This window comes from Quercus robur, chromosome 11 (assembly GCF_932294415.1).
Source record: "Quercus robur chromosome 11, dhQueRobu3.1, whole genome shotgun sequence".
NCBI classification, from domain to species: domain Eukaryota; kingdom Viridiplantae; phylum Streptophyta; class Magnoliopsida; order Fagales; family Fagaceae; genus Quercus; species Quercus robur.
The window spans coordinates 14,671,126-14,743,214 of record NC_065544.1 but is presented as its reverse complement, the minus strand read 5'-3'; the positions used below and the strand labels follow the sequence as shown (position 1 = coordinate 14,743,214).

The window sequence follows — 72,089 nt, the reverse complement described above, 5'->3', positions numbered from 1 at the left end:
GAATTCTAACCATCATTAATTTTTCCATGAGAATAAGTAGATCATAAAGCTTTTGACATGTTTCTAAGTATCTTGTAACTCAACATGTTGGCACCTCTTTGATGTTTCCAAAAAAGACATGCATGATTCAAATACCCATTATTTAAGGATTCAAATTCTCTAGTTTCTAGAATTTTTAGGAAAATTTACCATTTAGAGTTATTTTAATCTAGACATTTTATTTTAAAATAAATGGTTCAAATGATGCCATATTATTATTCCACTAATTAAAACTTTAAAACAATCGTGCCACATCAGTTATTAAAAAAAAAAAAAACAAATTTACATGTAACCTTTTTTTTATTCTTTTAATTTGTTTTAAAAACTTAAAATTTTTTTTTTTTTTTTTAAATCGCAGATTTGAAGGGAAGATCTCATGGCACTAGGCTTGTGTCCAAAGACGTCTCGGGGCTAGAAACAAATGGAAAACCTGTCAGAGACACAAACTTACGTCTAAAGGATCTAAATCCCTCATTTAATTATCGAATTATAAAATAAATTTAAAAAAATTTCTGCACATATTCATAATGTTTATTATTTAGAGGATTTATCTTATAGGATTTTATGGTAAATTAAAACTAGGGAGTATCAAATTTATCACAGTTAGAATATTTAGGGAGTTAATTGTAAATTACGAAGCATATTGAATGAACGATATAGCAAGAGAAATGATATGTCTATAACATTTTTACAACAAATCCTAAGTGACAGGTTATTACTTATTGTTATTGTTAGAGCAAAAAAGTAATCTTAGTATTAGTTTCAAATTTGAACCATTAACAACTAACCACTTGTGATTTGTTGTAAAAATATTGTAGATATAGCATCTCTCATACAGCAATCCTAACGTTTGAATCTCCATACCCCATAGACCACGACCAAAGACACCACAATCAAAGCTGAAGGGCCTAAGATGTATTTTAGATTTCTGTTCTCTTTCCCCGGAGAGAACCCCAAAATTTAGAAAGACATTCATTTATGATCAATGCAGTGCATTTGCGAAAAAAGAAATGACCTGACCACAAAGCAGCTCGTTTGAGTTTGAGAATGGAGAGTTATCTTAATTACACTAATATTTTTGGGGGGTCTTTTTATCGAACATATATGATATATCCCGTGAATTAAGATTGTACTTTGGTACTTTTTTCTATGAAATTCCTATTCTTTTAAAAAAAAAAAAAAAAAAAAAAAAAAAAAAAAAAAAAAAAAAAGCATGCATACGAATATAATGAGGCCAATAGCACTCCAATTCTTTGCCATAATAGAGCAGACACCAGAATAAGGCCGAAAGATGAGAAAGCTACACATTAGTTATACTCAATTTCTAGCACTCAACGTAACTCAGTAACATTACTACATATTTTTTGCTTTTCATTGATACTTTCTCTAACAATTTTACTACCTGTTTAGCGTCTTGTTGACTGAACTGCCATACCCGTAAATACTTCTTACCTCCAAATCACCACTTAGTACCAAAATCCAAAATATAAGATTTTGGCAGAATGTTTTAAAAACCCCACATAAAAACAAGTAACAATAGAAGCAACAAGACAATATCATCTAATCAACAGGACTCAGCAATCAAAACAAATAAAGTAACAAAGCATAATTCCCCTGATACACATTTTTTTCAACAATCCAACTAAAATAATAAAGTACTGTAAACATCATTCATGTGGATCTTATTGTGCTTAATGCTGCCATGCAATTAAGAACAGTATTTCTCTGTTAACAATTTCCAGATATCAAAACCAAAGAACGATAAGCATTTCAATGGTCTCCCAACCAAGACTGGGGAACCTGCACATAGAAGAAACAAAAAGTATTAAGTACACGCATTGTAACAAGCCAAACAAAACATGAGTGAAAGAACTGAAATAAGAATGATTTCTGTGACAGTAAAGTAAAAGGCATGAAAACCAAGTTAGTTTGATTATAATGACTAATGGAGACATATTTCTATTGTTGCATATCATAGACCTCTTTGGTTTTATCAAAATTTATTTGTTGAACATGCATCTACAAATACAGATTTTCTACACATTCTTTTTACACCGAAATTTCAAATGATATAGACATGTTTCAGATAAAGATCTATCACAACCATAATAGTCAACATCCCTACGAGTCTTAACTTCTCTCTTTTGATCAATGGAGCACTAACAAGATATTTAAAAATTCAATCAAGGCACAAAATTAATCTTAGAGCTGCATAAAAAACTGAGGTGCTGAATGCCTAGGACTTTCTTTATGACAAGCTTCTAATTTTGTAAATGACCAAGCCAAAATCACTTCTTCAAAATCAAATAAGGCTCAAGAACAAGATTTGGCCAAAAGGGGAGGGAGAAGGGGATATTCGAACTAGTGACTCCACACTACAAGAGGCAAGGTCCCTAGCTGATTATGCTGCCCCTAGGGGTATGAAAATTTTTTAAGTTTAGTATGTTATAACAACGAAGAACTCTTCTAGCAGTAATACACATCCTCTGTCAAATAAATATAAGCATTTTCTCACCAAAAAGCTGCCATAAAGTGATGACAAACAAATATAACACGACCTCTCACATGATGATGCTATCAACTGCACATCATAACATCTTTTCCACTATGACTTCTGGAATACTAAATCAAAACCAGACAGCTCATTGAGGACTAGAGAAAATTTCAAGCAACTTAATTAAATTATCTAGAGATTGCTCAGCAGTGGCAAAGCCAAGTTTAAACAAGAATATCTAGACTTAATTAAAACTCAAGTGGAGCTTGAAGACACTAATCTATTATATAAGCTAAGCCCATGAGCCAAACACTTGGCTCAGCTAGGCTTGATTGGGGCCCACACAGTCCCACCCTCACCCTAGCACTAAATTCCAAAAACCCTTGCTTTGGTGAGCCTTAAGCTTCAGATCATCCTCAATGCCAATTGACAGCAAGTCGTATGTACTTAAACTGACAACCAGCATTTACCCACACCCCTAACAAAAGGAATGAACTGAGTTAAATATAAATCAAAGACAAAGAAAATACCAGAAGTGGAAACATAAGAGAATTCAACAAACACGCGCGCACACACACACACACACAACGTCATTGAACCAAGTACTAAAGGCTTAATGGAATTGTAATCCACAATCAAAACAATTGCTTTGAGTTGTAAATAAGAAACAATATAGAATATCACTAAAGTGTTATTGAATCTTTGAGAAATCCAAGATAAATAATATTTGGGGGTAATTGACATCTAAAAAAGGGATTTCCAAGGATAGTTACCAACCGTAACCAAAAGACAAAACACTTTCTCTAACTAGCTTCTTATAAATTACAACACATTTCCTTCTTTTTACTGATAAATTACACACGTACAGTGGGTCTTGAACCCACAACCTCACCCTCCATCCCATTATTATGGGAGAAGGAAGTGCCAATTGAGCTATAGCTCATTGTAATAGTCTGGGTAAGGTCCAGAGTGCACTAAACCTAGCTTAGCAGGGGAAACGAAGAAGGCTATAACTCATTGAAATAGTCTACGTAAGGTCCAGTGTGCACTAAACCTAGCTTGGCGAGGGGAAAGAGAAAAGACCTGAGCAGGTTGTCTTCAGCATGCTAATATTGCAAACTTAAATGTCAATTTTAACAAGTTCTCTAAGTAGTAGAAACATTATTCACATCGCCTTTGCAGACCAACTTTTTTCTTTTCTAAGAACAGCTCTCCCTTTCTTTTGATATAGGGAAATCCTAACACGCTACCATTGCTCTTTGTCTATAACTCATCTTGGGCAGCAAAATAACAAGTAATTCACGATTACTTCAGTACTTTGTAAAATCTGTCCATTTTTTCTTGCATAAGCAAACAAGGAATAGTAAACTATTATCTTTTTTCTCCTCATTTCTTTGCCCTTTTATGTTCATTCCTTTCTCATTGTAAGTAGTGCCCAAATCTAGAGGCTCTAACACTAACATAATGCTTTGGAAACAGAATTCACTTGCAGGATCAAAATTTGTCAACTAAAGCAAAGAATCTAAAATGGACTCTTCTCCACCTAGAAACTATACATGGGACACGTGAGAATATATTTGGCATTTCTTCTTGAATTTAAAGCTTAAATAGATCAAACTTACATGGTTTACTAACATATACCTAAGACATACGTTAATAAAACCCTTTTATAATTATGCTAATATCGGAGAGTGATCGTCCCGGTAATTGGACAAGTAGGATCTTACAATGAATGACTAAGTTTATATGCTGGACAAATAGCTTTTTTCAGATGAATGGTGTTCCTAAGGTGGATATCCATTGTTAGTGTGTCTAACTGCCAAAGATGTCAAACAAATGAGCGTGGATTGGGCAACTGAAGTTAAGGGTGATGATTTAGTTTTCCACGAAATTGAACGTGTATATAATGTAATGTCATTTTAAATCAATTATCAATAATATATTCTTTCTTAATGAGATAAGACTTTAAATGAAATAATGACATGCATGCCTTCTTATTATTTGATAGATAGATAGGGGGAAAGGAGTAGGTATAGGGTTCGAATCATAAACACAGGGCACTGTAAAAAAAATATCATTACCACTAAACTATAACTTGAACTGACCATGCATGCCTTTAAATTCATTAATGACTAAAATTTTACACTTTAAAGTAAATGGAGAAGATAAAATCATTTTTTTTTAAGTAAGATAGGAAGAATTTTCCCAACATAGTAGTAAACTTTTTTTTATTTATAAACTATTACACATAGTAAAGAGGGAGGATTTGAACCTTGATCTTCCTCATGAATGAAACTAATCAATATCAATGAATTACAAGGCTTTTTACAATAACATACATAAGTGTTATAAATAAAAACGACGAAGAGAGACCAAAAAAAATTTGAATTTGTAGGCGACAATGGGTCACAACAAACTTTCCAAACTAATCAAGTAGCGTTTATCCCATGCAAAGGTGGAACACTAGTGACAGTAAATTTTCTTCCTCTCTCCGCGGACTTTGCAAGGACATTTTTGTATCCTAATACTACTATTCTGAACGCTGGTAAATGGTGGAATTTACATGTGAAACAAAGGAGAAAAGCTCCATTTGCTCATTAATGGCAATGTCCCTTACCAGGTGTGGGGATGTAAGTGCAGGGGTTAGGGCTAGAAATAGGAATTGTTCCTTGATTTTGTAGAAATCGTGCCTTGTTTGCAGCAAGTGTTGGCTTCATGTCATGCAAAGGCCTAGGCCTAGGCCTAGCAGCCTCAATAGGTGTGGTGATAAAATTAAAAATCAAGAACACAAGTATCACCACCTTTGCAGTGTTGAAGAGAGTTTTCTTAGAAAAGAACATTTTTTTTTTTAATTGAGAAAATGATGTTGGCTCAGAGTTTAGGATTTGTTGAAAAAGAATGAGTAGGTAATATTATATATATAGCTTAAAAGTTGCATACGTGAAAGAATGAAATTGTTGAGAAGATTCAAGGAAGAGGTCAAGTAATGTTGGAATAAAATATTACTAAATGCATCTAAGCAATTAATTTGAAATTTCTTAATTCCTACTATACAATTGAACATATAAAAGTTATTTGTCATGTTCCCATTAATCACATGAATTTTAGACACTTAAAAAGAGTTTACAAGTAGTGGATCTTATTAATTTTGTACTTGTAATACCATTTAAATTAGATTATCAACTAAATATAGGAAGCATTCATAAATCATACTGTAACTGGTATGTAAATTTCCATTTGATGGATCTCTTGAAATCATTGGCTTGAAGAAAGATGCTGGGAAAAACGCTGATGAGACAGTTCCCAATATGCCAGAACCACCAAGCTCCCTCAATTTCGAAAGTTAGATCAATTTCCCGTCTCTTGGAAAATGTTTACGAACACAAGTCCCAAAAGCTCGGAAAGTGTTATGTCATGACTATAATTTTCTAGTGATATTATATCATATGGAAATTGTTTAGACAACTCAGCTGGAACTCATTTTCCTTAGCTTAAATGGGAATAAACACGTGGGCTTGGGAGAAGCCAAAGCATTAAATTAAGTAAAGTTGACAAAGAACACCACAAAGGAAATACACTTTTAGAAATTAAGGAATTAAGGGGCTGTTTGATACATCATTTTAAATATTTTCAGTTTTTAAACAATATTACATAGTATATTTTTATACATTTTTTACCCACACATATTTCCAAAAAAACTGAAAATTATTATTTAAACACACATACCAAATGGACCCTAATTAAGGCCAAAAGTTCTAAAGAAGTATAAGAGCTGTTTCTCATGAAATAAAAAAAAAATTAAAAAAAAAAAAAAAAAAAAAAAAGAGAGAGGAGAAGAAGAAGAAGAAGAAGTGTAAGAGCTTGTTTTAAAGTAATATTTTAAGAACCCAACAGGAAAATTACACTAAATTTCTAAAAAAAAAAAAAAAAAAAAAAAAAAAAAAAAAAAAAAGAGGAGAAGAAGAAGAAGAAGTGTAAGAGCTTGTTTTAAAGTAATATTTTAAGAACCCAACAGGAAAATTACACTAAATTTCTATAGCGCCATTCGTTCTTTGGGAATAGACTAATTTTGTCTCTTCGAAAATAGCGTTCTCATGCAAAAGTTTCCTTCCTCCCACTTTTGTCTGCTAGGACAATATTTTTGTCTCCTTGCCAAAGTTTTCTTTGGTACAAATTCTAGTGGAATTCACAACTCAAACAAGGAAAAAGCTAAAGCTAGATTTGTTTATTAATTCCGCATTACCTGGTTTTTTGGCATGTAGTAAATTATTAAAGGTAAATTTCATTAACATACTTTCACCTTTGAGTTAATGTTGATCAAGTTTAAGATATTTCAAAACTGACCAATTTTGTCTCTAAACCCAACTTGGTTTCTAAGATAGTTGAGAAAATGAACTAACAAACCTAACAGCGTTTAGAGACTAGTTGTTTTTAGAAATTAAAATTAAATTGGTCAATTTTTAAATATCTTGAATCTGAATTGTACCTTTTTACCGATATATATATATATATATATATATAATAACTATGCACCTAGCCTTTAAATTTACATGAAGATGAGTTTATAATGTTCAATGTTCATTAAATTAAAAGTTAAATGTCTATTTTGGTAAGTGAAAAATGAAATATTTCTCTAAATGGCCATCTTTAGCTTGAAAGACTCGTCCTATTTTGGTTACATCTTCCTCTCTCCTTTTGTTTTTTTTTCCCCCCTAACTTTTTGAGACGTGCAGGAACTGAACTGAAGGCATCCATTTTCTAAAGGGAGTTGACAATTGAGAAGCCTCATGGAAATTATGTGAGAGAAACTTTATTTGACATCTCAATTTTCCTTTTTTTTTTTCTTTTCTTTCCGCCGTTCTCTCACCTTTTGTGTCTTATGCTAGGATAGTTCCGAAGAAAAATGTCTATAATATATTTATTAAAAAATGAAAAATAAATATTACTATACCCACTTAAAGGGTAAAGCATGGCAATAACCAAAAAAGAAAACACTGATCCACACACATTTATCTAAACTATTAACTTAGAAGTTTGAAGGGAATGGCTTATTAACATATCACAATCTTTTCTTTTTTCTTTTTTCTTTTCTTTTTTTAATAAGTGTGAGGGAATTAGAACCCTCGTTAATATTCCCATGAGAATAAGTAGACCATAAAACTCTTGACATGTTTCTTAGTAGCTTGTAACTTAACATAAGGTTTAGCTTACCTTCAATACTTTTTTAACTGGAATCTCATTTTATTTTAATGAGAAACTGTCATATCACACACTAACTAAATAAAATGTGGAGATTAAAATCAACTACCACTTGTCATTGTGTATTTAAAACAAAATAAGACTTCTAGTTGTAGGCAGTGGTGGGCTTCAGAGAAGTGGTTAGAGTGGCAGAGTGCGTGAATGATGGTGTTGATGTTGAGAGAGTCTGGTTGGTATCCACGGAGGCTGAGGCGGTCTAGAAGGCAAAGCGCCTCATCGACATTGCAGTCTTTGGAGCAAAGTCTGTGAAAATTTTTGGTCTAGTATGAGGTGTTATTGGTGATGTTGATGTTGTGTTCTGGTTCACGTTTTGGTGGTTGGTCGATGATAGTGTGAGTGAAGAAGAATGCAGCAAGAGGTAAGGTTATGGTCTTGTGGTTGTGGTTGTGGGGGATTGGGATCTTTGGTGATGGGGCGATGAAGCGGAACATTGAACATTTCTCATATGCAAACATTCCTGAATTCTGCTGATTCATTTGTATTCATTTCTTGTGTGCAAATATTAAGAAGGAAATGTATATAATATTGTAAACATTTACTGAACAATGTCTATTATTGGACACTTTTCGTGCAAATGTGTACCATTTACATAAACATTAAATGTAAATCAATAATTCTCCTATCAAAAAAGTGAGTGTCAGCTGCTATAGTGAACATTTACTGGTTTTTTTACTTTTTTTTTTTTTTTAATTTTATAATGGGTCCGGTCATAATAAAAAAACTTTTTATAAAAAATTGCAAAAATTGTAAAATTAGTTTGCTACTTTTTTATTTTTTCATAAAAAATTTTCTAGAATGGTTTACTAATATATGTCCTTAGGCATACGTTAGTAAAACCCTTTTATAATTATGCTAATACCGCAGAGTGATCATCCTAGTGATTGGACAAATAGGATCTTACCACGAAAGACTAAGCTTGTATGTTGGACAAATAGCTTCTTTAAGATGAATGGTGTTCCTAAGGTGGATATCCATTATTAGTGTGTCAGGTGCCAAAGATGTCATACAAATGAACATGGATTGGGCGGACGAAGTTAAGGGTAATGATTTAGTTTTCCACGAAATTGAAAATGTATATAAAGTCATGTCATTTTAAATCAATTATCAATAATATATTCTTTTTTAATGAGATAAGACTTTAAATGAAATAATGTCATGCATGCCTTCTTATTATTTGATAAATAGATAGAGGGAAGGGAGTAGGTATAGGGTTCGAATCATAAACATGGGACACTGTAAAAAATATCGTTACCGTTGAACTATAACTAAAACTTACCATGGATGCCATTAAATTCATTAATGACTAAAATTTTACACTTTAAAGTAAATGGAGAAGATTAAATCATTTTTTTTTTAAGTAAGATAGGAAGAATTTTACCAACATAGTAGTAAACTTTTTTTTTATTTGTAAACTATTACACATAGTAAAGAGGGAGGATATGAACCTTGATCTTCCTCATGAATGAAACTAATCAATATTACTAAATTACAAGACTTTTTACAATAACATACATAAGTGTTATAAATAAAAACGACGAAGAGAGGCCACAAAATCTTTGAATTTGTAGGCGACAATGGGTCACAAAAACTTTCCAAACTAGTCAAGTAGCGTTTATCCCATGCAAAGGTGGAACACTAGTGACATAGTAAATTTTCTTCCTCTCTCCGCCGACTTTGCAAGGATATTTTTGTATCCTAATACTACTATTCTGAATGCTGGTAAATGGTGAAATTTACATGTGAAACAAAGGAGAAAAGCTCCATTTTCTCATTAATGGCAATGTCCCTTACCAGGTGTGGGGATGTAAGTGCAGGGGTTAGGGCTAGAAATAGGAAGTGTTTCTTGATTTTGTAGAAATCGTGCCTTGTTTGCAGCAAGTGTTGGCTTCATGTCATGCAAAGGCCTAGGCCTAGCAGCCTCAATAGGTGTGGTGATAAAATTAAAAATCAAGAACACAAGTATCACCACCTTTGCAATGTTGAAGAGAGTTTTCTTAGAAAAGAACATTTTTTTTTTTTAATTGAGAAAAAGGATGTATATTTCAAGTTTCTTTCTACTAAGTGATATTGCTCTGAGTTTAGGGTTTGTTGAAGAAGAATGAGTAGGTAATACATTATATATATAGCTTAAAAGTTGCATACCTGGAAGAATGAAATTGTTGAGAAGATTCAAGGAAGAGGTCAGGTAATGTTAGAACAAAATATTACTAAATGCATCTAAGTAATTAATTTGAAATTTCTTAGTTCCTACTATACTATTGAACATATAAAAGTTATTTGTCATGTTCACATTAACTACAGGAATTTTAGACACTTAAAAAGAGTTTACAAGAGTAGTGGATATTACGAATTTTGTACTTGTAATACCATTTAATTTAGATTATCAACTAAATATAGGAAGCATTCATAAATCATAACTGGTATGTAAATTTCCATTTGATGGATCTCTTGAAATCGTTGGCCTGATGTAAGATGCAGGGAAAAAACACTGATGAGACAGTTCCCAATATGCCAAAACCACCAGGCTCCCTCAATTTCAAAAGTAAGATCAATTTCCCATCTCTTGGAAAATGTTTACGAACACTAGTCCCAAAAGCTCAGAAAGTGTTGCTCCTGACTAGAATTTTCTAGTGATATTATATCGTATGGAAATTGTTTAGATAGCTCAGCTGGAACTCATTTTCCTTAGCTTAAATGGGAACCACGTGGGCTTGGGAGGAGCCAAAGCATTAAATTAAGTAAAGTTTTTCTTTTTGAGAAACTATTAAATTAAGTAAAGTTGACAAAGAACACCGCAAAGGAAATACACTTAGAAATTAATTATTGCCAAAAGTTCCTAATACATATGCCTAAAGAAGTATAAGAGCTTGTTTTAAAGTAATATTTTAAGAACCCAACAGGAAAATTACACTAAAATTTCTATAGCGCCATTCGGTCTTTGGGAATTGACTAATTTTGCCTTTTCGGAAATAGCGTTCTCATGCAAAAGTTTCCTTCCTCCCAATTTGTCTGCTAGGACAATATTTTTGTCTCGTTGCCAAAGTTTTCTTTGGCACAAATTCTAGTGGAATTCACAACTCAAACAAGGAAAAGGCTAGATTTGTTCATTAATTCCGTATTACCTGGTTTTTTGGCATGTAATAAATTAATAAATGTAAATTTCAGTAACTACCACACACCTTGGTGACTTGGTGTAATGGTCACTCCACAAGTATAAGTGCTTATAAGGTGTGGGTGGTAAAAGCTGGGGTTCAAGTCTTCAGAAATGAGCATCAAAAAAAGGTAAATTTCAATAACATACTTTTAGTTTTGAGCTAATATCAATCAGGTTTAAAACATTTCAAAATTGACTAATTTAGTCCCTAAACCTAACTTGGTTTCTAAAACAGTTGAGAAAAGAGACTAACAGGCCTAGCAGTGTTTAGAGACTAAGTTGTTTTTAGAGACCAAGTTTGTCAATTTTGAAATATCTTGAATCTAGTTTGCCCATTTTTACTTCTATATATATATATATATATATATATTACTATGCAGCCTATGAAATGGCCTTTAAATTTACAAGAAGATGATTTTATATTGTTCAATGTTCATTAAATTAAAAGTTAAATGTCTATTTTGGTAAGTGGAAAATGAAATACTTCTCTAAATGGTTAGCTTTAGCTTGAAAGACCGGTCCTATTTTGGTGTCATTTTCTTCGTTCCTTTTGTTTTTGCTTTTTTTTTTTTTTTTTTTTTTTTTCCCCAACTTTTTGAGACGTGCAGGAACTGAAGGCATCCATTCTCTAAAGGGGAGTTGACCATAGAGAAGCCTCATGGAAATTATGTAAGAGAAGCTTGTTTTGACATCTCAATTTTCCTTCTTCTTCTTCTTCTTCTACTTTTTTTTTTTTTTTCGCCGTTCTCTCACCATTTTTGTCTTATCCTAGGATAGTTTCGGGGGAAAATGTCTATAATAAATTTTTATTAAGGAATGAAAAAGAAAGATTACTATACCCACTCCCACTTAAAAGGTAAAGCTTGGCAAAAGCCAAAAAGGGAGAAACAGATCCACACATATATATAAATTATTACCGTAGAATTTTGAAGGGAATGGCTTATTAACATATAAGAACCTTCCCCCTCAAAAAAAAAAAATTATATATATATATAAGAATCTTTTTATTTTTTATTTTAACAAGTAAGAGGGAATTCTAACCATCATTAATTTTCTCATGAGAATAAGTAGACCATAGAGCTCTTGACATGTTTCTAAGTCTCTTGTAACTCAACATGTTAGCACCTCTTTGATGTTTCCAAAAAATACATACATGATTCAAATACCCCATATTTAAGGATTCAAATCCTCTAGAGTCTAGAGTTTTTAAGAAAATTTACCATTTAGAGTTATTTTAATCTAGACATTTCATTTTAAAATAAATGGTTCAAATGATGCCATATTATTATTCCACTAATTAAAACTTTAAAAAAATCATGCCACATAAGTTATTAAAAAATAAACAAACAAACTTACATGTAACATTTTTTATATTCTTTTAATTTGTTTTTCCAACTGTTGCGTACAGTTTTGGTAATGGCATGTGAGTTTAACGGAAAAAAAAAATTGTTTTAAAAACTTAGAATTTTTTTTTTTTTTTAAATCGCAGATTTTAAGGGAAGATCTCATGGCACTAGGCTTGTGTCCAACGACGTCTCAGGGCTAGAAACAAACAGAAAACCTGCCAGAGACACAAACTTACGTCTAAAGGATATAAATCCCTCATCTAATTATCGAATTATAAAATAAATTAATTTAATAAATTAAAAAAAAAATTCTGGACATATTCATAATGTTAATTATATAGAGGATTTATCTTATAGAATTTTATGGTAAATTAAAACTAGGGAGGATCAAATTTATCACAGTTAGAATATTTAGGGAGTTAATTGTAAATTACGAAGCATATTGAACGAACGATATAGCAATCCTAACGTTTGAATCTCCATACTCCATAGACCACAACACAAAGACACCACAATCAAAGCTGAAGGGACTAAAATGTATTTTAGATTTCTGTTCTCTTTCCCCAGAGAGAACCCCAAAATTTGGAAAGACATTCATTTATGGTCAATGCAGTGCATTTGCAGAAAGAGAAATGACCTGACCACAAAGCAGCTAGTTTGAGTTTGAGAATGGAGAGTTATCTTTATTTATACTAATATTTTTGGGAGATATTTTAATCGAACATATATGATATATCCCGTGAATTAAGATTGTACTTTGGTACTTTTTCTATGAAATTCTTATTCTTTTTTATAAAGATACATGTATACGAATATAATAAGGCCAATAGCACTCCCATTCTTTGCCATAATAGAGCAGACACCAGAGTAAGGCCGAAAGATGAGAAAGCTACACATTAGTTATACTCAATTTCTAGCACTCAACGTAACTCAGAAACATCACTACCTATTTTTTGCTTTTCATTGATACTTTCTCTAACAATTTTACTACCTGTTTGGCGTCTTGTTGACTGAACTACCATACCCGTAAATACTTCTTACCTCCAAATCACCACTTAGTACCAAAATCCAAAATATAAGTTTTCGCAGAATGTTTTAAAAACCCCACATAAAACAAGGAACAATAGAAGCAACAAGACAATATCATCTAATCAACAGGACTCAGCAATCAAAGCAAATAAAGTAACAAAGCATAATTCCCCTGATACACATTTTTTTCAACAATCCAACTAAAATAATAAAGTACTGTAAGCATCGTTCATGTGGATCTTATTGTGCTTAATGCTGCCATGCAATTAAGAACAGTATTTCTCTGTTAACAATTTCCAGATATCAAAACCAAAGAACGATAAGCATTTCAAAGGTCTCCCAACCAAGACTGGGGAACCTGCACATAGAAGAAACAAAAAGTATTAAGTGCACGCATTGTAACAAGCCAAACAAAACATGAGTGAAAGAACTGAAATAAGAATGATTTCTGTGACAGTAAAGTAAAAGGCATGAAAACCAAGTTAGTTGTTCATTTGATTATAATGACTAATGGAGACATATTTCTATTGTTGCATATCATAGACCTCTTTGGTTTTATCAAAATTTATTTGTTGAACATGCATCTACAAATACAGATTTTCAACAGATTCTTTTTACACTGAAATTTCAAATGATATAGACATGTGATACATCTTTAAAGATGTATCACAACCATAATAGTCAACATCCCTACAAGTCTTAACTTCTCTCTTTTGATCAATGGAGCACTAACAAGATATTTAAAAATTCAATCAAGGCACAAAATTAATCTTAGAGCTGCATAAAAAACTGAGGTGCTGAATGCCACTAGGACTTTCTTTATGACAAGCTTCTAATTTAGTAAATGACCAAGCTAAAATCACTTCTTCAAAATCAAATAAGGCTCAAGAACAAGATTTGGCCAAAAGGGGAGGGAGAAGGGGATATTCGAACTAGTGACTCCACACTACAAGAGGCAAGGTCCCTAGCTGATTATGCTGCCCCTAGGGGTATGAAAAAATTTTAAGTTTAGTATGTTATAACAACGAAGTACTCTTCTAGCAGTAATACACATCCTCTGCCAAATAAATATAAGCATTTTCTCACCAAAAAGCTGCCATAAAGTGATGACAAACAAATATAACACGACCTCTCACATGATGATGCTATCAACTGCACATCATAACATCTTTTCCACTATTGACTTCTGGAATACTAAATCAAAACCAGACAGCTCATTGAGAGAAAATTTCAAGCAACTTAATTAAAACTCAAGTGGAGCTTGAAAACACTAATCTATTATATAAGCTAAGCCCATGAGCCAAACACTTGGCTCAGCTAGGCTTGATTGGGGCCCACACAATCCCACCCTCACCCTAGCACTAAATTCCAAAAACCCTTGCTTTGGTGAGCCTTAAGCTTCAGATCATCCTCAATGCCAATTGACAGCAAGTCGTATGTACTTAAACTGACAACCAGCATTTACCCACACCCCTAACAAAAGGAATGAACTGAGTTAAATATAAATCGAACAAAGAAAATACCGGAAATGGAAACATAAGGGAATTCAACAAACACGCGCGCGCACACACACACACACAAGGTCATTGAACCAAGTACTAAAGGCTTAATGGAATTGTAATCCACAATCAAAACAATTGCTTTGAGCTGTAAATAAGAAACAACATAGAATATCACTAAAGTGTTATTGAATCTTTGAGAAATCCAAGATAAATAATATTTGGGGATAATTGACATCTAAAAAAGGGATTTCCAAGGATAGTTACCAACCGTAACCAAAAGACAAAACACTTTCTCTAACTAGCTTCTTATAAATTACAACACATTTCCTTCTTCTTTTTACTGATAAATTACACACGTACAGTGGGTCTTGAACCCACAACCTCACCCTCCATCCCATTATTATGGGAGAAGTAAGTGCCAATTGAGCTATAGCTCATTGTAATAGTCTGGGTAAGGTCCAGAGTGCACTAAACCTAGCTTAGCAGGGGAAAAGAAGAAGGCTATAACTCATTGAAATAGTCTACATAAGGTCCAGTGTACACTAAACCTAGCTTGGCGAGGGGAAAGAGAAAAGACCTGAGGCTGTCTTCAGCATGCTAATATTGCAAACTTAAATGTCAATTTTAACAAGTTCTCTAAGTATTAGAAACATTATTCACATCGCATTTGCAGACCAACTTTTTTCTTTTCTAAGAACAGCTCTCCCTTTCTTTTGATATTGTGAAATCCTTACACACTACCATTGCTCTCCGTCTATAACTCATCTTGGGCAGCAAAATAACAAGTAATTCACGATTACTTCAGTACTTTGTCAAACTCTGTCCATTTTTTCTTGCATAAGCAAACAAGGAATAGTAAACTATTATCTTTTTTCTCCTCATTTCTTTGCCCTTTTATGTTCATTCCTTTCTCATTGTAAGTAGTGCCCAAATCTAGAGGCTCTAACACTAACATAATGCTTTGGAAACAGAATTCACTTGCAGGATCAAAATCTGTCAACTAAAGCAAAGAATCTAAAATGGACTCTTCTCCACCTAGAAACTAAACATGGGACACGTGAGAATATATTTGGCATTTCTTCTTGAATTTAAAGCTTAAATAGATCAAACTTATGTCCTAAGAAGCTTCTCCCTCATTTGTCCAAATGGTATGATGACAACCCAAGTAACAGGCCCTAAAGGTGTGTATATATATGCCATCACCCATTTAAATTTGTCATTAATCAATTATTGACAATCATATCCAACATGCATTTACAATCCAGCTACAACACCACCAAATGCAATTCTCTACAAGCTCACAAAATCCACATTCACAAATTCAAAAACCACCAATAAAACAAAATACAAAAATCAAACATTTCTACTAAAAACATGCATTCATCCAATATCATTATACCTCGTCAATAATATCCAATGATAAAAGCAACGAAACATCACAGTACTCCTAAAATAGACACAAACACCAGCAAAACCCAAAAATTAAGTATCAATGATTTAATACTTGCCTTCAATCAAAAATCGCATATATCTATCAGGAAAAAAATATAAAAATAAAATAAACCCCATAATTACTCATTTGAGTAAGCACCTGCAATAAATTGATCATCAGTGCCCTCCATGCTCCTTGGCATGCTCCTGGTGCTTAAGGTGGCGGCGTTCCTCAGGGAGTGCAACCAGGTAGGAAAAGATCATTCCACCATAGCAGACATGGAAGAGCGGCTCAACGGAGCTGGTTTGAATGTACTTGGCATGGTAGTTGTCCAGCCATCTCTGAAATGCATTCTTCAAATAGTTGGTGGAAAGCATCGGCTTCACATGTTCAGGCACCTCCTTCACCTTCAGGCCCTTGATCTCGCTGTAGAATTTCCTCATTGCCATTTGCTACACAGGAACTGCAAAGAACAAAACATTAGAAACGCCATTTCCCCCAAACACCCCCAATTATGATTTATAACATTACACACTCTAAAATTTTTCCTTTTTTATTTTATGAAAAAACTTTAAACCCACAAAGAATTTCCATCAAAACAAAACTGAAGAAAGAAACATTTTTCCAACAATAAGAATCTAGGTCCCTTGTGCCTCAATATAAAACTTTCTCAAAACCTGTCAATTTTTCTTGGGCATAAAAACTTAGTCATAAAAACAATTCTGCTCTTTCATTTGTACTCCTATTTCCCCAAAAATCCAAGAAAGAAAAAATTCCCATTTCCCGGAAAATCCAATCCACCAAAAAAAAAATACAAGAAAAACAAACAGAACCCATGTTCATATTCTTCTCTAATTACATTTTTTTCCCAGCAACCAAACAAAAAAACCCATTTTTGGGGAAATCAAACGGGACCCATGTAAAATTTTTCCATATAAAAATAATCTAACCATTTATTTCTAATTCCATGTCCCTTTAACCAAATCGGAATGACAAGCAAATGAATATCTTAAAACATTAGAAAAAGTCCAATCATCTCATACAATAACCAACACCACACACAAACGAAAAACCCCTTTAAATCTAAATTGTACTTGTAATGTTTTGCTCTATGAATACCCAATCGGAAAACACCAAACACGATCGAACAAAAGGAATGAATGAGTGATTGTTACCTTGATGAGAGAGAGAGAGAGAGAGAGAGAGGGGTTCACTATCACTGCTTAGCGAAGAAAGCTCGAACAACGCTACACCAAACAACAAAAAACAGATACAGACTACAGAGGTCAGAGAGCGATTGTAAATGGAGTTCGTAATGTACAGTATACCACCTGATTTCATCCAACGGTCCAGATTTGGCATCTCTATTTACCATATGAATTTATGATTGTATTCAGCTGGTTGAAATGTCTGAAATAGCCTTGCCTCTGGGGTTTGTGAATTTCTGGGAATGTATTGCTTATTTTTGGTAAATGAGTAATTCTATGAATTCAAAAAAAAAAATTTTGACATAATGGTAGATTTAGATAAGAACCAATACATTGACAACAAAAATGTAATCAATTTCTCTTCTTATTTTTTAGTGTATTTAGCATTGCTCTTGCTAAATTGGTAACAAGTTTTTTTTTTTTTTTTTTTCGTCTTCTTATTTATTTTTAATTATATAACATAAAAATAAATAAATAATAAAACATAGTTATAAACACATTATTAGAGGAAAAAATTTGTCTCTAAACTAGTTTGGAGGAAAATTCTTCTGACCAATGGTGAAAACTTTGTTCTTCATTATATATTATACATTTATTCTTCTTAAATCTGATTTTTTTAGGATTAAATTTAATTATATTACTATTTTAGTACATAAAACATTTAATAAATCTTTTTTTTTAAGAAGCTTTGTGAATAAAATTCATGTTATGTACAAAATATTGATATTAGATAAAAGTATTAAATTGGATTTTATTTTTTGTTCGTAAACTCGATAGTTATAATGAGGGGAAGATTTAAACCCTTGTTAGAAACCCTAGGAAGTTAACTTTAACTAATAAAGTTTCACATTGATTAATACCTACTTGCAACATTTTTAGACTTATGCCCTACATGCAACATACGCATATTATATCCTAACCAAAAACTAATACATTCTATCTTTTTTTAATAATTCGATAGTTACAATAGAAGAGAGAAATTTAAAACTTTGATGTCTTCATTAAAAATACTAGTCATTTGAGCTATAAGGCTCTTGACTAATACATTCAATCTTATCACTACTATATGATGCCATTCTAGACTATTTGATTCACTTGGCTTTACTACTCTACAAGATAATTTTCTACTGATTATTTTCTCTTTCACTTTTTATGTCGTAACTCCATGTATAAGTGCTTTACTTTTTGAGGCAATAGTTTATGGATATGAAGCAATGGAATTATTTTTGGTATAAGGATTTTCTTATATAAAATTTGGTAAATCATCAAAAAGTCCATATGAGTATATGACAATAGATCACTTACATTCTATTTGGTGTCATGTTTATAAACTTTGTCCCCTATTTCTTGGGAGTTGATGACCTTATATCTTAGAATGATTGGTCCAGCCATAAGGGTAATGAAAATTATCCTATATGCTAGCTCATGGAACGGGCATCTCACAAGTATGCGACCTACAAATGTGGAATTCACTTGCTTGTGAGTAACCCATTCTATAAAACGGGCTTAGAAGATACTTTCTCCAAGGTCAGGTTTGAGTACATGTGCTGGTATATTCTTGCTTGGTATAACATGCATCCATATATTATTTTTATTTTTTTTTAAAGAAAATGAATTTAATAAATAACACTAATAGAGAAAAAAAATTTTGAGAGTAGAACATGTGATGCCAGCGCTATTGTTACTAAACAAAATACAAACACCCTTTAGATGTTATAGTTGATTACAAAGTCTTCTCTTGCAAATTGGCCATTTTTGCTTGAAGATCAGTGCAAGAGTTCAATTTCGTGATGACCTGAGAAACGCTACTTGTTGAGGGTGGATAATGATTGTTTGCAATCATCCAACAAGAGATGCAATTAGAATATTTGAAGTGTTTTGCTTAATACCAATTTACCATTGTTTCTGCACTCATCTCTACTTGAAGCAAATTTTAAGTTGATCGTCAAAGTTAACACATCCCTAAATGTTTGGAATGGAGGGAGATGGGGGAGAGGAGTACAACATGTACAAGTAGTTACCTAATATCCCTGCTCTTTTCTTCCCCCATCTCTCTCTATCCAAACACAAGGTTAAGTGTCTAAAGTTATGCTAACACACGTTGAGAATGCCCCCTCCCCCCTCTCCCCCTAACTCATTTCGAATGCCCAATTAAGGAGCTATCATTGTTGATCACATGGTATGACTCTAATTGGCAAACACCATTAGCAAAGAAAGAAGTAGCACTAGACAAATTGTCAGGTTATGTTGGGGGGGGCTCGGTTTAAATCACAAACATTTTAGTATTCGGCTTAGAGCTTAGTGGGTATACATTGAGATGCCAATGTAATCCTTCTATATATAGGTTATTTATCTTGTCATGTTGGATTAAGGATGTTGTGTATCGTGACAAATGTTTTATTTTCATAGAATCATAAAACATTCGTCACTTTTTTGAGAAAAAAAAAAAAACATTTGTCACATTGGATGATGTGTAACGCAACATGTTTTACCATTCTAAGAACCATTTTAAGAAATATTTTACTTTGATACAAATATAGCGTTAATGAATAAAAATTTCTTCCCATCAAAAAAATAAAAGAAAAATAGAACTTTCTTGACTTACTTATGTTAGAAGTTACTGAAAACAATCATACTAGTCCAAAACATTTGGGTTTTACAAAGTTCAATGTTTTTGTATATAAAACGGTGGGCTTTCCATTTCCATTTGACTAACAAAATTCCAAGGAGGCAAGCTAGAAATTATGATGGCCCCATAGCAATATAAGACATTGCTTAGAGGCTACATTGTGAACTGTAACATTTGCTATTTTAAGGAACAAAAACCAAGGTTTTCAGATCCGAACCGTTCATTGAACCGTAAAAAATTGAGGTTCAAAGTTTTTGAGGTCGAACTGAGGTCGAACCGGGATCGAACCATGATGACATCATAATTAATTTAATAATTAATTAAAGCCTATATATATATATATTAAATTTATTAAACTAGCAAAATTGACTAATATATCTATATATGTGAGGAAAATTTAATGATTTTCAAGCATATATTTAATAATTAAATAAGAAAGTTAATAAAATAAAATAATAACCATGAAAACATTAAAATTTATGATTAATTTTTGAAATAAAGTTGAATATCTTTAAAGGATTTTAATTATAATTTTTTTTCCTTGTAAGAGATTGATAATTTAATTAAATAGAATAAAATTGTGTTAAGTTGTTTTTATAAATAAATAAATAAAAATTGCTAAGGGGTGGACCGCATGGTTCTTGCCACCGGTTCTACATGAACCGTGTAGTCCAACCTCGGTTTTAGGGGTTCATGGAATTGCCACATATGCCCGGTTCTCTATGCTTAAAAAATCGGATTTCAATCCGGTTCTCAGTTTTCATGATCCAACCTCTCAGTCCAGTCCGAGTCTGAGAACCTTGACAAAAACAAACGACCATGGATCCAAAGACTGCAAACAACCCTTCTGTGTTGGGGTATATCATTTGTTGGTTATAATTGGGCACATGACATGACAGAATTTAAATTTCTGTGAAATAAAGTCCCTTTTTTTGGGTGTATTAAGAATAAGGCTATAAACAAGTCAAACTGAATTGAGCATTAAAAATTTACAATTGGTTCATTTATATTTATTTCAAAAGCTCAAACTCATTGTCAAGCTAGATTATACTCCAACTTGGTTCATTTTCTTGTCGAACGATCTCAAACTTATTCATGAACTAATTGAGTTATTTAGGTTTTCTATTTCCCATAAATGTAAACACCGCGACTACTTTTGAGAAGTAGATAGAATGATTGTTGACATTCATAGTAACATATGATAATACTTTCTTTTTAAGAGGATTATTAATATTCAACTAATGGATCCATGTTTCGACTTTTGTGTATTTTTATTTAGTTTCAACTTTTGAGCATTTTTATTTAGTTCAATCGTACTCACAGTATGTCAGCTGCAATAGACAAGGTTTCAAATTTAGGACAAAGCAGAACAAAGGAAGAAGGCACAATAATTTGAAGAATAAAGATTTGGAGATGAACTCGACAAAATTGCTTAGGTTTGTAACACTCTGTATAGCAAAAAATAGATTCACAGAATCTGGACTTGACAGAATTGGAATGCAGAATGAGTCGCACATATACAACAACCGAGAAAGTAGGAACCAGAAAGAACCCACATAATAAACATCCTAAATTGAGAAGAATGAGGTTCATATCAGTGAAAATAACAAGTCCAGCATCACAGATCTCACTTTTTGAGAGAATGAAGTACAAAAATGGAAGAAAACTGCTGATTCATTTTTAAATACTCATAATCCAGTAACATATAAAAACATGTCACACCACTTGGTAATTGTCTGTAATCAACTGTGTTCTTTGAGCAAACTTGGGAGGGGCTCCACCCTTGATGGGGATGACATTCAAAACCTGCACAAGGAATTTATATTTGAAAAGTTCATAAAGGGCCTCAAATGTAAAGAAGAATAGGTGATGGGCAGTAATGAAATCAACAAATCAAAAGAAAACCACTAGCATATATACATAGACACTTTGTGGAGATATGGCTCCAACTTTTCCTTAATAGCATCTAAAAGTACATATCTATTGCCCCAAATAGTACTTCAAAGAGAAATGAAAAAGCAAATGAAAAAACGAAGCTATCCACGCAAATGGTGCCATTTCTCATAATGGCACCGTTGAAAATAAAGATCTACAAGAAACTCATTGAGAACATATATGTTGAGGTTGAAATTTCATGCAACAAAGAATTTACATATAGTTCTAATTTCACTGATGCAAGATGGTCTTCAATAAAGAGAAACTGAATCTTTTAATTTTCACTCAGAGAGTTCAGAAGAGGTTCAGCCGTATATTTGCATCAGACCAGAGATTCATGAAATAAAACCAGATGATTTATATACAAAGTACTTTTACAAAGGCCTACCAGTGTGTACTGACTAAGATTGATCCAATAGAAAAGGTCATCTAAAAGATCAGATGTAGCAATGACCATGACTAAAACCATACCAAATCGGAACATCAAATAAAAAGGAAAGGCAAACCTTCAGGTCACTGAATGTATTTGTAGCTGAGAATTGCACAGAAATGGGGAAAAACACAGATGAATCTGCTGGGGGAACGACAAATTCCATCGATCCACTGTCAATGATTCAATAATGAGATAGAACAAACCATAAGTACCAGTATATAAGATATCCATAACATGGATTTTTTTTAAAAACATGGGAAGTTTTGAAGAGAAGAAAGGCATCCGAGGTTTACAGACCTGCGGTTTGAGTCATCAATAAGAAGAACAGACCATTCCAAAATGGAATTTCTTGAGTCATACCTGCAAGTCAAAAGCGATGAATACATGATGCTTCATTTGAAGAAATACATAAAGTAATTATAGCAAATAAAGGAAAGGAAAATAAATATGTTACAATGTTTTGAATCCACCTAATGATTAAAAAATTATACAATTTTAACAATATTTTCTCAATCTGATGTAACAAAAGAAGATTTTGGCATTGGACGATATTTCGTGTCAATCAAATCTCTACTACCATAATTATGAATTTTGAACATTCTTGTAAAACCTACAAGTATTTCATAGCATTCAAACTCGTGGCACACATTGCATAATACTAGATGACAACGAAACCTTTAGTCAAGGAATCCATAACCTATAAGTTATAGTAACCCTCGACAATTATTTATAAACTAGAATACAATCTATTAAAAAAAAAAAATTGAATTTCTCACCTCCATTCACCATCAACCTGTCTGACATTAGGTGCCTCTCGAAGAGCTGGAAGAGGTACCGAGATCACAACGTTTCGCAGATCAAACACTGATGAAGCTTCATATTCAATGCTGACATAAGTTTCATTTCCAGAAACAGAGGGCCAGCAGTTGACTGCAACATACACCGATTCATGTAAACATTTAAAGCATACAACACAAATAATACACAAAGAAGATGAAAAGTGTAAGATTTGAACCCACTCGTCAATGGCACAATCGACTCATCTGTGGTTTGCATTCTCCACTTCAAAAGACCAACACCTCCTGCATCACCACTCTGACCAGTGGGGAAAGGCCTATTGGGGTCCTTAAGGCCTAAAATATTTTCATTGGAAAATAATTCTTTGTTCATATTAGGATGCGTTTTGAAAAGGATGCCTGGATTCCCACCAGTTTCAATCTGTAAAATAAGGCATGAAAAAACATAAATGCAATGAAGAAAAAGTGTAATGCCAACCACTGCTTGTTCACATAATGAACCAGAAACAGATTCTTAAAACAGATATAGCAGAAAACACATTACAAATTAACATCTGGAAATAAAATGCAACTATAGAAGTTTCTCATGATGAGGACCATATAGTGTTTAAAATACAAACCAAAAGTATACCCAATTTCCTATTACTGGTGATTGTTTCTACTTTTAGTCATTTGAGGAAGTTTCATGCTTAAGTTAATTTCACTATAAACAATAAGGAAAACATTTGGCTCAAAACATGTTTGGAGCTATTTTTTTCCCAACCCACTATGTAGCTATTGAAGAGACCATCCGTGTGTAATTTTAGTCACATGACTTTGTTAATGAGTCATGTGACTTGTTTAAAACATACACATAAATAGACTTATAAATCGCCACATAATGGGTTGGAGAATACAGCTCCAAACATTTTTGGAGCCAAACTTTGTTCAAACAATAATATTACAGTAACAGAATACTAAGATAATGAACACAGGCATCCATAAACACACAAACACTGAGACAGACACACACACACAGAGTACCTGAACTTGGATATGCCCATCTTCTTGGTTAAGAATTTGGAGTCCCAATGTTCCCTGCACATCAAAGTTACTGACTCCACCATCTCGTTTCAGTGTCACATTGAGTTTCTCCTCAACAGTCAAAGTGATGGGATCAGTTAGTGGTGGAGCAGCTGATCTGGACTGACTAGCTTTCGGCTGCACATCCTCAAGAATGACTTCACCTTCTGCTTTCAAAGATTCCAAGAACTGGTTTGTCTTTTGAGATTTACCAAGCTGCATGCCAAAACCTTTTGGAGGAGCAGTTGCTGATGAAGGTGGACGGCCTAAGGGTTGGGGAAGACATTGACAGAAGTATTCTAATTAAACTCATAAATATGCATCCAACCTAAAAATAATAATGATAAAAAAGATTCCAGAAAAGGTAGACCTAAGATCACAAAGAGAAGCCAATGGAAACATTAAGATCACAGTGAAAAAATGTACTCGGATCAAAATCCTTGCTTCTAGAGGTTAATGCATACCTAATATTTTAGATGAACAAAGTAAGAACTACTTGTTTACAACATATACTGATAGGTGACCCACACAAACTTAAGCATGTACCACACATTAACACCATCCCCAACTGATAAAAAGTGGGGCGTTTTTGTAGAATTCATGCAGACAAATAAGCACAAACCTTTTGACTTGGTAGAAAAGGATTCGATATCAGTGCTCAATCCAAACCCAGAACCACTTCCAAAACCACCACCACCACCGCCAGATATGCTCATATCACTAAAGTTATTCTCAATCCTTCCAGAGCCCATCGACTGTAAAGACATAAACCCTCCCTTATCACCTCTGCCCTTCTCAATCTGCAGAATATGTACAAGAATCTTATAAGGGACGGATCTAATCAAAAAAGGAAATTAATAGAAGGAAGATAATTAGGACAAAAACCTACCTTGCTTTTGTCAATCTCACTGGCTTTGCGCTTCATAACATCCTTAGTTTCATTAATCTTGCTCTGCAATACCAGCTTGTGCAACTTCTCTTCATGACTCTCCATCTCACAGTACTGCTTAACCTGTGCAACAGTTACATTTTCCTTGTGCCCAAGAGAGATGACTTCATCAAAAGCAAAAATCAGCTCAAAAGCTGTCTTGCATATACCCTCTTCATCTAGAGAATAAGAATATTCAGGTACCTAAATATTTTTAAGGAATAAACTCAATTCCTCTGTCAACATTTTTTACATCAATCTATTTTATTAGCATCTCAGATGTAAATTTCTTAAAAAACAATCAGCATGCCACAGAAACCTCACTTCTGAAATTGTAAAAAATTGGAAGTGAAGTTTCTGTGGCATGCCGGAAGAGATGAAAATACACAAGGCTCAAGGGAAATAAAATGCAGGGAGAAAATAAGTCTAGAATAATGGTCTAAATTCAATTAAGGACCATTTAGGGTCTCTAATGGTCTAGTGTAATTAATAGTCTCAGAATATCATTATTTTTCTCTGAGATAGTTTTCCCCTGATACAGATTTGTTTATGATTTCAAATATTGTATATTCATGTTAGGGGCAATCTAGAAAGTTTAGGTTTCTATGGGTGGCCTATCAATGCAACCATGGGGAAAGGGCCAAATTATATTGATGAGACTAACAGTCCCTAAAATGAAGGGGAAAAAAAAAGGTATGCATCACACACTTGTGAAGGAATGAGAGGTATGAACATGCCAGGCACAAAAAAGGATCAAGAGAAGCAAATCCCTACATCCATGCTATGATGAAAGTAATCTTAGAATTTTTTTTTTTTTTTTTAAAGTTTAATTTTAGGAAATTGAAAGATAATAATAAACCGTCAAGAAAAGGATACAAGCTTAGAGAGCATCCTCAAAGTCTCCAAGTCTTCAAGGATGTTGCTCTGTTTGTTTGTCACAAGCAGCAAGTACAAAGCCTCGATGGGCTGGTACACATAGCGCACATTTTCTGTCTCAATATATGTATGCTGTTTTCCTGTTCCTACCAACTTGGGAAAAGCTGCAAGAAGGCCCTCAATTCTAATACGAGACATATCCACAAACTGCCTAGAAACCAGCACTGCCAAAAAATAAAATTATGTAAGAATAAACATTAATAAAATAAAAGTAGAAAGATAAATGCTCAGCGGGCTAATCAGGGTCAGTCATATGTATTCTTTTCTACCATTCTATTTTGTCCAAAGTTATACTCTCAGTTACTTCCTTTTTTTTTTTCTTTTTTTTTTTTTGATGACATAGGAGAACTTCACTTATAGATTAGTTGCACCTCGCAAAGCATACTTCCTTAATTGTTATGTCCTTTTTTACTACTTCTACTAATGCTTCATGAGATGCATCATAGAAACATTATAAATCAATGTGAATGATTGGGGAGATGTATATTTAAAGTGTCATAAAATAAAATATAAAAAAAACCATAATATAATTTATGAGTTTTTTTTTTTTTTTTTTAATAAGTAAAAAAAAAAAGTGTTAAGTGTAAGTAACAAGTAAAGACTCACCTTTACCAGACTTGCCTACAATGGAAGCAGCGAGAACAACCTATATCACAGATAAAAGGTGATTTAGAAGCACTATCACAAACAATTAAACAAGTAAAGAAATCAAAAAATTCCTACAGGTTATACATTAAGATTATAAGATTCGAAAAATAAATAAAATAACGTGGCAAAAATGAATTAAACAGCAGCCAAGCTGAGTCCAGTCCTGAATAAACAGTCTTGCAGAATGCTTTAAGAAGACAAAATAACAGCAGGCTACTTCTCATATTAGAGCAAGTTCATGACTTCTCACTCCATGTAGGAACATAGTTGATATAAATGATAAAAGCTAATATCTTGGGATAGAGCAAGCTTAAAATATAAAAACTGCAGTAACGTGGTCTTTGCCTTTTATTTTCAATAAAGGAACTAGAGCATTACATTTGTACATATAAGGTGCAGTAAAGAAAATTGGACATCCTTCCTTTGTACACAGTATGTCTAACTTGAATATTATATATACACACATTCAATCTATTTATTTATCGATAATATCTCGAGTTTGTATAAGGGCCAGATATGGCACACTTAATCAACCACTTGCAATTCTGGTAGTAATATCAATCTAATGTCACTAATTCAAATTTCCCCTCCCCCCTCTCCTAGGGGACAAAACTTGCATATAAAATTTTAACAAAATAAAAAAGTATATATTTTTTTGGTAACAGCAAAGGCTACTTTAATTAAATAAAACATTCAAGTATCCTTTATCAGTATATCATGAATTTTTCATTACTTTTTTGATAAATCCAGATCACATATTACTATATGAACTCACACAACTATCAATCAATCACGACATTAAAGATCATGCATAGTTTTGTGGCAACACAAATATTTATTAACATCAAGATTCAGGTATTCAAAAATTCAACAACATTCAAGAAAGCGCCAATGAAATGTTCTGTAAAGAGATTTGACTCATAACAAGTACTGAATTATTGTAAATGACTAATTTTAAACCCCACAATTTCATTCAGAACACACATAAGAAAAGGAAAAAACTAGCAAAAAAGAGAGCCAAAAAAGGATCTTTCATGTATAATCTTGCATAATCTCAAATGTATCAATTCCAATACATAGACCAAATAATACAATGCAAGCAAAAGTTTCTAGATTGAATGAGATATACAGTATATGAGAAAAGTACACCAAGAGAGGTCAAAGCCTTTACCATCTTGATTTATCGAGAAATAAGAACCAGCAACCACCAATTGAAAAAGGCAGCGATAAAGGTTATATCAAGCACCTACAAAATGAAAAATCCGGTTAACACCATAAATAAGAAGTTCAACCAAGAATAACCCAAATAATATAATGAAACACACACACACACACACACTCAACTCAACCATTTTTGAATTGGAATTGAAACCCACATTCCAATTCCGCTGTCTAATTCTTTATTCATCATTGAATTTATTACAAATAATACAATTCCATAAACCCACAAATGAAACAGATTTCACAACACACCAAACTGGGAATTCCAAATCAAACCCAGAGTACTTTGCAACTATTCACAATCTTCAGAGAATTGCAACATTGCAATTTTCAGGTAATGGGATCTTAGACTCACAGTACAATTTCCATATACAGAGCCTCAATGAAAGAAATTTTCCTAGGAAACAAACAAAGCCTAACACATATTTAAGAGATCTATGCAACGCCAATCTCAGATCTGCAAATCTAAATTCACAACATGTAACAAAAAAAAAACACACACACACACACACACACAGAAAGAATCACTAGAAACTAATTCAATCACTAACGAAACAAATAAAAAAAAGGAGTCTTAGATCTGAGTTTGAGGAAATCTCACTCCAACAGAAGCTAAATCAAAGTCTGAGCTTATTCTAAAAAGTAACCAAACAGAGAATTTCGGTTTTCTCACTTTTATTTTTTTTTCTAATGTTTTCTCTCGAATTCTCGGGAACCAAACAGAGAGAGAAATTGAAGTGAGAAATGGAGAAATAAAAGAGAGAGACGGCTGAGATTTGATCTAAGAAAGAGCTTACCTCGAATCGATCTGGAGCAAAGAGAGATGGTTGAGAGACTCTAAGAGTTTCTTCTTAGCAATCGGAAGTAATGATAACGAGCTCGACTCGACTCAAGAAGGAATTTAATTTTTAGAGGAAGATGGTGACGTGGCAATTACTCTTCGTTGAATATCAATTATGAAACGAGTTGCCGTTTAGTGAAAAAAGGTTTTTCTTTTTATTTTTTTTTTCTTTTTCCTGTTATGCTATTTTAAAAATATACTAGTATTATACCTGTGCTGTGCGACGTAGGATTTATTCTAAATTCATATGTAAATAGTTTTTTAAAAAATTAATTTACTTAAAATTAGATAATGGAATAGATAATAAAAATAAATTAATATTTTATTTTTAAGTTATATAATTGATGCATATTGTGTGAAACTAAGGTATCATAAAATGCATATATATATTTTTATATATATACTAGTTATAACCCGTGCATTGCATGATTTTATGAAAAAGCTTATAAAATAAATGTATAAATAATTATATATTTTAATAGATTCAATAAAGATAAAAGAAAATATTATCAAGTGTAAATAATTATCTCACTAATATAAGGGGTAATATTTCTTCCTAAAACTAAATTAAATTGATAATTCCAAATTGAATTTTAAATTAATAATTATTAAAAAAAAACGTACTAAAAAATTGATAAATCTAAATTAATATAATCTTGATAATATTATAAATTAAAATTAAAGTTGATAATTCAAGAATACATGTGTAGAACATCTTGATAATTTGATGTAACACAAAAATCAAATAAGAAAATTGTTAAAATTAATCTATTAATTCTAACCATATTTAATCATTAATTCTAAGACCCTAACCCTAAGCATATAAATTAGATCAAAGCTAAGAAAATTAGTTTAAACAAAAGGCAACCAATACACAAAATCTAATTAATTTAATAAAAACAAAGAAGAAGCCTTTAGAAACTTGACAGTATTTTCGAATGTTTTGAATTCATTAATTAAAATCACATGAAGACAAAAAACCAATAATAACACTAAAGAAAATAAACAAAATGAAAATAATAATAATAATAAAAGAAGAAAGAATGCATACCTATATTGTCATGGGATTTAGACATTCATATATTGAAATAAACTTCACTCCAAAAAGGATATATAGGGTTATATATATTGGTAGAGTTCCATTTGAAATATAATTCATTTAAATCTTATTGAAATTAAAGATATCTAATCAATGTGTTTGTTTTTATCCCATCAAAATTGGAATTAAAAAAAGGTCATATGAAAAAAAAAAAAAAAAAGTGAGTTGATTCAACATAACGTAACATATAAAAAATTAAAAATTTAAAAAAAAATTTAAAAAGAGAGAAAGAGAACGTGGTTGATAACTATAAGGAATTTTAATATATATATATATATATATATATATATATATATAAAAGATTTCTTCCTAAAACTAAATTAAATTGATAATTCTAAATTGAATTTTAAATTGATAATTATTTTTTTTTAAAAGTACTAAAAATTTGATAAATCCAAAATTAATATAATCTTGATAATATTATAAATTAAAATTACTAATTTAAGAAATATGTCCTAACAAATAAAAAATAATTTTAATTAGATGATAAATATTATCTAAATTAAATTTTTGTATGTTTAATATTATCCCTTAATTTAAGAAATATGTCCTAACCAAAAAAATAATGTTAATCTAATTTTATTTAATGATAAGAATAAATTAGAGTTTTGGTAGTATACTATTTTTTTTTTAGTTCTTTAAAAATCTAAAATTTTAATAAAATTTCTACAATTTGGTGAAACCACGTAGCACAACTACGGTGTTTAAGCCCAACTTTTATTATATATATAATATAATATAATATGATATGATATTGAGCTTAAGTCTCAATTAACCACCAACGTATATTTAAATAGAAAAATCTTGAATTTAATAATTAAAAACTATCCAAAATAATAATTGAAATCATATTTAAGTGGAAACCTCAATTCAATAATTAAGAACAATCTAAATTATTAAAATAATTTAAAATAATGACAATTTTGCAAAATCAATCTGAAAAATAAACTGACTAAAAAATAAATTATTGAATTCATTAGACCTCTTTTTTTTAGTGTAATATACGTTGCTGCAATTTAAAATGCATTAAACCTTTTTTTTTAGTGTAGTAACTAAAAAATAAGAAGAATTAGATTATACTATGTCTAAGTTGCTGCAATTTAAGATGTATTAGACTTTCTTTTTCTATATAAATGTTTTCTTTTTAAAATCTACTTCTAGGATATAATATATTTTATCTTATAAATAATAACGAAATAAATAATTATTATAATAAGAAAATGAACAAATTGTATCGGTATAATAACTATCAAAACAATCTCACTAGCATTTAGTCTAGTAGTTTGCACATTTTTTATAAAATTTTTTGCATTTTGGTAAAGTCACTTGGCGCAACCACGGCATCTAAGTCTAACTTTTATTATATAATAATATAATATATGATATGATATATAGATAAAACCAAAGCCTTTGACTTTTTGTTGATCACTAACATCACATTTCTACTTACAATAATTATTTGGAAAATGCTAAAACCACATCAACAGTTTGTAAAAATGTTGTAAAATAATTAGTATTTATAGCATTATTCTTATCTTGAAATTACATTAGTAGTTAGCAAATCACTTTTTTTTAGTATATTTTAAATCTTTACGTCCACTTGAACCCAACATTTTTCCTTTTTTGGTTATAGTCCTAATCTCTTAAGTTTCTATGAATTCTATGTTTCCCGTTTTGATGGCTTCAATTTTTTGAATCTATACATATTTTGGGGAAAAAAAAGAAGAAAAAAAAAAAGAGATATTCAGATTGGGAACATAAACATTCAATTAATTATAATTTAGTCTTGTAAGTCTAGAAATTTATTTAGTGCATAGATGCTTGCAAGGCTCAATTTTCTTTTTTGGCTATTGTAAATTAAGCCCATCTTCTTAGATATGTTTCTAACAATGATCTAGGTCTTCTTGAGAAAATAGAAAAAATATATAGTAAAATTTTATGAGAATGTAAATTCATTATAAAGATTTTTTTTTTTTAAAGATAAAAATGATTATATATAATCTAGACATGAAAAAAAAAAAAAAAAGCTTAATTCATTTAAATATTTTATATGGTCTCAAAAGAGAGAAAACATCAATTTTCAATCTAACACAATCAATTTCATTTAATTTGATAAATAAAATTTCTACCATTCTTACCTCTTCTTTCATATTGGAGAGTTGCGGGTACTTGATCTTGATTTAAAACCTCTGTTTTTTTTTTTTTTTTTTGTCAAACACTACACAAATTTGCAATTTTTATTGTCTCACCAACTTACAATTCAAGCCTGTATCTGAAACATTGTTATTTCACTTAAATCGATTAGAACTTTTTTTAATAATATTTAAAAATTAGAAATAGTAAATAAATAGAGTTATTTACAAAATTAAATCATTATATATAATGAGATACATTTTAAAAGATACCACCAAATCCACCACAGTTGTTTAGTACTTATTGATTTTTTGTTATATTATCGTTATATCATCCTTCCAATTGTATTTTCACCTGCAAATAATTTGAAGGATCAATAATGATGAAATTTTCTCATACAAATATTTACCTTCTTTTCAAGAGCATTTCCAGTTCTAACTTCTAATATGTGCATTGCTTTTGCTTTGCATTTACTCCAACCAAATTCTGTTTAAATCTATGAGAGTAAGCTATGTGAACCATATATAAAGCAAGCCATGTGAACCAAAGCCTATATGTAAAAGCAAAGCATGGATCAGAGAAAAAAAAAAAAAAAAAAAAAAAAAAAAAAAAAAGGGGTTAAGATTACAAGAAAAGAAAAAGAAAAAAAAAAGGGGGGATTATGGTGTTGCTGAATCTTTGACTCAAAAAGTTGTACCATTGGTGAATTTTAAGAGAATCTTTGGCTGCATGGGCAGTGATGAACTTATGATTTCAAGTATCAAGCCATTTTCTTTTGATCGATTCTTTTTATTTGACCTCGAGAGTTTAAATGAGAACAATCTTAGAATTGAAGATCTTGGAATTGAAAATATTTTACTGGAGCACTACACAACTAATCTCATAAAGAGTTTAGTTTTACTCAATGATTAAACCATAAGAAGGTAATCTTTTGAAATTCTTATTGATGAGTTTGTTGTTTTATGAGTGTTGTCGGTATGGTGGTTTAAATAAAATTGATAAATATCAGTGATTGATTAAGATTTTGTGTACATCCTAAAAATTGATTAAGCATTAGAGTTTCAAAATTTTATTAAAATTTTTGCAATTTGGTGAAGACACATGGCGCAACTACGGCATCTAAACCCAACTTTTATTATATATAATATGATATGATATAATTTCATGTTTTTCTCATAGGTAAAACTCGATTTTTTGAGAATCAGGGCCCGTTTGGTAGCAGTGTTTAAATATTATTGTTTAGTTTTCAATGTTGTGGAAATATATGTTTGAGTGTTATAAAAATACGTGTCAGAAGTGTTATGATTGTTTAAATATTAAAAACTGTTGTTTAAAAGCCACTACCAAACAAGCCCTAAGTTACCACTTTAAGAGAGACTTAAGTTCCAAATGGCATGTGGGTTACAGATAACTTAACTAACAAAGTTTCTGATGATTGTATAAGAGATCTGAAATTCAATCTCCACCTATTATTTGTAAAGATAGCAAAACGTACACACACAAAAAAGGCCATAAAATCTGAGTGAGAAGTCTCTTACGAGACTTTTTTTTTCATTAAAAAAATTACATGTTTTGGTAAGAAAAAATGGCATACAATTTTTTTTTTCAATGAAAAATGACACAATTTTATGAGAAATACTATAGTTCATAATAAATTCTAAGTGATAAATTATTACTAGTTTTAATTTGAATGCATCACTGAAATTTCTTTCTTACCTATTAGTAACAACCTATTATCTAATATTTGTTATGAAAAAAATATTCTCCAATTTTATTGCAGAGAAACTAAGAAATGTCACATATTACAAATGAAACAACATCATTCAGTACTTCTTCAAACCAAACCTGAAACTCCTCAAAGAGCTTTCCTTCCTTGCTAAATAATGAAATATTTTTGGTTAAAATAAACATATTCATTTTTTTTGGAGTAAATAAACATCGTTTGATGCAAAATAAGCTCTTGTTAAGCTCAATCAAGTTTCCATTAACAATGAATTCTTGTCTACTCAACCAGTGAAGTCTTTAGTTCTTGAAAAAAGAGTTTGGGTTCAAATCTATTTACATAAAAAAGAAACTTATTGATATCTTGACATAGTAATAAAAAGTAGGTATTATGAAAAGTGAGTAAGTAACGATATGGGTTTCAAATCTTATTGTGTTAATAAATTAAAAAAAAAAAAAAAAAAAAGAAAACAGGTGCTCGCTAACATCAAATAAAAACATTCCATTTGCAAAATAAAAAGAATATTCCCGTTTGGATAAAAAAAAATTCTATGGTGATGACCATTCATGGTGCTTGTCATAAGATATTAATGGTCATACTCGAGTGCTTGATCATCGCTTGGACTATGGTGGAGATCACTGTATTTGGATGGCACAAGATGATGGATTCTACTAATATCAAATAAAACATAATGACAACGTCAAGCAACATGATTAGGAAATATAAATATAAAGGTGGTAAAAAGTTTACATATCATCCTAATTTTCCAATAAAGATGTTAGAGTTCAAATATCCCATTTTTCGTTGTAACAATTGAATTATCCGAAAGATATAAAATAAAGTGATGGTTTGATGAAAAATATTTATATATATTTTGCAACCTACCTAAAATGTTAGTCTCATTGACAACATTGGCTAGGCCTTTCTATCATTTTGTTATTTAAAAAAAAAAAAAAAATTCCTTTCATGATATTAGATTTGCATATTATTCTTCTATATTCATGTTTGTGGAAATTCAATTGACATCTGAGTCATATTCAACCAAAAAATATTTAAATAATTGTGGGTCGGTATATTTATTTACAAGGATCTTCATTAGCGCTCCTCATTATTGATAATGCATTTTTGTGCTTTATGGATCTATTGTCATACTTATTATACACACAAAATGTCCAATTTCATGGACCAAATCCTTGTGCATTTTTTCTTGGGGAAGATATTGGGTTACTTGAGTAGCCTTGCAAATAGCATTGGAATGCTAGCAAACCCATGACAGCTCATTACATGTTCAATTGCAATAAGTTGAGTTACACAAAGAATCTCACTACTAGTACCTCTTATAGGAGGAGGCCACTGGTTGAAATCTTCTCTTTTTCTTGGGACGAAACTCACATAGTATAAAGTAAGGCCCAAACCATCTAGGAAAGCCACTGAAGTTTCTATGGAAAATTGGAAACATTGAATTTGTGGCATGTAGATAGGACCACGAGGAGATAACGAGCAAATGATAATTGCCAATATTTGTTATGTTGGTCTTTTCCCAAATTGGGTTATTACACTAAACTATCTAACCAAAACCGTATCTCCCAAGTCCCAACTAAAAATCTTCACAAGCCATTAGCTGATATGTTTGAAAACATGGAATATAAAGCACCTCTGCCAATATTTTAAGAGAGATGAATGGCAAAGTACAAACCCTATTAAAAGCAAAGAATTCCACTTCTTCAGAAGGGATTGGTTATAGACAAGTGAAATTATACTTTCTTTTTCTGTAAGCATACTCCAAGCTTGATTGGTCTTCTTTTGAATCCAACTCTGAACTGGAAGGCCGTGTATCAATTAAATGGATGGGAAGTGCATGCCTATATTAGTAACTGACTACCCCCTTTCTATTTCCTTAACTATAATCAAACACATTGCCAGGGATCCAAAGTTTGGTTATGAGCCTTAGGGAGTTTGGTTTAGCTTTTTGTAAAGGTACATAATGAAAAAGTGGAGTTTTCAAAAAGTGCATAATGAAAAAGTGCATTTTCAAAAAGCTGAATGTTTGGTAAAAGCTGTTAAAAAGTGCTTTTTGAAAAAGTTAAGTGTTTGGCTAGCACTTATAAAAGTGACAGTTTGAGGGATAAATTACTAAAAAGGAAAATGTATATATAAGAGCATCTCTAGCAGGTTAGACAAATTTTTGTACTGTTTGGACAATCAACAGTGACATTTATCTTTTGCCTACCCACTTTTTTAATCTTTATTTTTTAATCAAATTTATTCTTTTTTAATATTTATTTATTCCTTTTCTATTCATTCTCAACAATTATATTTTTTAACAAAAAGTGTTACATCCACAATATTTTTTTACAATACTTTCACAAGAATTATAACAAAATCTTATATGGAAAGTTGTTACTAGTTCTAATTTGAACCCACCACTGAAATTATATTCTTACTCACGAATATTAGCTAATTACTTAAAATTTATTGTGAAAATATTATGGTAGTATTTTTAAATTGTGATTTCTAATTCTTTGCATTTCTTTTATCCATACGTTTCCTTTTTCTTTTTATTTTTTTATTTTTTTTTTCTCTTGCATTTTGTCCACCACACACGTATACCATTAGTACATCCTCTCCTTTTTCTTTTTCTTTACTTCCACTTCATTCCAGAAGCTCCTCACTCTTTTTTTTTTTTTTTTCTTTACTTCTACTTGATTCCAGAAGCTCTCCGGCTCTCTCGTTTTCTTCTCTCTTTTTTTTTTTTTTTTTTTTTTTTTTTTTTTTTTTCCCATAAATTCTCTAGCTCTCTCTGTGATACTTGATTCCATAATCTTGCTTGCATTTTGGTGTCATTATCTTCAAAGTTCAAACACACACAGACACGCAAGGAGAGAGGAGAAATCGTCTTTGCTCCACCACACCGCCACCGCTGCTGCTCCTCACTGCAGAGTGCATGCAACCAGGGGTCATATCGGCTTCTCTTCTTTTTTTTTTTTTTCTTGATCTGCTGTTGTTGTTGTTTTGATTTTAGATTTGTTGTTTACATTATATCAGTTTTATGAGAGCAAATTTTTTTTTTTGCTTTTATTGTTGTGGTTTGATTAATTTTAAAATTATGTTTTTGAGTTTGTATTTTGATTATGTTTGAGATGAGAGGCGTGAGAGTGAGCTTCACGGCAAAGGGAGAGCAGAGAGATGAGATGAGAGGCGTGAGAGTGAGCTTCAAGCATGAGAACTGAGAACCTTTATCAAGGGTAATTTGGTAATTGAAGGAAGAGCCAACGGATAGTTACAAATGCGCATTGGACTTTTTGTTTTATGGACCTCCTCAGCTCCATAAGGTTTGCGCGTTCTCAGCGAGTTATTAGCCTTGGCCCAAAATGCAACTTTTTCCAAAAAATTGTGTTTTGGGCTGAACCAAACGCACAAGTTGCTCTAGCTTTTTTGCAGAACGTGCTTTTTGGACTCAAAACGCCCAAACAAACGGGCACTTATTATTTAGGGCAGGCCTTTATGTTAGCCTGGTGCATTTTTCAATCTCATATCACCACCAAAAAATTCCTGCATAGGAGTCTGGATATGAAGTTTTAGGCACTCGTTTCTTACTCTAGAGGCCTTAACATTAAGTTTTTAGCCATTCTTTGCTCAAAGCACAATATGTATCATTCTCAAGAGTCTTGTAGCTTAGTGGCATTGCCTAATCTCCCGGAAGAACCTAGGTTTGAATCCCCTCCCCTACTTTTTATAAGGGGGAAAAAACTCAATAATGACACAAATTACTTGAACGCCTACAAAAGTCTAATGAAACAGAGATAGGAAACATGAACCAAAAAGTGGGAGATTTACAGTGGCAACTCTCCTTTTTCACTAACCAAAAAAATAAATAAAAATTACAGTTTCCTTCACGTTTCACGACAGGAAAGAGGTCTCTTAGAACTCACCAAAGTACATTTATTTATACTGAATTAACAGAAACATAAAACTGGACAACTGGCTCCTGCACGTGGACAGATCACAAACACATTGCCTAAACACTGCATCCAGAGAACCAATTTCCCAGACAGTTCTCTTTGACAAACAACGCCGGGTTCCAGAAAACCAGTTTCTCCAACAGTTCTCTAAGCCAGAGTCATCCATTCATCTTAAAAACAAATAAATGGTACATAAAATCATAAAATAATTTGGAAAATTATCCCTTCAGAAAAGAAAAACTAGATACGAAACCTGCAGTGAGTGCTAGAACATACAGAAACTCACAATCTTCAACCAAAAAATGAAAAATACGTAGAAGATTCCACCTTGCCATGGAAAATATTTCTAGAGGTTCTCACAACTTATTCATGAAACAATTAACTGTAAATTTGGTTATCACACTTTCCTCGTCTAGTGAAATACAAAGTACACTCAAATTAATGTTTTTTTCTGAATTGCCTCAAACCATAATTCTACCATTCTCAAGCATCAACTATAGTAAAATAATATATTTATAAAAAAATATATTTCCTCCAAAATTTTGGTCTTCCATGAACTATAGTACAAATTCCCTTTAAAAGTGACAAGGAAGCCACTATTTCATGCCATCTCCTTTTTCTCCTTCAACAGTTATTTTTGACCACCAAAACTTCAATCCTACAAAAATGGATGCTTCCTTCTTATAATCTTCAAGCAGAAATCAGCCAATAGAAGGCATGCATGCAGATAAAGAAAATGAGATGCTGACTAGCCAGCTAATAAAACATCCTTCAAAGATTAACCACATACCTCGTAAATGCTAGCCCATCAATAAGTAGACAATGACCAAATCAGGATTTGAGCATACTTGATATAAAATGTTCTTACTCAGGGTGTTGGAATTCAAGATCTAATTTCCTTTTCAAATGTGTCCTGTCAGCACTGCAGAAGAAGCCAAAGAAAGAATCAGGAATAACACAACCATTTAAGTACAAGGTTTGCTTTACGTAACAAACATAGACACGTTCTGCATGTTCCGACTTCATGAAAAAGGTGATTCTGAAGCCATATTCCACTTGTTTGTTTAATTAAAAAACATATCCCAGATTTTCCAATTTTGGCATCAGGTAAAAGATGGAGAGGGATTCCAGTAAAGGTATTGTATTATATCAATAAGCACCCAGATAATAGCAGCTATTGAGGGTTCATACCTATTAGGTTTTTTTTTTTTGATAAGTAAGAAGAAAATATTATTAATAAGGGAAAAGCATGAAAATACAAAGGGTTCACGGTAGTGAACAAAAAGACAAAAGCAGCCACTAAGAAAAACTAATAGATGAAAGGAATTCCATAAGGGTAAAACAATCCGAAAAACCCCAACACCGAGACCAATCAAAGAGGGTCCATTGGCACAAATCTAATAACTGAACCACAGTTTTCCCCTTATCCTCAAAAGAACGCCGATTCCGTTCAGTCCAAATAATCCACATTAGACATCCTGGAACCAAATTCCAAATATCGGAGCTATGCTTCCCAAGTCAATGGTACCAACAAAATAATAAGTCCGCTACTAAACCTGGCATGACCCAATCGATCCCAAACAACCGAAGCATATAAGTCCACAAAGAATGAGCTATCGAATAAAAAAGTAACAGATAATCCACAGATTCCTCATTACAACAGCACATACAACAACGATTCGCCAAAGGGCGACTACGAAGCATAAGGTTATGCAAGGTTAGAATCTGACCATGAGCTACTGTCCACATAAAAAATGTCACCCTTTTAGGAACCTTGACTTTCCAAATGCCCTTCCAAGGAAAAGTGGAAGGAGCTGCATTTCGAATCTTATGATAAAAAGGCCGAATGTCAAACTTCCCACTTCCATTAAGACCCCAACGAAGCCTGTCACCCCCATCACCCCTAGGAATCTGGGTTTGGATGAAATGAAGTAGGGAATAAGAAGCCGCTAACTCCCAATCATTGAAATCCCTAAAAAAACTTAAACTCCACACTCTGTTGTTATCACCCACTAAAGGGCTTAACACTTCAGAAACATAAGCTTCTTTATTGGCAGAACACAAAAATAATTAGGGATAAAGAATTTTGAGAGGGACATCCCCATTCCATTTGTCATGCCAAAAAAGAATACTCCATCCCCCACTACAAAAGACAAATGCTTAGCAAAACTTTCCCACCCTTCACTAATACTCCGCCATAAACCACAACCATGAGCCCTTCTGCAAACTCTAGAGCACCAACCCCCTTTCCCCTCCCCATATTTCATGGCTATGACCCTCCGCCATAGATGAGTGATTTCATGGCCATACCTTCAAAGCCATTTCCCTAATAGGACCTAATTAAAAAACGCCAAATTCCGAATTCCCAAACCACCCAACTTGCACGGTAAACAAACCTTTTCCCAAGCCATCAATGGATATTTGAAACACTCAACTGAAGAACCGCACAAAAAATTCCTCTAAATACATTCCAATCTAGTCGCCACAGCTTTAGGGATAGTAAAAAGGGAAAGGTAATAAGTCGGAAGGCTTGAAAGAGTACTTTTCAACAAAGTGAGTCTACCACCCTTTGACAAGTAAAGCCGCTTCCAGCCAGAAAGCTTCTTTTCCAACCTCTCAAGAAACGGATTCCAAATAGCGGCTGTTTTATACAAAGAATCCAGTGGCATACCCAAGTAAATCATAGGCAAACTACCCACCCTGCAACTGAAGAATATTAGCCAATGACTGGATATTGCTCACCTCCCCAATAGGGACAATCTCACTTTTCCCCACATTCACCTTCAAACCAGTAAAAACTTGAAAACAGGTCAAAACCAGCCTAATGGAAAAGATCTGCCCTCTAGAAGCGTCGCAAAAAAGAATAGTATCATCCGCAAATAATAGGTGAGAAATAGATAGCAGTATGATTATTAGGACCCACATGAAAACCCTGAATGAGACCACCTTCCTCAGTTTTCTTCAGGATACGACTTAAAACCCCCATGATCAAAAGAAAGAGGAGGGGAGACAATGGGTCACCTTGTCTTAGACCTCTAGAGCTACCAAAGAAACCAGTAGGAGATCCATTAACCAAAACTGAGAATCGAATGGTAGTGATGCAAGTCTTCAGCCAACGCCTCCATCTACCCCCGAAATCCATCCTCTCCAACAGATAAAACAAGGAGTCCCAATTCACATGATTATAAGCTTTCTCGATGTCTAACTTACACAGCACCCCTGGAGTACAACACTACTGTCTAAACATTCGTTAGCAATAAGCACCGAGTCCAAAATCTGCCTGCCACCATCAAAAGAATTTTGTGACTCCGAAATGAGTTTATCCAACACCAACCTCAATCTGTTAGCCAAAACTTTAGACAATAACTTATACACACTGCCCACTAAGCTAATAGGCCGAAAATCTTTGATATTCAAAGCATTATTCTTCTTGGGAATCAAAGAAAGAAAATAAAACAAAAACACTAAAATTGCACGTTTTCAAGAAATTAACATTTTTAAATCAGATCTCTAAACAGGGTAAAGATTTGTTTCTACCTATCGAACCAACTTCATCCCAATCAGGGATATTCATTCCAAAGACTCCTATTCTTGTGCAGAATCTGGGTTTGCAAAAGTTTTATTGTCAGATTCAAATCACCGAAGTTGAATCCACTTTCATTCTTCAGTTCCAAGTTTATAATCCAGATAATATGGACATAATATGTAGGTAAGTTTTCGGAGGAAAAAAAAAAAATCTTAATATTAAGATTCTAGTGTAAAAATTATTTAAACTTTTTCCATTAATCTACTTTACTTATAAATTTGAAATTTTGGTAATTATCTTGTGTGTGTGTGTGTGTAATTTTTTTTTTTTTATAATCTTAAGCCAATATTTACACATTTTACATTAATCTAGCCTTTTATTGTAAGTTTTTTAAATTTGTTAATTTTGGTTTGTTATGTAGTTGTAATGTATATCTTTTCTACTTTCAGGTAGAAAATTTCACAATGAGTATGAGACCTTAATTTATTACGTAACTAATATGAGTTTAAATTCCAAAGCAACCAGGTCAGTTACAGTTCGTCTTAAATGGTTAATGATAGATTTGGTCTTTTGATACTGTTCAAAACCCCATTACAGGTAGCTTTTGTGTTTAAGGTAATTTTTTTAAAAAGTGGAGAGATGGAGAATGGTAAGAGGATAAAAAAGTGAGAGGATAGAAAATATTTCATTTTTCATCATGTGTGTTTGGTTGGGTGGATGAAAAAATGAAAGGATAGAAAACTAATATAAATCCTTTGTTTGGTTGAGAAGATAAATGAGAAGATGAAAAAGGTAATTTGTAAAAATGTACTCTTATGTCCCTATTACATAGTACATAAGAAGTAATTTGACACATTATAAAAATGACACATCAAAATTATTACCTTAATTTAACTTCTTTCTCTATCAATTCATTTTTATAAATAAAAAATAATGTGGCTAACAAAATTAGTTAAATATTTTTTTTTAAAAGTCAGATTTTAGAATAACTATTAAATAATAAAATAATTTTAAAAAATAAAAGTAGGGGGCAAAATGATGTAGCAGATGAATGTTAGATAGGACAAAAAAAAATGTTTAATAGGAAATGCAAGGAAAAAAAAAATACTAAAATCAAAGTTTGAATAAGACAAAAAAAGGGTGAGCAGGTAGCCGTAGCAAGGGTAAAAATTACTTTAGCTTGATGCACATTTTTCTCCCCGGTTTAGGGAGAAAATTTTTTTGTGAGCCAAGGTGGAAAATACCTCAGACCACCAGTTTTCCACTCCCTTTTCCACTCTCAACCAAACAACAAAAATGATTTTTTCTCCCCACTTTTCTTTCTCCTTTTTTGCATCCTCCTACTTATAACCCCAACCAAACACTACCTTAAATCTAAATACAACTTAAAAAATTATGGCAGGTTTAAAATATTTCGCCATTAATTCAAAAACTAAAACCAAGCAGAAATTATGCTTGTGTTTCTGACTAAGTCACATCTCTCAAATTCCCATGCACAAGATTGGACAAATTATCCTTGATATCTAGCCTATCTCCCATGATGGCCAATTAAGGAAGTTAATAAATGAAGAAGAATATACTCAGGCAAGAGAAAAAAGAGGGGGGCGGGGGGGATGGGGTAGGAGGGTGGATGAGAAGAGTAAGGAACTCCGAACTCAACAGTCTCAACCAAGCTTTTAATGCCAACCAACTGGATCAGCCACATAGATCATTTCATGCCACCCAGCCCATAGATAGAACTTGAACAGGGAAGAAAGAAAGGTGATGCACACCATAGTCTTAAACAAACATATGCGTGTGTGTGTAACTAAAGAGTGCCAGACACCACAGTCTGCACTATTTATGTAACTGTCCAAATGAAGGTTTGCCTTATATTAGGATAAAATAAGCAATATATTTAAAGAATTTAAAAAAAAAAAATTGTTATTGATTTTTTAATGGGCTTGGATAAAGAATGGAGTAAAATTTGCAACATTTGGCCAAATGAGGAAATTTAAATCAAATCTGGCTTAATAACTTTTCCCAATCCATAATTCGTATGCTACAACCAATTTGGAAATTTTAACATGAACATATTTAGAAGCTAGCCCCTCACCTATGGAAACATTCCTACTTTTTTGATGACCTTTAATAAGCTCAACCAATCTAAGTTATAGGTTCTTTGTTTTTTTTTTTTTTTTTTGGTTAACAAGGGTGTCCAAAGCTCTTCAAGCATTTGAGGTATAGTTGTACCAATATGAGGCATAGTTCAATATGTACTAGATTTATTTGTTTTAATTTGTAAGTTGTAATCAGCAAGCAATAATATAACTCTTCATTACCTTCCAGGCTTAATTGCAATAAGATTTGAGAAAAATAACCTAAACAGTGCAATTCAGACAGCCTTTATTCCCCATTATGAATTTTTATTTTTGATAAATCCATTATGCATTTGTTGATCAGTATACCATAACAACTAATTATATTCTTGACAAGAGTTGTATTACCTAATGTATGCCATCAAAGAATTAAAAATTTCTCACCTAATCAAACAATAGCAAACTAGTCTATCATAACTTATTAACTTGATAGAAGGTTTTTAAACCAAAACTAACAAAACCCCTGCCGGCTGTCCCCAAATGAGTAAGGCATGTTGAGCGATCGTACCAGGATCTTTCTACACCTAAGATAAGTGACCCTCAAAATCAGACTTATCAAAAAGTGATCCAAAAATCACCCAAGCAACTCACTTTTACAGCTTCAAAGATTGTATCTTCACATGTCATATGGATTTCCCATTCTTCAAGAAAATAAGAGAAAATTTTATTCCTTGTCAAAAAATTACCTCTAGAAGGGAAAATTTTGAGATTTTCTAAAAACAAATTAGTGCAAATATATTTTTAACTTTCAAGGGTTAATTTTTTCAATTTACATTTTGACCTTAAAGTTAAATGTTTAAATTGGAATCCGAAAAATGGACCAACAAAATGGGACGGGAGAAAAAAAAAGGACTTTTGCGTCCAGAAATATCCTAAAGGCTTTATAATGAATAACCATGTCATGTTATGCTAGCCAATGAGCTCTAGCTAAACTGGTACTTCCTCCCCTTATAAGTGCTGGGTGGGGGTGGTAAAGTAGTTGGTTCAAGACCCACTAGATGTGTGTGTAACTTATCAATAATAATAATAATAAAATGTCGTGTTATGCTTCAATTTCAGCTTTAAAATGTCTCCAAACTATTTTGATCTCCAGAATATTGATACAAGGTTTAAAGTCCATCTTCAAGCATAACTACAGATCATGCACATTTGAGTAACTTACAAAGGTTTAAAACCATTATGAAATAACATCATAATTATTGCTTTTTTACCTGTTAATGGTAGGTCTATTTGGAGGTTTTGCTCCAAAGATAGAAAAATCTATTGACATTGGTACTGGTTCATTCCTGCTTGTATTTTCACCAGCTGCCTGTCTCATTTCACCAACATGATCATCAACCTTACCTACTTGGTATGCATTTCCCTCAAAACCATCACGTTCTGGCATCACTCGCCTGGACTTTCTTGGAGGTGATAAGACAGTAGGGCCATCATGTGAATCTGAGGCCCTAGATTCCCTCTTAGGTGCAGGTCTAGGGAGTTTATCTGGGTTTGTAGGTGGAGGCGCAGATGAAAAGTACCTAAATAGGAAAATATAGATGAGAGCAGAGAACCAAAACTAACCATAGGTCTCCCAATTGAATGGTAAAGAAAAAGTGACACACCGATGCTCTAATGCCTGCTGCACAGATATTCTAGATTTAGGATCATAAGTAAACATCTTTGATAACAGATCTAGGGCATCATCACTAGCCATTGGAAAGAGTGACCGTAAAGTGGGAGAAGGAACGTATTGATACTCCACATAATCAGGAAGGTAGACCATATCAGGCCACTGAGAAGGTGTTGGAGTCCCAAATGCAGCAAAGATTTTTCCCAATTGATCAATGTCACTTGAACCCTATGAAACATTAAAAATCAAGCAGATGTGAGAATCAGAAATACAAGCCTGGATTTCTTTAAATATTGATGGCACATGCAGAGAGTAAAAGCGGACAAGATCAAGCCATGAAAGATATAAAAAGTAATCACTTGAATTAAAGAAGAATAAAATATTTTATAACATAATAATGGAAGTCAGAAAACTCAACACTACTAGCCTAAATCCTAACTAATTGTGGCAGTGGATCCTTTATCAACTAATTGGAGTTGGCCAGATGTATCTTTAACTGTCTAAGCAATTATACTCCACAACTTCATGTTTATCATATGCCTTTTTACTACTTGTACCCCCCCCCCCCCCCCCCCACAATGTTAATTTTAGCCAAATTGACCAGCAAAGTTGCAAATAAAAGAAGTAACAATCATCAGTATGAAAGGAAAATACAGTTCTTTTATATGTAATCAATTCACTACAAAACAAGATACAAATAGGATACAAGAAGATCTCCAAGAGTTACAATCTAAAATTAAAAAGATAAATGAAATCAAAAAAAGAATGGCATTGGATACTGCCTAAAGCAATCATTGAATCATACAGTATGCAAGCCTATTGAAGAATTACTAGTGAATCTAGTACAGTGATCAATTCTGACAACACAAAGACCACATAGTATCTAATCTTCATCCAATACTAGAAAGAGATTGACTATAAGGAAGCAGTTCCTTCAATGTGAACATCAGCTCAAAACACACCCAAAAAAAAAAAAAAATCAGCTCAAAACAACTTGCAAGCAGCACAAACAAACTTATATTTGACAATCCAAACACAATTTGATGTACAATCTTCTCATATTCCCTTTAAAAAAATATATTTTAACAGATAAATAAGAGATATTCAATCATCCAATTTCAAACGATAGTACATGCATGGGAAACACTATCAAAAGATATGAAACTAGCCACAAAGAAATCAGCATAAATGCAAACTACATTATAAGATATGAAACCAAGCCACACATATATTATCACAAAATACTAACAGCATAGATGCTAAAGTAAAAGATCTAAACCAACAAAAAATTTTGCAAGAATCAAAACCACAAGCCAGAACTTATTAGAAAATTTTTTTTGGATAGGTAAAGAACTTGTTAGAATTAGAAAGCATGAAAATTTCAATTTACCTGCAGAAAAGGTCGACGCAGGAGAAGTTCAGCAAATATGCATGCTGCAGCCCAAACATCCACCCCAGAGCCATATTGCTTGGTACCAAACAACAGCTCAGGTGCTCTATACCATCGCGCAAAGACCTATTCATAAGAGTATGGATTTATTACATTAGATTTCAAAATTAGAGGTAAATCACAAAAATGCATAGTTTTTCATCTTTATAGCAGGTAAAAAACTTATAAAACAAGGGCGCCGGGGGGGGGGGGGGGGGGGTGGGGCACGGGGGTTTGGTGATTTAGACATTATAAAACAGATGTTTCAAAATAAATTTTACAAGATCATAGTTCTACTCATCCCTAATATACAACCAAGGAAGCTCATGTCTGAATAAGAGAACTAGTGAAAGCTAGTCTGATGGCAAAATCATATACTAATAAAGTTGTGTCCGACATGTTATGATTGCATCAAGTGGATGTCTTCTCCTTTTTTTTCTTTATATATTTCCTCCTTTTTTCCCCCCTTATGCCATGTGGACAGTCCTTACCCCTTAATTTTATACAAATAAGACATTTGATCCCAAAAGAGTTTCACCACACCATAAAGTAGATTAAACTTTTTAATTCTGCAATTTTTATGAAATCTATACTTATTTTACCTATGAATTTTAGTTAACCCATGCAATGTATGAGCATACTACTAGTGTTCCCACTTCCCAAACAATCAACTCTTTTCTCCCCACAAACTTGATCGTACCAGTGGCATATGCAACAACACTAATAATATTACCCACAACAACAATTATACAATAAAACAACTATCAGCACAATGTCCATAATATAGCAATAAGGAAAAAAGTAATTTAACAAAAAGGGGGGAAAAAGGTCATAACAGTTAATTATAATATCAGTATTAATGCATTATTGTTACTTCGATATTTAAAAAATCTAATAATGTTTTATTAATCACAGCTTTCTTGTCATGTGAAGTTGTGAACACATCAAAAATTTGCTTTGAATCCCTCAAATGAACAAAAGAAGAACACAGCCAACTTTCAAATGAAGAATGTTCAATATTAGAAGCAGGTAAAGTTTGTCATCTACTGCAGCTAACTTCACAATTATTTAAGCACCACACCAAATACGATTTCTTTCAACAAAGGCAGTACCTGAAGGGCTAGTAACAAATTCATCCCAAAAGATCTCAAACTCATGATACTAGAGCTTGAACAATTAAGGAGATCACCACGCAATTATACATTGAGAAGCAAACCTGGTGAGTAAACTTGCGATCTGGGCTCCCAAATATTCGTGCTAAACCAAAATCTGCAAGTTTGAGCTGTCCATTAGATCCTATCAACAAGTTGTTTGGTTTCATATCCCTGTCAAATAGAAGACACACACCTTAGACAAATCCTGCCAAGCGGTAAACAACATTACAAATAAGCTTGTCAACACAAAAACAATACCTATGTAAAACCCATTTCTTGTGGCAAATAGCAAGTCCTTTGAGTGTCATTTGAAGGTATGATTTTATGTCAGCTGGAGATAGAAATATATTCCGGTCACGGATAACAGCTTCGAGGTCTGTCTCCATGAACTCAAACACAAGATGCAAATTACCCTTGTGAGGGAATGCATCGATTAACTCAATTATATTCGGATCTTTGAGCTCTTTAAGAAGTTTAATTTCTCGAAGCGCCGTAAAATTTACCCCTTCCTTTTGCTTCCCAAGCCGAATCTTTTTAATTGCAACTGTCTGTCCTGTCTGCACACTCGATGGTTAAAATTATTCATTATAATAGGTCTACTTCAAAGCCAAATGTATTTTTAACATATTCTCTCTAAAATCCAACCTACACCAAAAACCACTGAGACCATTCAAGTTATAATTGCACATTGCTTACTGAATGTAAAACACTGTCAATGAGCCCCAGCTCAAACAGAAACAAGTTCAAGACTCAATGGCTGCATGCAAAACTTCAGATGAAAATTCGTAAAATAATACAAAACTAAATTCAACCCAACAAGTTAGAAGTTTCAAGTAAACAATTTTGACTGACTAATTGTCAATTCAGCTCCTGAAGAACATATATGTATCCAAAATTGATTATTAAGCCTTCCCCAAATAAATTATTTTTTCTCTCAATCCGGGTTTTTTTTTTTTTTTTTTTGCCCCCACACCCAAAATACAATCTAACTTAAAATTTCAAAACTTAAAAAAAGAAAAAAGAAAATCCAAGCAGCACAAAGCCACAAAATCTCACAAATCTCATTTTCTTGAACTTCTTTCAGCTATCAAACCAAACTTACAGAACTCAAAATTTTCATTTTTCCAAAAAAAAAAAAAAAATCTCAGAAACCAAACAGAGAATGACTAAAATTCTTCAGCACAGACAGTTCTTAAACCTAACAAAAAAAAAAAGAAGAAGAAATTACTAGAGAGAGAAAGTACTACCTTAGTATCAATGGCTTTGAAGACGACTCCATAGGTACCTTCTCCGAGAACTTCGCGCTTCAGATACCTATCGGCAACTTTCTTTGAGAAATCGAGCTCCGTCATTTTTATTTTTATTTTTAAAAAATTATGAGTTTCGAATTTTTTATTTAATTTTTTTATTTTTTTGGTATGTATTTTGGAAAACTAGCTTTGTGGGGCTCAAATTTGAGAACTCTCTAGGTGGATCGTCATTTTCTCGAGAAAACCCGAGAAAGTTAGGGTTCCGATTACGGGCCTTTATAGTGAGAGAAAAAAAGCCGTTGAAGGCTTAGAGAGAGAGAGAGAGAGAGAGAGAGACAGAAGAGTAAAGCTAACGTCTATTGTCTATTTATGGTTTTCTAAGGATATTTTGGTAATAGTGACAACTCTTTGTTCTTATATATATATCCCCTTTTGTTCTTGTTTATTTTGTGATAAATAATTGTCATGGAAAAAAGATTTCTTAAAAAAAAAAATTAAATTAAATAGTGTTCCCATCTCTTCCAATACTTTGCTTGTGTCAACTGTGATTGAATTTTAATACCTTCACATAGATTATATTTATGCATGTTATGTCCATTTATGCACTAATTAATAGCTGAGACTTAAGTAGAGTCTGGGTTTATGTATAGGAAGACATGTGTTTTTAACATTATGAGAAATATTATGTCCATAATATTTTCACAATATATCATATCTGGCAGGTTGTTACATGTGGTTATTAGTAAGGTCGAAAAGTAATTTCAATGATAGGTTCAAATTAGAACCAATAACGACTAATTATCTATGATTTGTTGTTAAAATATTATGAAAATGTTGTGAACATAGCACCACTCTAACATTATTCAATTGCTGACATTTTCAATTAGGATTAACTTCATATATTTACATTTATTTTTAAGGTGTGTAAGAGCATTCACACCAATCTCCTAAAATATTTTATTAAACTAATAAATAAATAAAAACTCTACTTTTACTTGTTTAGCCATTTATTATTTTCATACGCATACATTAGCTTCAATACTTTATCAACATTAAAATTTAATGCAGTAAGAACATATAATCATTACATGTAAAGATGAGATTTTCCTCTTTAAAAACTTTAGTTAATTTAGTGAGACTGATGCACACTTGTTTCGATTAAATTTAGATAAATTTTTGTTGAAATATTAAATTGGTGAGACTGATGTAAATGTTCTAAGGTGTTACCACAAACTATTGGAATTCTAGTATGTTCGAGATCACTTTTTATTTTAATTTCGAACCTCAAATAAGGGTTAAAATTATGTCAAGATCCGTAAACATGAGTTTAAATTTAGTAGTTCGGTTACGCAGAGAAAGTATTAGACACCCATGATGGTTGTCTCAGAATGGTATCTTATATTGACATATTCTTTTTTTCTTTTTCTTTTTTTGATGGGTATATTGACATATTCTTATACTATACACAAGGACAAATAAAATTGACCTATGAGCATTTAGCTTTCCAGCCGCAATGCTCCATCATGTCATGTCTAAAGCAAGAATGATGTAAATGGCTGACAAATGGTTTTATTGGAGTGTGTAGGTTTAAAACACATGTAACTGAATTGAGAGTATGATTTTAGATATAACAAAAAAAAAAAAAAATTATATGTGTGTAGTGCGGCCGACTATTATTCATTTGTTGAGGATCTATAAATAACTCTAAGAATTTAGGATTAAAACTTGGTTGTTGTTATTGTTGTTTGTATGTTTAAAACCTTGAAAAAAAATATAGTTTGAGGATTTGGAAACCATTTTGAAAATAGTTGATAAATTGCAATTTAGCATAGGTACATACCGGCAACCCCAATATAACCTAAAAGGACAATGTGCCTAATTCATCATCTGGATCTCATTGTCTCTAGTGGACCAGAAGTAATGTGATTTGTTTTTTTTTTTTTTTTTTGAGAAACAAGTAATGTGATTTGTTGGTTGGTGAGGATAGGGGTCTAAGAAAACATTGGAAAAAGTGCATTATGTAGCCTCTATATTGTTTTGCTATATAACTAATGTCTAGGAGTTAATTGTTCAAACTGAAAGTTCAAAAACCAAATTTACACTAACCTCAAAGTTCATGGATAATATTTGTAAAATTCCTCTCTTTTTTTCCCCTCTCAATAGCTAAGATGTAAAATTGATTCTTAACACAGTTTGTATATGAAACTGATTCTTAATCTTTTTCTTCACATACAGAATCAATGTAATAAAAGGCTAAAAACTCAATCATTTTAGGCTTTAGACGAACTGCATCAAAATTAGTTCAACTCTCAAAACCAGTTAAGAGTTGAACTAATTTAATTTAGCCAATCGTTGCAAAAACACAAAACTTAGCTAACGTCTGAATAATAAAGTAAGTTTTAAATTTGTTTAGTTTCAAACATATAAAATCAATTCTTAATATATTACATTTGTGTTAATTTTAAGGTAGTATAAAATATTAATATCCAAAAAAAGTATAAACACGATTGTGCTATGGTGTGAAGAACCAAAATAATCAATCCTATTGAAAACCAAAGGATGTTTGATAAATCACAAAACTGTTTAAGCTACATTTTAAAACTAATCCTATGTAAAAATGAATTAAACTTGTAAAAGATGGCTTTATATTTGTTTGAAACACATGGTAATTAATCAAGTAGCGTTTTATGAAAGTGTTCTAACTATTTTTTAATTCAATTATTAGAAGTGGGGAAGAGGAATTTGAATATGATTTTTCTCATAAAGGATATCAAATTAATAAAATAAGTTTTAAACTTGTTTAATTATTGGTCAAACATATATCCTCATCATTCTTTATAGCACAAACACAACATAGAAAGAAACATCCATATTAAGTACTTACAGAAACACATTTTATTCTCTCTCTCTCTCTATATATATAAGTACGTTAAAAGGAAATTATATGCATCATGTTATGCCAACACGATACAAGCCAACTCTCCAACCAGAAGCCTTCTTACCAGTCATTGTCAAACTGCAAAAAGGTGCAAATGCAAACTTTAATTAGTTATATATATCTATATGACTGTAAGTAATAATAGATGAATATGCAACTTACAAACAAATTAACGATTGCATTGAATGGATGATGTAGCTAGGACTGTGAACTGAAGACTCTGTGATCACTGAAATACTGCAGTACTTACTCTAATGAAAGATGGTCTTTTTGTAAAATCTTAATCAGTACTTTGGGTAAAGATAGATTTTCATTAACAATCTCTAATACCTCTTTGCGAAATTTTCAGAATTACATGTTCTACTTAAAAATAATAGGTTATAAATTACACTTTCCACCACTAATGCTAATAGTACAAAAAAGGTTTAAAGATTATAACAAAAAAGTTTTTTTTTTTTTTAAATTATATATATATATATATAAATTTGTATTCAAGTTACACTTGGTGTAACATTGCTTAGTTACACCACTCAATTTTTTTTAATTGGATACGAATATTGACAAATCCATCGTTAGATTATATTATCTTCATACATTCTCCATACTTGCAAATTTCAAGGTGATAAAAAATTAATAGCCATGTCATTAATCAATTATTAAAATTCAAATTTTTGTAGTTTAAAATAATGCATAAAATATGAGTTTATGGATCAAATGGTAAATAACATCCGATTAATATGAAAATTGGCATGTATGTTAATAACACATAGAACATGTAATTCAACAGTTGAATTTTCAAAATATTAATTTAATAACAAATTATTGAATGGTGTAACATTGTTTAAAGTTACACCTATATATGTATATATTAGAGCCCAACAAAATGAACACTATTTTGTCAATTTATAAACCACCTAGCTTGACTCAAATATTAAAGAGAATAAGTTCATCATGATGACATTGAAGTACCATAGTCGGGGAGTTGGAGACTGAAATCTTGAAGGTTGGGCTGAGTAGGCTGTAGACGATATGGATTAAAGAGTGGAGGCAAGGTTGCCTGAGTAAGAACACTACTAGGTTGCTCTTCCCCAGAGAATGGGAATGATTCTAATACGTGTCGACGATCCTCAGTCTTATGTACCACGGTCATTTGCTGATGTTGATCCAATTCTGCCTGATGATCCAAAGCTACCTGATTCTCCTTAAGCTGATTCTGCAATGATAAAGAATTAAAACAATTTTAGTCTTTATTAGTTTCATCATGTCTGCTAGTAGTAAGCTTAAAAAACAAGAGCTGCCATTGTAAAAATGTTTTTGGCTCTAGTACTAATTGATTGAGAGAATGATGGATTTCTTGCCAAATCCATGCGCGGGGGCCATGCATGATACAACTAAGTAGCATTCAACTCTATATAAGCTCATATAAGAATTACACTCACCAGATGGTACAAATTTTCATTTTCATCGTGAAGCATTTTCCCCTAAATGTGAACAAGAAGGATTATTAATGTTTAGATATAACAGAAGGTAATGAGATGACAAAGGTTCAATAATAATAATAATAATGGTACGTGTGTGTATGAGAGAGAGAGAGAGAGAGATGATTTTACAGATTGCACAATTTACCTTCCTTCGAAGATTGTCAGTCTGTTGTTGTAAGAGCTCGAACTGTAATTTCCAGTATGAAAAAAAAAAAAAAAAAAGATTATGTCAAACACACTCACTAATATTAGCCAACTTTCTCAAACTTATATTAGGCAACACTTTCATGTATAATTTTAACACAATTAGAACTTAATAACTTCCATAATGAATGTTAAGCAATAAAATGATGTGATTCAAATTGTCTCTATATATATATATATATATATATTTGCTAATTAAGCCCATAAGAATATTTAAAAACACTATACCATTCTTTCTCGAACTTTGTTGACTGAGTTTTCCAGCTTTTGCTCAAGTTCATGTAAATCTCCAAATTGTACAGAATTCAAGTCCTCACCAGTGTAACGTTGCAAACTCAATTCAAGACTCAGGGTTTCTCTTTGCATCCTTTTCAACTCACCATGAATCTGCTCCTACACGTAGTAAAGAGACAAACCTAAGAACCTTAACGTAGTTTAGTCATGTTTATAATCTATTACAACTGGGATGCGATGTACGTACCAGCTGGTCATTGCTTTCTGGAATTTGATCAGTCCCTGTTGCAATCTTGTACCTTCTTATGATATGTTCCATTCTGTAGTAATAGAAATAAAACATTGATCTTGAATATTTATAATAATAATAAAAAAAAAAATTGATCTTGAATATAATTGTATTATGGGTTGGTTGGGGAAAAAACCCATTAACATGGAAATATGGCAATATCTGAAAACAATTTTCCACGAGAAATATTTTGACATCAGATGTCTTAAGGGAATCAATAAAATATCAAAATACATTCTAGATAGCAGTAATCAAATGAAAGCCCTGCACTTTGTCTCACTCTTAACAAATTAGAGTCTAAAATCTATTGATTTAGAAATTATCATTACTGAAATGGATGCAATAGAGGACATAGAGCTATATCTAATTTACTGAATGATTCTAGGTCGCTACATTTTGTAAGCTACATTACTTTCGCTCTTTCCTTTTCTCTACAAATTTATTATTTTCTTTTATTATTTTAATATGGTATTAGAGCCAAGTTTCTATAATTTTCAATAGGGTTCAAGTAGCCCACCATCAAGCATCACTCGGCTCAGTCACTACTAACCATCGTACGGGCTAGCAAAACTAACTAAAGCTTGGACTAGTCACTGTTAGCTATTGTCCCAAAATATCTTTCACAATCTACTTTTCTCTATAGATAGGGCACTTTATAACTTTCTTTTCACGCGTACGTGTGTAGATTCTAATTTTGCGATTCCTTCTCCCATTTAAGGCTTCCAAGTCACACAAATTGGGCTGTCACTCATTTGTGCTTATGCTTCATCTCTGTCACTCACTCCCATGCATCACCACGACTTCTTTATCCATCAACGTTCCTCCGGCCATAAGTGTGGCATCTCTAACCATAGCAACCACTCCTTGTTCACTAGTACAACCATTCTCAGGCCCTTGTAGTCGACATTCATAAGTCGTCTTTGTCCATTGCCATCATCATAATTGCTCTCAATTCATTCTACATTTTTATCTGGCCTATTCTTTGTCGATTTGGTCCATTTTACATCTAATTCTGTCATTTGCCTTCATGGTTTCATTCATTAGATTACAATTCCAAACTTAAGATTCCACCATAAGTTTGAAGGAGATGTTAGTATATGCACATGTTTTATATGACTTAGTATATTTGCCCTCTATGTTTTACTTTGTACCTAATTAAGTCATAGCCCTTTTATTATGACATGAATCAAGGGTAACTGATATGTCTTGATTAAGACATAATCAATAGCCCCTATAGGTCAATCATTGTGTGTATATATACTCTATATTGAGTTCTTATAATACATGTACAATACAAAATAGTAAAACTAGATTGAACCATGTAAGCCTTTAATTCTGCTCTCTCCTTCTCTCTCTAAATATTTATTTTCTTCTTTATATTTGACCTTTTAAAAAGAAGTATATTAAGGAAAAAAGTTGTGGAAGAAATAAGTACAGGAGATCAATTCTTATATCATACTATAAAGTCCTTAGTTGAACCAATAATATCATAAATCTTAGTTCAATTCCACAAACAAATACTAATCTTTCTAGATTCTTAAAAAAAATTCTAATCTTTCTAGTGACGAGTAAGAATAGAAATCTTCTATTTTATTTTAGATGTTCCACTTTATATTTTACCAATCACAATTTGTTATATGTTCATTTCACTTTTCTTATAATATAATCAAAAATTTTTGATTTTTTTTTTGTTTTTGTATTTTAATTTTTTTTAAATAGACACATGACACATTAGAGTTAGTGGAGTATAAAATGACCCATTAAAAGTTGGATGAATCATATTTATTGGACAAATAATAATGATAACTATTATCTTCACAACAACAATGGTTATATCAAAATTCAAAAGTCATCCCTGCATACCCTTGATGTGTTAGTCACTTCATAAGTATAAGTGCTTGTGGGATGTGGGAATAACGGCTGTGGTTCAAATTTTCAGAAGGAAATTTCACACATATATACACTTAAATTAGATTATAATAGAAATTTTATCTGGTATTTAAAAAAAAAAAAAAAAAAATTCAAAAGTCATATACCACACTTTCTCAAGGTCCCAAATAAAGATTACCTTTTACCAATACTGATCCTAACATGGTCGCTCTCTGATGTAAGTTGGAATATATTGTGTCATTATTAAAGCCACTTGGTTTCACAAGAAGCTTGACACGTGGAAATTAAATTGAAAGAACAATAAAGAGAAAAGAACTTATCTGAACCACAAAAGATGGACCTATTTTCTTTTCGGTGCTAGATTCTAATCCTGATTTCAAGAGCTGCTCTTGCCTACGTAATCTATATATATATATATATATATATATATATATGCGTAAAAAAAAATTGAATAATATTTTAATTTGATGATAAAAGGCTATCATTAGGGGTATACGCTATAATTTAAAATTCTTTCTAAAAAATATATATATTATGTAAAAAAGATTTTTTTTTCTTAAAAAAAAGAAAAGAAAAGAAAAAGAAAAGGGTTCTTTCCATATTTTACACAAAAATGAGTCTGCATGCAGCATGTACCGAATCATAAATCCTCGCACATTCTGCTTTTTTATTTTATAGAAATTATCTAAAATACTAATTGTAGTGAGCATAAATGTAGGCCAATATTTTTTCCCCAAGAAATATATATTACTACAACAACAATTAAACCTAGTCCCCATTTTTTTGGGGCTGGCTATAACTCTCTACATTTTAACTTAAGTTATCTACTAAAATATATATATATATATATCTCTAAGTTAATTTACCCAATTAATTAAAATTCCATGGAACATAGAAATCTGATCATGTTATAACAGTACAAAATTACAAGTCAAGAAGATCGATACAGAAGTCAGAAAAATATATCCAACTGTGGTAGAGATCTGAAACGACTAATTAAACTTTGAGATCATGAATTCATAATCATCATGTATTTGCCTCAGGCAAAAGTAACATGTTATAAAAATACCGGAACCAAAAAAGCATGGAGCAGCTTAGCTAGGCTAGGTCAAGGCAATCATCAGCTGGTCAAATTATAACTGTAAAACTGACAAAATAATGGCATGGAGAGAGAGAGACGAACCAGACCAAGTTGATGAACTGAGAAAACCCTAGCCTTAACATTTAGGAAAAACAGCTAAAGAGACCAAAGCCAAAACTTTTATCAAAAGAAAAGACAAGATGTGAAGTGCATGGTTTCAAACATGATAGAAAATTATAAATTCAGAATCTCATAAGCAAATACACAGAAAAAATATCCCATTTTGAAGATCAACAAAACCTGCAATATTATTCACTTTGAGATACTATAAACAAAAAAGAACAAAAACCATAAAAACAAAACTAGCAAAACAAGAAATGAAGCAAGAAACATTAAAAATATAAGATTTAAAGGTTTACCCAGATGCGTCACTGCAGTACTCATACAACTTTCCAGAGCTTGAGAAGACCATGATTCCAATTTGGGCATCACACAGCACAGAAAGTTCATGGGTTTTCTTAAACAACCCTACTCTTCGTTTTGCAAAGGTGACTTGTCTTGTGGTTCGGTTCTCTATCCTTGAGATTGACACCCTTCTCCGTCCCATTTTCCTTGTTAGAGAAAGCAGAAAAAAAAGGGGATTTTTATCCTTTTAATGCTCAAATTCCTGGTTCACAAAAAAGATAAAGTAATCAATCAATTAGTTCTAAAATGCCACTAGGAATAACAAGCATACATGTTACATTTTTGTGGAACAAATTTGCTATATATATTACTTTGATGCTTTTTCTTCTTTTCCCCTCCTATGAAAGTTAATCAAAGGCCTAGTAGAATGAAGGAATTGTGATCAAACCATGTGAACACATAGTTCTAAAAACCCTAATGGTGACATATATTAGCAATTTTTGCAGTATGTAAAATTGAGAGAGAGAGAGAGTGAGTGAGTGAGTGTGTGTTGAATAAAGGAAAAGAAAGCAATGCTAAGGGTTAGTACCTTTCTTTCTTCCTTTGCTTTTTGGATGTTTGGCTTGAAGCGTGTAGCTTGAACAGACCAACCCAATACTATATAGGTGACATTCCTTCCAAATGGTCCATCTTTTTGTATAATATTACAGAAATATCTATCTTACAAGAATCAAGTAGTCTCTCTTTTAGTGTGTGTGTGACTGTGTGTGTTATAGAGAGAAATGCTTGTGCTTGCAAAAATGTTCATCACATGTACATGTGATGTTAATTTGTCTTAATTTGTTCAAGTATTAATTGTGTGATTACTGGAATGAAAAATTCCACACGTAATTTTGACCAAGTCATAGGTCATATATTGACCTATGAAGTTTGATATAAGACTAAACAATTCACTAAAGAGTTGATTAGAACTGTAAAAGAAATTAAATCACAGCAGAATTAATGAAAGTACATGTATTCAGACAAAATTTACAAGCATTAAGTACCTATTTGTTTTATTATTTTTTGACAAGGAAGTACTTGCTTTGGTGAATATATATGTATGGTTCTTATTTCTTAAGATGATTATAAGACTTGCAATTTCTTTTATTTATTTATTTTTTTCCAACAAAAAAAAGTACTTTATTTATCAGAAATGGTACGTGAAGTTATATAAAAGCTGCTTTCTTTCTATATGGTAAAAATCTGAAATCTTTAGGGAGCAAATAGGTGTTGTAGATTGCAATGGTTATTGGTTCTATTAGTCTCCATGGTTTTAGTTCTTTTTTTTGGTCTGATATATTATGAATATCTTGGCATTTCTGTAATTTCCTGTAAATATCATATCAGTACTTGCATATAAAAGTATTATTCCTTCACTGTCTTCCAATGAAAATAGGAACAAAAAGTGTTTATGACATATCATGACTGTAAACCACCACACCCTTTGGACCACTCTATCTTTGCCAACCTAGCGACCTACCCTTATTAGAGGTTTCCAAATTGGGAAATGGTAGAAAATCTAGGTACAGTACCAATTCTACTGTTCCTCAAATTCCCCAATTCAAAATTCCTAGCCACACGCAAGAATTGACAAAGCATATACCTTCCCTTTTGTGTCTAACTATTCTCACATTTTTTTTTTTTTTAATTATAAAAAAAATTTGTTCTATAAGTAGTGATTGATGCATTAAAAATAATTATTGACATGATCTTTATTATATATCAATCACAATATGTCGCTTGATTGAATAATTATACAAAAAATTTGGGATTTTTTTTTTTCAATGGAGGTGTCATTAGACTTATTGTATGCAATATTTTATGCTATACAAGATTAAAAATATCAAGAGAATTTATGTCTTAACCATTAGTCAATTACGTGTCAAACCATTTCAAGAAGATGGTGCTAATAATCTATAGAGCCTGAACATTAGACTTACCACTTTATTCGATTTCTCCAATGCGCATGAATTGTATGTCAAAAACTTGACCTTGCTTTGGGTGGTTTCCATGAAAATACAAAGAAACTAATAACTTGACCTTCCCTTTTCCCATAACATATTGTTATATTATCACACAATCTCCATTGAAAGATAGTGTATTTGTGCAAGAAGAGTATATCATTTTTCCTTTTAGAAATCGTTCAAGGTCCAATACATGTGGATTCGATAAATATGACATATACTTTTAGTTTCAAACTTTTGAAAATACTTAAAAAGAACACAAAATATTAGCTGATTTTGAATAATTGCATGATGAGTTTTAAAATCTCAATTTTGTGTGTTTCGGATCATGATTGTCTGATAGCTTTATTAGCAGACATCACAAAATTTATGTTACTAATTAAACCAAAGTCATTAGGTCATTTTTATATGGAAGACAGGGTCAACACGGGTTTACATAAAAGAATATATGACTAATGGTAGTGATAATAATGATAATTAAGTCTGAACATGACATTTGGTGAAATTCTCATATTTCCAAACCTTTCTATAATTATGTACATAATCTGCACTACACGTTTCCATTTTCCAAGTTGATCTAAATGGAGTAAAGCCCAGTCTTCATCCAAAATTTTCCACACGTAAATATATCTGGAGTTCACCAAATGAATAATTTGATTTCTAACAATCAAAGGACCAATAAAAATTTATCATTATTTTTGCAAACACATATGATATATGCTAGTCAATTGTAAATTTGTAAAGTACGTATTATCATAGGCTAAACTGATATTTGTCTTCATAACGTGACCTACTAGTGTTGTGCCTATGAAATATATCAATGGATTTAGTGGAAATTGTATCTTTTTCCATCTCGAATTTTTTTATTTCCATATGACATTATTTAGACTTTTGAGAATGCAATTTTCCACACATCACAGCAACAAACCGTAGTTAATTAGAAACTTACTTCACTTGTTAGGAGACTTCCATTTTTTTTTTTTTTTGGTCATCTCTCTCTCTCTCTCTCTCTAGACTTGACAGTTTAGAGAACAAAATTAAATTTTTTTCTTTCTGACAAAATCAGAGATGGGTTTTCCTTGTTTCAATATTTTAAGAACATTTAAAACCCTTTCAAAATAACCTAATAAAATACTTGTCATACAAATGTCATGAAAGGGTCATGTTTCTCTCAAAGTTGAAAGTGAAACATGACACTGGGCTAGCTGAAGCCATGATAGCTAAACCAGAACCACCAATAGAAAGAATAAAAGAACAATATGTCTGCTTGTTACTGGAATCTGTTTTACGTCTATTTCACCTACCCATCTTCAGATTTCACATGGTCTGCGAAGACCTATAAAAAGCACGGAACTTTAATAATGTTCTACGATAAATAAAGCTATGACAAGGACATGGGGGAGGCATGAGAAAGAAGGATTTGACTAGTATATTGAGATGATGACACGTGTTTACTAATGGCAACGTATTACAATCTTGATGAGTTCAATGCACTAGTCTCAAGCTTGTCACAATCTTGATGGGTCCAATGCACTAGACCCAAGCTTTGAATGAGAGACATATAAGAGATTGGAACGATAATAGAATAAGTAGAAATATAGTGATGGAGTTTAAGTTAATTTGTCTTACTGCATAAATGGAAAAATACCGCAATTTGCCTAGTTCATGATTGAACGATAAAATATTATACACCTACACTACATATACACACTCTAAGGTGCCATTTCTATTGAATAAAATTTTATTATCAGACATGATCATTGGTGGTACTTAATTTGTTTGTGCTATTTTAGCTTTGTGCCTATGATGAAAAACTTATTTTCTTAAATTTGATAGAATTCTATATCATTAGGTTACTCAAGCATTGGTTTGCACATCTTTCGGCAATTTTTTCCTTTAAACATTGAACACGAAGTACCCACCTAATTTGATATGAAATTAACTATAAGTATATACGTCCATAATATGCTTCAGCTTTTATTTTTTTCCTTCTTCTTCTTTAACTTTATAATTTCAAGTTTTTCTACTCTTTTTAAGCATAATTTTTATTGAATTGAGTGACAAGTTTGCTTTCTAGCTGGTACGTAAAACAAGAAGGAATAAAGAGAGGGATACTATATATAGGGAAAAGTACAGTGGGCAAAATAGAGTATTGAGTTATTCTAATAACATAACAAATTCACAATAGTTTTAAATTAGCCAAACACCTTACACATGAATCATTAAAAAAATTAATTACAAATTGCGGTTGGCTTATTTGTGACGTGAATTAGGATAATTTAGGAATGTTATGAAATCATTGTATTTTGTATTTATAATTTTGTTTACATAGACATGATAGGCCAGCTGGGTAAGATCAATTAATTAATATAATGTTACTTTATGCATTTAGAGATTCATACTCACCACGGACTCTGAAATGAAAATTTCACCAAAGTGTAATTTTGCACTTTTATGGTCTTGCCACTGTGTACACAATCGAGAAACCCACCAAAAAAATGAGACTTAATGTGACATTTGGTATAGGGTAATATTTTAGGATTTGCAGGAATGTTTAAAGATTCTAATGTTTGGTTGCAAATTACAGTAGGAAATCAGATGTTAGGAGAATTTGGATTCCCCCTCAACCCCACTTCTGTAAGAATGTGAATTTCCTTTATAACAGGTGAGTATCTTAAAGGAAATTATATTTTTTTATATAATCTTGTATAGTTTAAAGCAATTTGACACAAGAAATATTACCCCTAAAAGGAAAGGAAAGATATTAACCTCTAGAGATTTTATTGAAAATAAGTGATTTGAATTCAAGCATGTATCAAAATAAAAACCTTTTTGCTGAGAGAAATACTTTTTCCACAATATTTGCACAATACTTTCATAACAAATTTTAAATAATAAGTATTTTTTTAAAAAAAAAAATCTTAAATGATAGATTGTTATTGATGAGTAAAAAAGTAATTTAAGTAGTAAGTTCAAAATTCAAATTAAAACCATTAACAACTTATCACTTACGATTTATTGTGAAAATATTATAGATATAGTAATTTTTTGCCAATGTTTCAAAAAGTTAAAAAGAACTACTTCAATTAACCAAAAGTCCCTTGAAATTTAAGAGAAAGTTTCACTATTTATCTTATTTTAATAATCTAACTTAATTTTTTGTTTTAACAGATGCAGTTGGATATTAAACATTATGTTTACAATATGTGGGCTCCATGTAACTGTTACACGTGGTAAGGCATGCTTTCACAATTGGATGTGCTATCACAATAATATAGTTTGTTTTAAGTAAAACACAATTACCAAGGTTTCAAAAAATTTAAAATATTACTCCTATTTAAAATATATACCAGAAATTTTAAATAAAAAATCTTAAAGGAATTGCTTTATTTCTTTTAATATTATTTTCTATATAGTTTTTGGTTTTAATAAAAATTTTGTCCTACAAGAAGATGCAGTTGATTTATACATTCGTAGCATGGTTATATTATGTGGTGGACTTTTTATATTTTATTTTATAAAAGTTTGTTTCTTAGTTGGTCTTGGATTCTAATATGAAGCCGGAAGTCGAATTCCAACAAGAGATTAGAGATGATACGTAACATATGTTAATGGATATTCATTATACACTCCTAGTCCATTAATGGGCTCAGGCCCCTTTTTTTTTTTTTTTTTTTTTTTTTTTTTTTTGTATGTATAGCAATTTATTTGTTGTGCACACCTCTTACTTGTATATAACTCTTCCATGCATGTATTTAAATTTAAAAGCCCTCTATTGTTTCATTACAGGTAGAGAACTTGTTTTAATTGAGAGATAGAGCTTAATTACGCGAGAAACTTCAAAAGAATACTAGCCATCTTGAAAGATAAAGATATCCAGAGTAGGTCAAAGTTCAAACCAAATTAAAATATGGACTTTCCAAAAATTGTTTACATGCACTACATATCCTATATACGACCAAATTGGATTAACGCTTTGTTTGTTTCAGCATTAACGTTTTCTGGAAAATGATTCATTTTCCAAAGAGCATTTTCTAGAAAACTGTCTTATTTTCCAGTGTTTGGTAACGACCTTGAAAATGCGCTTGAGAATGTTTTTTGGTGTTTGGTATGCAATTTTTTAAAAATATTTCTTGTATAATTTAAAACATGTATATTATGTAAACTAACTAATGTAATCATTATAAATAAAAAACCATGAATGAATTTGGTTTTCATACTAATTAATCTAAAATTTTGACAATAGATACAATCAAAATTAATTAGTTGTCAAATTTTCATGATCTCTACCACTCATCTTGCTCATATATATAGACAATAACGTACGTACACACACACACACACACACACACACACATCAACCATTTGTCTACTATGATCATCCACAAGTCTTCAATATTACTCTAAATTATGTATTTACATAATGTATTGCATAATATATCATCACTACATAGTATTTGCCAACAAAAAATGTATTTGCCAACAAATGCAATTCTCCTAACAATTATCATTCATTATATAACAATATTATTAGTCCACGGTAAAGATTGTCCCATGTAAAAGCAATTTAGAGCAATATAGGTACTATGTTTAAAATTTTCATCTTTTACTTCTTTCATTCTTTCTTCTTCTTCTTCTTCTATTATTTTTTTTTAAATTTTATTTTTTTGCACTTTATGTACGAAAAAGAAGTAACTTCTGCTTGGAATCCATCAAACCTAAAATTTCTTAGAGAAAAAAGAAAATCAAGCTTGAAATTCAAAGCAAAGAATTGGGATTTTGGTAGAGAGGAATGAAATAATTACCGCTGCAAATTTGTTCTCATTTGCAAGTCGGAGCTATTAATCGATCAGTGAAGTAGAGAAAAATCTAATCAGAGAATTATGTTACAGAGGGGAAGAGAAACATGGAGAAAAGAGAGAAGAGAGACAGTTAAAGAGAGAGATCTATGGGAAGAGGAGAGACTAGAGTTAGTGACGGTGAGGGTGTGAGGAGAGAAAAGGCAAACTGAAGAGAGAAAAAGTGAGAAAACTTACCGTGAGAGAGAGAAGGCACCAAAAAATTATGTTTCCTACGGCTATAGACGAAGATAATATTTATAGGAGATGCAACACATGAGAGAGAGATTGTTTTCCAAAAAAAAAATTTGGAAAACAGCTTATAGAAAATAAGCTTTATTTTTATTAGAGTTTTCCGTTGACCAAAGATAGTTTTCCATTGATCAGGTTTTTTTTTTGTGCTACCAAACACTGGAAAATGTGGAAAACTATCTTTACAGAAGGTTTTCCAACGAAACAAACAGAGCGTAATAATGCCACTTTTATTTCTCAAAAGCATATATGAAGTTTATATGCTTTCTCTCCCCCTTCTTATAATAATTTTTTTTTTCTCATGCAATTAATATAATTATCACTAACTACTACTCCTTTTGTTTTCCACATATAAAATTAGGCATGAAATTAGTGTAACTAGTCAAAATTGAATATGTCATTTTGGCTTGTTATTTCTCTTATATAATGTAGCAGTTATAAAAAGTGTTCCTTTATTTTGATGTATTAGCTTTTATGTAACTGCTTTTATATGTGACTCAAAAATTTGTTTTTATTTTTGTGTGCATGTTATAGCTAAAGGTGTGCATTTAATCTATCAACCTGACGAAATCGGTTTGACCAAATTTAGGGCACGTTTGGTAAACTGTAATAGACACTGTAATATAATAGATATTCTTAAGGAATATCTATTTAGTTGTTTGGTTATATTTCTAATATAGGAAATAGTCATTCATGATAAATATCTATTCTTTAAAATGAGAAATAATCATTCCTTATCAAAAGCCATGTAATTCCTATTCCTTGACCCAACCTAATTCACTTATATGGAAAATTCCAAAAAGCCCCCTCCATGCCGCCGCCCTCAACCTTTTAATTCTCTCTCTCTGCCATATTAATCTATGGTTTTCAAATTCAATAAGGACTTGAGAAAATATGAAAACCACAACTTGACAAAATCTGAAAATCATAGACTATGTTTTTCATAAAACAATATTTCTTTATTAAGATATTATTGTTGTTGTTCATCTTCTTCTTCTTTTTTATTATTTATTTTATATATTGAGAATCAATCTACGGTTCTTTAGGCCATAATTTCTGTATTAAAAATATTTTTCACTAGTCAGTCTATGGCTCGGCTCCAACAACTGAACTTTAATTATCAAAATAATACATCTTGCATAGAAACACGAGTTAAAATTTAAGGTGTTATCATTTTTTTCTCATTTTTTTTATTTTTTATTTTTATAACATTTATGGAGTTATTAATTTTGAAGTTTGAAAAAAAGAAATATATATTAATTATAAAATTGTTCAATTTATATAGATTAAGATGCTAAGTTAGATTTTAAATGTAATTTTATAAATAAGGGTATTTTAGGAAATTTGATTTAAATATGTTTTCATTTAACAAGAGTTAGGGTTCTATTTTTGTGTTGCCACCAAATAACTGAATAGTAATAGTTATTCCATTACAACATTTTTGTATTATTTGTAATACTTATTCTTATTCCTATATAATCATCATTACAATGTACCAAACGTACCCTTAGTGCCTAAGATTGGTTTTTTGTAGGTTGGTTGATTATATATATAGGGGTCAAATTGTGATAGATAGTTTGATTAAAAAAAAAATCTGTTATTAACCTTATTTTATTGTTTTAGTTTTATTTTGATATTTTTGAGATTTAATTTGGGTGAATTTTGAGATTCACAATATAATTTAGGTAAATATTGCAAATTTTAATAATTAATTGAAAGAAAAGTAATTAAATAGTTGATAGAAGCCTACCTTTTTTTACAATGCATAAAACATCTAAGTACAACACACTGACTTAACCTGAACTAACTCGACCTACAAGGTTGGGGTTGGGTTAGTTTGTACACATGTGAAAGGTTAGGATTAGAATTTCTCAACTCAAAAAGGTTAGGTTGGAATGAAAAAAATACTACAACATGACCTAACTCAACCCATGCACACCCCTAAATATAATATGAATTGTGCAACATATAAATCCAATTTTGTTTACTTTATAGTGCATTTTGAATAGTATTTTTATTTATATATTATTTTCAAATTATTCACGTTTACACCAAAAATTGATTGGTGTCTTGATCTGATTATAAAGAACTATTATCAAGAGCAGACGCAATAGGTTGAAACTCTCTCAAAATTATTATTATTTTTTCAAATTAGTGCTTCATTTAGTATATTGTGTATAATAGGTAATAGTTCTTTACATTATCATGCAAATTTCAATTATAAGCTTATATGTTTGGATGAATTATGTTAAAATAAATATTGATTAATTACTTGATCTCTTAGGTGCTCATAACCCTAAAAAAAGCTAAATTAGTTATACTATAATTCATTTTAGAGTAGGCAAACATGGAAACAACAAGTTTCAAAAGGCTTTCCTGTACGTGACTTTTTTGGGTGGTATTAAAAAAAGTCACATTAAAAAAAAAAAAACAAAAACAAAACAAAACAAACTCTTCGCTTAAATGAAACTTTGTTTAGAAGAATGTTGTACGATATATATATATATATATACATATATATATCACTTGTCTTACTTAAAAATTAACATTGAATGGATGCATTAACCTTCATCCAAAGTAATACATTCTAACATTATCGAGTTGATTTCTTCAATTCGCTTCAAATTAATTAAATCTCTCATCATAATTTTGAAGAATTTATTTATATGGGTCTGAACTTAATATACTTTAATATTACTTATTGTTCGTGCTTTACAAAATCTTAAATTTGTTAATATTGGTTTATGGCTACTCAAATGTTCGTTTGAAACGTTTTCAAAAAAAAAAAAAAAAATGTTCGTTTGAAACTAATTACACTATAGAAGGTTTTTTTTTGCTAAACAATTACACTTCAACAAGTGTACTTTGACTTTGGTGAAAAATCATATGTGCACATACAACTTATATTTTTTTTTCGATAGAACATAAAACTTATATTTAAATCTTATAACTTAGCCAAAAGACACTACTTAAAATAAAAGTCACTTAGCTTATGTTATCTCATACTTAAAAAAAAAGTAAGAATCCTTAAACCACGTTTACTATAAAAAAAAGTTTTAAGAATAAATCAATATATATATATATATATATATATATTTATGGGTTGGGTTGGGTTGGGTTGGGTTCAAGTTACACCTGGTGTATTTCTAAGTAACTTATTATTGAATCAATATTTTAAAAATCCAGCTGTTGAATTACATGTTCTATATGTTCTTAACATGCATGCCAATTTTTATATTAATTGGATGTTATTTACCATTTAATCCATAAACTCATCTTTTATGCATTATTTTAAATTACAAAAACTTAAATTTTAGCAATTGATTGATGACATGATTATTAATCTTTGATCACCTTGAAAGTTTGCAAGCTTGCAAGCATGAAGAATATACGAAGATAATATAATTTAACGGTAGATTTGTCAATATTCGCATCCAATTAAAAAATATTGAGTGGTGTAACATTGTTTAGAGTTACACTAGGTGTAACTTGAACCCAACAGAATCGAAAGATGTTTAGCCATTCAAATTGTATATAAGGCATATGGATTTAAGTGTTAATTATTGTTATAAATTGTAAATTCAATCTAAGAAAATTTTTAAAGTTGGAGAGTATTAATGGCTAGGAAATTATAAGAAAATTTTTGGTGTTAATGATTGAGTAAGTTATCATTAGTCTTGATGAAGTGCAAGCTAATGACCTTGCCATTATCCCTTACCAATCCACTTCACTTCCAATTTCACTTCATGTATGTGAAGTTGATAATGTTCAAGAATTACTATTTATTAACTGTCTTTTACGACAATTTGAATATTGTCATAAAAGAAATGAATTTATGAGTTAATTTTTGGAGTCTGCTATTACTCGTTTTTCAATGTGTATGAGGGTTCATAAGGTGTCTCTAAACCACCTGGTTTTTGACATCACTATAAAGTGCTTAATATTCTGCATCAGCATAAGTTCTATAAAACTCTTTCGTTTGGAAGCTTGTTTTATAAATTGTTATGAATCATCTACTAAAAAGTACTAAGATCCATTTATATGCAAAATCCATGAACTATCTTTGAATTTAGATTTGGTAAGTAATTCATAAAACTCTATCTCTCTCTCCAAATGCATATATGCATGAATAGTATATTTGTGAGTAACCATAAAGATTCAACTTCCTCATATTAAATTCATCCCAAGCGTGCTTGTGATCTTTGATTACACCATTAACATCAAGTATTAGGGAATGATTCGTGGAATAGAAAAAATTTGACCCATAAATAGAAGTCGAACCATTGATCATCTAATGTTGCCTCTATGGTAGGTTGTGTTGGTTTGATGGAAAAGGAAGGAAAGGAAGAGAAGGGAGTGACTTTCCTTTACTTGGTTTGAAAGTATATGATAAATGAAAAAATTATGGGAGGGAAAAAAATTTTGTGGGGCGCCCATCATTTTTCCTTTCTTAAATTACTCTTAAGCCCTTGAAATTTTTTAACTTTTTTGTGAAATTACTTTCATATCCTTACTAATTTATAATTTACAAGGATAAAATGGTAAAATAGTTTATTTTTCTTCTTATTATTATTTATATTTCCTTTCACTCCTTTCTCTTTCCATCTATCTCCAAAGTCCAAACATAAATAAAAAAGTATTTTCTTTCCCCTCTTTTTCCTTAATTTCCTCTCTTTTTCTTTCCTCTTCTCTTCCCTCCCCTTCCATTTCCCAACCAAACATAGCATTAAACTAAGAGAATAAAAATGTGCTACTTAAAAAGTATGAAATATTCTAAAATACTTAGAATGAAAAAGATATGAAAGAATTCTAAACACTTGGCGACAAGTCTACAATTCATGCACAGTTAATGCTTATCATTTTCCTTACGTATAGCAAATTTAGAATCTTTAGCTTTAGATTTTCAACAAAAAAAAAAATTCTTTAGCTTTATATTATTTTTGGTTTATTATTAGAAGGTTCATAATGACTTGATTATTTTAATTTACCACAAAATGTTAAACATTGCTTCTTCTACATGAATTTTCATATTTGACTAAAAGTTGATATTTATATAACTTATTTGATTTTTGGAATAAAGTTTGACTAAAAGCTTAGTTGCAGGTTAAGATTTCAACTTCATCTAAAAAGTTAACAAGTGTCCTTGTTTGCACATCATACTTATCTGTACTTAATCCAATCAACACTTATGATTTACATTGCAAACATGTTAGCTTCTTAGAGGAATTGAGGCTTAAAGCTTCAACCAAGTTTGTAACCAAATTTTATTCATTGGTTTGTGATGCATTTATGTTAGTAGTATTTTTTTTTTTTTTTTTTTTTTGAGAAACCGGCCTGGAAGTCCAGACTGGGCATGTTAGTAGTAATTTCAAAACTTAAGGAGTTGTGAAACCTAGTTTTAATTACCATTTTGTAGCCAATGGCTATTAACTTTTTTTTTTCTTTTTTAAAAAATAACTCTCAATTTTTTCCTATTTCCCACCAATATAGCTTTCTAAGAGTATTAGTAGCAAAGCATCTAAAAATTTTAGCTTTTAGCCATTCAAAACACTACTTTGTCTATTTTAACAACCCACTTTATAATACACCCTACAACAAAAGTTTTATATTAACTTCAACACATTAAAATAAGGACAAAACATAGTTACATTATCTTAAGTGCTGTTCCTTAGGTTCTCCTTTTAAGATTTAGCCATGTAGCTACTTAATTAAAAAAATACACTTCAATCCTATGAGGAAAAATCCACATGACAGAATTTTAAAATGGGAACATAAGGAACAACACCTAAATACTGTATCTTGCTCTTAAAATAATATAAACAATACAATAAAATAATATATCTAGCATAATAACCAACAACTACAACGATCAATACATTAAAATACTTTTTTTTAACACTCTACATTAAAATATTATTTTTTGTTTTGAGCTTTTTTTTTTAATAAAATTTAGCTACTTTGCAGTAGCCACAATTTTGGAGAATTGGTTGTTAAATTGACTTTTTTTTGTCAATTTAACAACCTCACTGGGGATGCTCTAAGAAATTTACACTTGATACTCTCTAACAACGGTTTTAGTGGTGTTATTAAAATTTAGTGGACTTACTTGACACTGTCGCTAAATCTATATTTTTAGTGACGAAAAATATTTCCTCACTAATTTTCGTTGCTAAAAATACATTTTATTGTAGTGTAGATTAAATAACATTTTGGTCAATCTAGTTTGTTAATGGTTTTAATTGGATCCTCATGTTACTATTTTTTTGTCATTTTTTAAACCATTACAATATAGCCCCCATTTTTTTATATAATTTTATAATTTGATAGTTATGATAATAAGAGGTGCTAACTGCTAACTAATTAAAGTTTCAAAACTCTTAGGAAATATAACCCGATTAAGGTCATGAAATTTTACTGGGTGACATGTTTTTATGATATGCTACATTCACTAGTTAATTTGGTGTAAATAGGTTTACGTTTTGTTTTGTTTTTTTTTTAAAGATAATACAGACAAAAGACACAAGAGATGGTGAAGGATGGAGCAGGAAGACAAGAAAATGATTGTTACTTGTAAGCCACAAATTTCAATAGACCATGCGTTACCCTTAATCACAAGAGCCATACGATCTTCATGCATGGTAGATTTGATTTGCATCCTTTTTTCTTTTCTTTTTTCCATTGATGTTCTTGATTGACTTTTTTTATTTATTAATATTTTGAATTTGAAGAATGACGAGCAAGGTCCATTAGCTAGACCAAGAAAAGCTTTTCCATTGATTTGTGTTAGGCTGCACGTGACACCCTAGATACTCCCTCTGTATATACTCTTTCTTTAACACCTTGCTATATCTTTTGATATTTTTCTTCTTTTATTTCATTTTTTTTTTTGTCTAGTTTTAATTCAGTTTGTGCTATCTTTTTCCTTTTGTTTCTTATATAGTCTTTATGTTTGAGCTTCTTTACTTACTTTATTTTTATCTTCCTTAAAGTTAGCTTATAATCCTTGCATATGCAAGGGTATAATTAAAAATAAACCATAATCATACATGTCTATTTGGTAAGAATTTCTACCCAATAAGTAAATATTGTACATATTCATAATGTTACATAAAAGAATAATAAATTTGAATGGAGTCTTTTTATATTCCCTAGATGCATGAAGTTGCATGTAAATATGACCAACACAAAATTAGTATAATTGAAAAGATATATAGCATTAAAGTGCATGTAAACTATGTAGACATGATGTCAAAATAATAAATTATAGGGTAATTAGAATGATTCTACAAAATTGGAGTTTAATTAGAATTTAATTCAAATTTTTGATTGAACTTTCACTGTAATATATTGTATATAATATATTAATTGTGATTAAGGAGTAATAGAAATATATAATGATATTTATAAATATAAATTATATGTCTTCATATTATTGGGTTCCAGTCAGCTCAACCGGTAAAGTTTCTGATAGTTGTATAAAAGATTTAGAGTTTAATTCTTATCTACACCAAAAACTAATTGGTGTCTTGGTTTGATAATAAAAGAGCTATCA

The 72,089-nt window shown here is 31.3% G+C and overlaps 4 protein-coding genes across 9 annotated transcripts; all 4 read right to left on the bottom strand.

Annotated features, from left to right (window-relative positions):
- Window positions 1-1,595: 1,595 nt before the first annotated feature.
- Window positions 1,596-17,602, bottom strand: LOC126705556 (uncharacterized). 4 transcript variants are annotated; one of them, XR_007648314.1, is made up of 4 exons: window positions 17,431-17,602; window positions 16,415-16,718; window positions 16,223-16,270; window positions 1,596-1,839 (listed from the first exon to the last, which is right to left on the bottom strand). XR_007648314.1 is itself a non-coding variant. In XM_050404610.1 (3 exons), exon 2 carries the CDS (start codon window positions 16,702-16,704, stop codon window positions 16,432-16,434), a length of 273 nt encoding a protein of 90 aa, XP_050260567.1. In that variant the 5' UTR covers window positions 16,705-16,718; window positions 17,431-17,602; the 3' UTR covers window positions 1,596-1,839; window positions 16,415-16,431. The 4 variants fall into 4 exon arrangements, 2 of the variants coding, with proteins under 2 accessions (XP_050260567.1, XP_050260566.1); XR_007648313.1 differs by lacking the exon at window positions 1,596-1,839 and adding an exon at window positions 13,436-13,679; XM_050404610.1 differs by lacking the exon at window positions 16,223-16,270.
- Window positions 17,603-21,506: 3,904 nt separating this feature from the next.
- Window positions 21,507-29,000, bottom strand: LOC126705349 (coatomer subunit delta-like). 2 transcript variants are annotated; one of them, XM_050404298.1, is made up of 12 exons: window positions 28,850-29,000; window positions 28,003-28,077; window positions 26,790-26,829; window positions 26,124-26,347; window positions 25,209-25,451; window positions 24,942-25,119; window positions 24,281-24,585; window positions 23,480-23,678; window positions 23,237-23,390; window positions 22,758-22,820; window positions 22,534-22,630; window positions 21,507-21,898 (listed from the first exon to the last, which is right to left on the bottom strand). In XM_050404298.1, exons 2-12 carry the CDS (start codon window positions 28,003-28,005, stop codon window positions 21,809-21,811), a joined length of 1,596 nt encoding a protein of 531 aa, XP_050260255.1. In that variant the 5' UTR covers window positions 28,006-28,077; window positions 28,850-29,000; the 3' UTR covers window positions 21,507-21,808. The 2 variants fall into 2 exon arrangements, with proteins under 2 accessions (XP_050260255.1, XP_050260256.1); XM_050404299.1 differs by lacking the exon at window positions 28,850-29,000 and adding an exon at window positions 28,654-28,676.
- Window positions 29,001-37,661: 8,661 nt separating this feature from the next.
- Window positions 37,662-49,253, bottom strand: LOC126705436 (cyclin-dependent kinase D-3-like). 2 transcript variants are annotated; one of them, XM_050404457.1, is made up of 8 exons: window positions 48,917-49,253; window positions 47,928-48,226; window positions 47,732-47,840; window positions 46,477-46,602; window positions 45,079-45,314; window positions 44,686-44,994; window positions 38,601-38,732; window positions 37,662-37,980 (listed from the first exon to the last, which is right to left on the bottom strand). In XM_050404457.1, the coding sequence occupies exons 1-7, from the start codon at window positions 49,019-49,021 to the stop codon at window positions 38,675-38,677; spliced, it is 1,242 nt and encodes a 413-aa protein (XP_050260414.1). In that variant the 5' UTR covers window positions 49,022-49,253; the 3' UTR covers window positions 37,662-37,980; window positions 38,601-38,674. The 2 variants fall into 2 exon arrangements, with proteins under 2 accessions (XP_050260414.1, XP_050260413.1); XM_050404456.1 differs by lacking the exon at window positions 37,662-37,980 and adding an exon at window positions 38,121-38,468.
- Window positions 49,254-52,806: 3,553 nt separating this feature from the next.
- Window positions 52,807-57,693, bottom strand: LOC126704746 (MADS-box protein defh21). Its single transcript, XM_050403759.1, has 6 exons — window positions 57,456-57,693; window positions 54,024-54,096; window positions 53,771-53,935; window positions 53,484-53,525; window positions 53,297-53,338; window positions 52,807-53,064 (listed from the first exon to the last, which is right to left on the bottom strand). Exons 1-6 carry the CDS (start codon window positions 57,641-57,643, stop codon window positions 52,807-52,809), a joined length of 768 nt encoding a protein of 255 aa, XP_050259716.1. The 5' UTR covers window positions 57,644-57,693.
- Window positions 57,694-72,089: the final 14,396 nt, after the last annotated feature.

Coding starts and splice junctions, on each gene's coding strand:
- LOC126705556 (XM_050404610.1), bottom strand. CDS start 16,704: ATGGCAATGAGGAAATTCTACAGCGAGATCAAGGGCCTGAAGGTGAAG.
- LOC126705349 (XM_050404298.1), bottom strand. Junction 25,452..26,123: donor TGAGGATGCTCTCTAAGCTT/GTATCCTTTTCT, acceptor AAAAATATTTAG/GTACCTGAATATTCTTATTC. Junction 22,821..23,236: donor CAGGTTGATGGTGAATGGAG/GTGAGAAATTCA, acceptor TTTGACTTGCAG/GTATGACTCAAGAAATTCCA.
- LOC126705436 (XM_050404457.1), bottom strand. CDS start 49,021: ATGACGGAGCTCGATTTCTCAAAGAAAGTTGCCGATAGGTATCTGAAG. Junction 47,841..47,927: donor AAGAAATGGGTTTTACATAG/GTATTGTTTTTG, acceptor TCTATTTGACAG/GGATATGAAACCAAACAACT. Junction 46,603..47,731: donor ATCGCAAGTTTACTCACCAG/GTTTGCTTCTCA, acceptor TCTTATGAATAG/GTCTTTGCGCGATGGTATAG.
- LOC126704746 (XM_050403759.1), bottom strand. CDS start 57,643: ATGGGACGGAGAAGGGTGTCAATCTCAAGGATAGAGAACCGAACCACA. Junction 53,526..53,770: donor ACAAAGTTCGAGAAAGAATG/GTATAGTGTTTT, acceptor TGGAAATTACAG/TTCGAGCTCTTACAACAACA. Junction 53,065..53,296: donor ATGAAAATTTGTACCATCTG/GTGAGTGTAATT, acceptor TTGCAGAATCAG/CTTAAGGAGAATCAGGTAGC.